The sequence below is a fragment of the Parasteatoda tepidariorum genome, chromosome 9 (genome assembly GCF_982258835.1).
Source record: "Parasteatoda tepidariorum strain Cologne lab strain chromosome 9, Ptep-v5.0, whole genome shotgun sequence".
Classification (NCBI taxonomy): Eukaryota; Metazoa; Arthropoda; class Arachnida; order Araneae; family Theridiidae; genus Parasteatoda; species Parasteatoda tepidariorum.
Genome location: NC_141763.1, coordinates 51,697,166 through 51,755,878, shown reverse-complemented (window position 1 = coordinate 51,755,878; position 58,713 = coordinate 51,697,166). Strand labels below are relative to the sequence as shown.

The window sequence follows — 58,713 nt, the reverse complement described above, 5'->3', positions numbered from 1 at the left end:
CAGATCTGCAAAAAAAAAAATTCTTTTAGCACACTCAAACCGAGTCAAAACTCATCCTGGTTCATAATGAAATGAAGAAAGTTTAAGAATTCAAAATCTTACTCAGCCTCAAGATGGCAAACATACCATTACAGTTTTAAGGAGCCTTGACGAGAAAAATGAAAATATAAATGCACAAGAGAAATTAAAAAGTAAAGCTTGAAGTGTGCATTTTGTATTTTAATATTCATTTTAATCATTTTTTTCTGTGTTAAAGTTAAAATTTATGTAAAGGAAAACATTCCATTCATTCCATTTTGAAGTCCATTTCAATATTTAACATTGCAGTGATTTAAAAATACACAAGTCCCACTGTAGACTGATGGTAAGGCACAGTTTAGAAGCTAGCATCTCTGGCTGCTTTTGGTGAGCAGGTGGGTGACTTCTTTGATCAGCCTGCGAAGTGACCTAGGGTATGGCATCGGTACCCTGTTTTGCCGTAAAGTAACTTCGCACGCAGGTTGTCGGAGTTAAAACTGGGGAAGCCATTTCTTCTGCTGATAAAAATTTTGCTTTTTTTAGTGTTAAAAACATGTATACTGAAATATATTTACAAAGAACATTTTAATAAGAAAATTATAATAAATGTATTTTATGTTTACATTTCGATGTAATAGTGAGAAAAACGTGATTGTTATAGAATTAGTGATTCATAATATATCGATTTCATTCAATAAGATAATGTATTAAAATCTGTAGTTGTAATTCATTTACGTCGCGCTAGAGCTCCACAATGGGCTATTGGTGGTGGTTTTGGAAGCAACTCTGTGGATGATCCGAAGACATGCCATCACAATTTTGGTTCTCTGCAAAAAGGATGGAACTCCCGCTTTGATGATCCGGTGATCTGCGAGCGAAGTAGAACAGGCTGTGCACTAGTTTGTTCTCAGTGTAAATATGCCAACAAGATTATAAGCTAATAATAATCTTAATAATACTTTAAAACTATGCCAATATTAAAAAAACTGAATTAATTAACTGAACTTAAAATACTCTAAGCAATGTATTGCAACAAACTATAAGCAAATATTTAATTGCTCACCTTGGTATTGCCTTCGATGTTGAGGCAAGGAAAGTGAAATCGCTGATAACTGCTCTGTTATCATACGAAATTAACACATTATCTGCTTTTAGATCCAAGTGACCGGTCTCGTTTGAGTGCAAATAATTCAGACCACAAAGAGTGCCATGAAGCCATGATTTGAAGCAGCCTAGGGCACCTGATTGATTAAAAAAATGCCTGTCTAGGACTGAATGTAGCAAAGTGTTCCGCTGAATGGGCATCACAAAAATAGCTACATTCGGGCTATGGAAGTTGAGGAGGAGGGGGATAATGTTTGGATGAGACAATTTTGGCCAAATTTCAATCTCGCTTTTCCTAGCGACTTCTTGGGGAACAATTTTCACGGCAACTTCTCGGCTAAATAAGTCAATCATTTTGTACACCTCGCCGAAGGAACCAAACCCAAGTTTGCTCACGCATACAAAATGATTTTCTTTCAAAATCTTCATGGCATCCCTTTTGTGGTGGTGATGTTGACCTGAAAAATCAGGAGATTTATATAAATACCGGCCACACTGCATGTTATCAGTGATATTTCCGAGCTTTCTCGAACTTTTTATCAATACGCAGGAAACAATTCCTAAAATCAATTTGCTGCAAAGCAAGAACTCTAAGAAGCACATTCAATCTTGAAGGCACAAGTTAGAATGGCCAAAAATGGTTTTACAAAAGCTTAGATTGTTTTTAACAATGAAAATGACTCATTGTTCATACACTAGCAATATATATTTAATTGTTAGTAGCTATCAATTTTATTTCAAGAATGAGATGCCTTGATTATTTTTTCTTTAAGAAATCAGAACTAATTGTTGGAAAGTGAAATGAATAAATTTGAAATTAATGTTATTTAAACTATCATATAACATAGCATTCAAAAGTGAAATAAGAATCTTTCAATACTTATTATATAACCCTTCTACGCCATTCACTATTCATTTTTTTAGAAAATTTTTAAAAAGAAGTACCAAATAATACATTAGGAATCACGCATAAAATTAACCAAAATCTTGAATTCAAGCCCTACTTTGTTTATTATATTCGTCTTCTAATTTGTTTCCTTAAAGTTCATTTTTTTTTAAAAAATAGAACAAGTTAAAAGAAAAATAATAAAAGAAAAAACTTATTTTGCTACATAAAAGAAATAGAAGAAAGGTTGAGATAATTCAAGCATAAAAAAACACGTATAGTTATAATTTATTCTTATTAAAACTTTCATTTCAAAGATCTTCTAGATAAATGAAATTTCAAGTTATAGACTAATTTCGCATTATAAAGATAAGAAAAGCACAAATATAAATTGCAGAAGTTATAAACCCTGTCTTTTAAGTGGTTAATGCCCTGGAAAAGCTTCCTAAAGCTCATTTTAGCATCATTCCCTTATTTTAATCATTTCAGAATGAATGGCTAATTTATTTCAAATTCAAAATAGCATTTAAGCTTAATAGATTTCTTTTTAATCAATCTTAAAGATGCATTTATACAAGAAAATTGAGAAGTTTCGAAAATTGAAATCCCAAACTTTAATTTGAAACGAATTTTAAATGCAAGAAATTATGAAAAAGAGCAACATATAACTCTTCTAATCATTATTAATTATTTGAATGAGCAGTTTAAAATTAACTAAATAGGAATAACTAATTAAGATAGACTAAATAAGATTTTTTTGTTTTAAAATTCTCTAAATATTTTTCTATAAACGTTTGTTCGCATGCACGCCTATTTTCAGACCACCAATATTTTTTTTTTAACAAAAGTATACAAAGTACAAAAATAAATAGAAATTTATACACTACAAATATACAAAAAATTATAAAAATTACAAAATTTATCAACTTTCATGGATATGATCCGGCATAGGGGTGCCATAGTAAATGAGATTATTTAAAAAATTGTCGATGAATATTTCTGGGTATATACGGTGAGTGTGGGTTTATATGACGCCATATTTTAATTCGATACCAATTTTAAATAAACTCCACAGAGCAACAAAAAAAATCGTATAGTCTAAACTTTTATTGGCACTAAAAATGGACAAAGCAATTTTTTTTAAATTTTTTTTCTTTTTCTGCAGTTTAAATATTGATGCATCGATAAATCATTAAAACTTAATATTTTTACTGATAAGCTAGTAATAAAATCAATAATTTCTTCCTAATTTTTCTCAGTCCTCTTCCAGCTGTTAAATGTCCCTTATTTCCCTGATACTGTTGCTATACGTGTAACAACTCAAAATTCAAAATTACATTATTATGTTTTAAATTAATTGATCCTAAATATCTATAAATTCTTCTGGTTCGTAGATTTCTTACTAGATCAGAAGAAATTATTTGACGAATATCTCGAGCTCTAAGCAATCCTATATATCTATAAATTCTTTTGGTTCATAGATTTTTAAAGATTATTTACGAAGGTCAGAGGAAATTATTTGACGAATATCTCGACCTCTAAGCAATCCTATATATCTATAAATTCTTCTGGCTCGTAGATTTCTTACTAAGATCAGAAGAAATTATTTGACGAATATCTCGAGCTCTAAGCAATCCTATATATCTATAAATTCTTTTGGTTCATAGATTTTTAAAGATTATTTACGAAGGTCAAAGGAAATTATTTGACGAATATCTCGACCTCTAAGCAATCCTAAATATCTATAAATTCTTCTGGTTCGTAGATTTCTTACTAAGATCAGAAGAAATTATTTGACGAATATCTCGAGCTCTAAGCAATCCTATATATCTATAAATTCTTTTGGTTCATAGATTTTTAAAGATTATTTACGAAGGTCAGAGGAAATTATTTGACGAATATCTCGACCTCTAAGCAATCCTATATATCTATAAATTCTTCTGGCTCGTAGATTTCTTACTAAGGTCAGAAGAAATTATTTGACGAATATCTCGAGCTCTAAGCAATCCTATATATCTATAAATTCTTTTGGTTCATAGATTTTTAAAGATTATTTACGAAGGTCAGAGGAAATTATTTGACGAATATCTCGACCTCTAAGCAATCCTATATATCTATAAATTCTTCTGGCTCGTAGATTTCTTACTAAGGTCAGAAGAAATTATTTGACGAATATCTTGAGCTCTAAGCAATCCTATATATCTATAAATTCTTTTGGTTCATAGATTTTTAAAGATTATTTACGAAGGTCAGAGGAAATTATTTGACGAATATCTCGACCTCTAAGCAATCCTATATATCTATAAATTCTTTTGGGTCGTAGATTTCTTACTAAGGTCAGAAGAAATTATTTGACGAATATCTCGAGCTCTAAGCAATCCTATATATCTATAAATTCTTTTGGTTCCGAAGAGATCGGACTTCTACAAGTCCGCCTGAACTCATCTCTAGTGCCCAGACATAGCTCAAACGAAACGTTTAAGCCTGAAATACACCTTTGAGAAAATGGATATGTATCAAAAATTGCGAAAAAGAAAATTTTAGCAGGTGGCAGAAGCCCCTAGTCGGAAATAAAAAGCTCATGACACTGTTTATATTTGAATAAATTGGTTGTCTAAAAAACTGACCTAAACTCGCTAAATTACAAAGACAACATGAAGGTTCGTGGGTATTTTTTGATGAAATTAATTTCAGTTTATAAAACTAAATTAACTACCCTGCTTGACAGACTTTCAAGAAATAGGACATGTTATTTACACTAATTATTAATTAGCATATGTCGGAAGACGCAATTTATATTGCAAGACGTAGTCTAATTAATTAACTTTTTTATCACACTTTTAACCTAATTAATGAATATTGAAAAAAATAATGAAAAAAAAATGTCTATATTTTTAAGCATGCACATAAATCTGTCGTAAATTCTAATGAGTTTGATAACATCTAATCTGAAATCTTAAAATTTATAATTTAATTGATTAAAATTTAAGCATAAAGTGTGAAAAATGATTGTCAAATAGAAAATGGTACAAAATACATGGTTTTTAGATCTTTCACTGCTGCATATAATTTAGATAAGTAATATCGATATTGATATGTAATATAGATCAATAGATTAGCAATTTTCAATATAATTTCCTGCGTAATTTAAATTTTTTTACATACCCATTTTGTAATAACATTAAAAAAATTACAATTTGTAATAACAATGAAATTTTTTAAAATAGTAGAGTACACATCAACTAGGGAAGAGAGGGGTCAATTGTAACAGGATACGATTGTAACAGAGCAAAACTTTCGAGTGTCGGATTCTAGATTTGTTTCCTAGGTGGAACACAAGGTGTACTTAATAAATCTACATGTACACCCCTGCTGGCAACCATTTTTATGTACTTTTGAAAGAGTTACATCACAAAAGATATTTTCACGCTACGTAAGTACTTTTTTTGGTATTAGAATATTATGTTGTAACAAAGTGATTTTGTTTAAACAAATAAAAATTATTAACCGAATATGTAAGTGGACACCTTAATTAATGTTTCAATAAAAAAAAATTAGTTTTGTTAATTAACTAGCATTGTTTTTAACAAATGAAGCTGAAATGGCATCTTGGGGACGATTACAACAATAAGTAGAGGGACGATTGTAACAGCTGAAAATAAATAATCTTATGTTTCCAAGCCATTACTTAACTCTTTAAGAATCACCAATAGTTTCCTATATCATTTATATTATGTTGCATGTGCATTATTTTATTTGTCACCTTTCACAGCATAAATTAATATTTTTAACCCCTTAAAGTTAAAAGTTTAACCCTTTAGGTCTCTGCTCATTATTATTTTTACTCCAAAAATATCACTACTATTTTAATCAATAAAAAAATATATCACAACTATGATAATATGTATAATTAACTATGTTTTAGTTGAATTTATGAACTGTTACAGTTGACCCCGTAAGTGGGGACATTTGTAACAAGTGCACGAGTGTCAAAAATTGTTAATAACTAATATAACATTTAAAATAAGGTATTTATTTTTTTTCTAGTAGAGGATAGTCTACTTTACTCGTCTGTCAATTAGTACTAATAATATATTGGACTTTTTGTTAGTTAAAAATAGTTAAGTAAAAAATGTTACAATTGACCCCACTGTCCCCTACTATAAAAACTTCGGATATAGGATATAGTCTTATAACTTCAGAAAGTAATAATATTGAATTTTTATTGAAAAATACATTATAATATAAATAAATGTTCATTTTAAGTTTTAACAAATATTTTATTTTTTGAATATTTATATGAAATAAATAGCTGCTCATTAAAAAAATTCTTCTGACTTTCGATGAATTATTTTACTTTTTGGAATATATTTTACTGTAATTTTGATTTCAGAGAGAGAGAGAGGGAGAAAGAAAATGTTTGTTTAATAAAAAATAAAATAAAATGCATAATAAAATTGAACAAAAAAACTACAAAGATGAATTTGACAAGCACTTTAAGTTTTTCCTAACAATTTTGAAATGAAAAACATAGAAAAAGTGAATAACAAACTATAAATCTGACGACTGATAATTTTTTAAAGATAATTTTCATGTTACTTCCGACCTAAATAAAAATAAAAATTTAAATTATTTTTAGACCTTACAACGAAAAATACAGGTAAAGAACAGCATAGGGATTTTTCTAAGTTAGTCAGTGTTCTTCACGTCATAGGTTGATGACTTTTTCAAGTTAAATTAAACAAATGATGCAATCTCTACCTATTGTTAATTTAATGCAAGAGAATTTGCAGTTAAGAAAGGATTTTCTCTTTTAATCTCATAATTGGACTGTTGGTCTAACACTTCACTCCTCGCGATGAGATCAGGGATTGTCTTAAGACTTTACTATGCTCTCTGACTCACATACATTAAATAACTGGACTTTTCAGTTTTGGACTAAAGGCGTTCTTAGGCGTTCAACTTCAATATATTTGTTAAGCGTATTAGTTGTTAACCCGTTGCATCATAGCGATCTTCAACTTCAAATGAATCATCAACTTCGAATGAATTCCCCATTACTTAATTAAAAATTTGCTAAGTGTCAACCTTATGTTAGGGATAAACCAACTCTCCAAACTTTCGTGTTGCAAGTTCTTTATTCTTTTTTTAAAATTTCTAATGATATGTCTCGCTTTATATAGGTATTTTTAAATAAATTAACTCGCACTTTTTAATTTGAAACTTGTTTCAAATTAATGCTGCAATGATAAAATTATTAAAAATGAGCAGTGTCAATCCTTTCGTTGGCGATAAACCAACACTCCAAGCTTAACGTGCTGCAAGTTCTTTTTTTTTTAATTTTCTACTGCTATTTCTTATTTTGTATGGATATTTTCAGTGAAATTGACGATTATTTTTTAATATGAAGCTATTTTCAACTTAATTCCTCATCGCGTAATGTTATAAGAAAATTCCCAAAATGTTCATCTTTATGTTAGTAATAAACTCTTTTTGAGAACGAACTTAATGTATTTGGGACAAGCCGATATCTTTCTAAAATTTTTTAACAGATATTTCTTGATATGTATAGGTTTTTCAAAACAAATTGGGATACATTTTTAATCATAAAAGCAGTTTTAATGAATTTCCCACCTATAAAAGTTATAAAATATAATTTTTATTCGGTTATTTAAAGCTGTTTCTTCCTTCAAGAAATTGTCTTTTATTTCTAATTTTAAAACCAGTTTCAAATTATTTTGGAATTTAAAAAATTATTAAACAATTACAAAATATCTACCTTTATGTTTAGCTACATGCGCTTTCAGAACTTAGCGTGTTTTCCACTAAACAAATTTTCTTTCTCTCTTTCGTTTTTTTCACCAATTTTTAAAAAAAAAACCCTTTTGTGAATATATCTTGTGGCAAGCTATAGTGTTTTCAAGCAAATCGGCGATCTTTGTACTAAACATAGCGTATTTAAGACAAAACAACTTCGATAGATTTTTCAAATAAAGTGAAACTCACTTTTTTAATATAAAACCAGTTTCAAATAAGTACACAATAGCAATAAAAAAATTTGAAATATTCGTAGCATGTTTACTCTGTTAGCGATACGTATATAATCTGAAATTCGCGTGTTTTGCAAATATGTTTTGTACTTCATGTGTTTTGCACGTATAAATAAGTATAAAAAAAATATAAATAAATTTGAGAAATATGTACTAGAATTAGCTATGCAACAGGTCTGCAACAGGTCTGCTCCAAGGGCACGTGTATGAATTTAGAAACAGCAGGTTGTTAGAGATTTATTTCGTTAATAGCAATTATATATTTAGTTCGAACTACTTTTATAAAAGAATTTATTATAATCTTTTAGAAACCAGCAAACTCTAAAAACACCGATTAATTGATTGAAAAAGACCATTGGTAAGAAGGGGAATAAAGAAACATACTACGAGTATTTAAAATTACATTTTACGAACGTTTAAAACTACATTTATAGTTATTTTAAAGGAACCATTCATAAATGCTAGATATTGAAGCAGGTGTGTTTCCATGGAAACGTGTAACTAACATACTAACTCATGATGAAAAAAAACCACCAATCAACTTCTGCAGCTGCAAAGTTTACCTTTTTCTCCATCGGTTTAACTCCACATCCTAATAAAACAATAAAAATTGAAGTTCGGTGGCGCAGAAAGTGATCGAAATGTTGCCGTTGGCGCATATCATTTTTTTATTATTTCGTGTCTGAATATTTTTGTTTAGGGTATCCGGAAAAATCATTGAGACATGGAATAAATATGGACATTGAGGCATGATATGACTACATAATATGAGGCGTAACTCTTTTGCGAATGCATATGGCGGGCGATCGGTTGTGAAGTAACCTATCAACTCAAAATTTTCAGACGACGTAACAGCTGTTTGTATTTGTATATCAATTTCAATCTTGATGACTCATCCGTTATGGTTTTTATTTCATTCAGCGTTACGTAATTACTTCTGACAGTTTGCCGACAAATGTTTGTTCGAAATTGATATGGATCGAAAAATATTAATTTATTTTCTATTACGCTGATTATAGATTAAAAGTAAAATGAAAAATAAAGATAAAATTTATAAATATTATATAGTTTGATATATTTTGAAGGAAAATAGCGTTAACAAAATTTCCTTTTTTTTTTTTTTTTATAGGAAGTTGGAAATTTATTTGTTTGCCTCTTTCATTGTAGATTTTTTTTTTCAGTTTTCAAGTTAAAAATATATGTAAAGGTGATTTTTTTAACAATCAAAAAGTTCAAATTAGGCAGGCTTGCTAACATAAATTATCTTCTTTAAATTTAAGTTACACTGTTAGAATTTTTATTCTAATGCTACGGTAAAATAACCGACAGACAATTAACCGTAAAGTTTACTGTAAAGAACATTTTTACCGCTACGGTTTTGAAACCATTTACAACAAGCACGGTTTTAAAAACTTTGAATACAAAAATATGCAGCTTTTAACCATTTACGACTAGCATGGTTCCAAAACCGTAAAAAGGAAATTTTACTGGACATTAGAGCTAGACTTTTCGCAAGGTAATGGGCATTGGAGCTAGATTGTGGTTGAGCTGTGTTTTATCAAATGGACAGAGGAAAGTTTCTTTAATTAGTTTGTCAGTTTTTTTCCCCTATCGTAAGAGATTTAATATACAGGATTTTTTTTTGTGTTTAGAAATTTTATGGTGATGCCATCTATAGGTGAATGAGAGTATCATATTCTAATAGTCCAGGGTCACAAACTTGGGAGTGCAGGATTCTAGAAATACTTCATCTATTGAGAGAATATAGGAAAAATTGTGGGGTCAGGGCTGGGACTCAAATTCCTGTTCTGACAGATTAGCACTCTCTGCTATAGTATGTACTTAGCTCTGGTTGTTTAATCTTATTAGGTGAACTGTTTTCTCACAGTTAGTAGTTTGAATATCGTATTATTTATAATTATTTGACTGATTTGTTTAAATGTGGTAAAATACGAATCAAATAATTTGTTATTTGACCATTTTTTTCCGAAACATTTCTAACTATGTGAGATATTTATACTAGCACTAGTATCACTGTCAGTAAGCACTAGTATTGAGTATTTTTATACTAGTGGTTTGCGTTCTAAAATTTGACATACAAATCAAAACGGATGATAAAGAGCATCAAGGGACTGAAAACTTACCATAGAATGTTCATGCATATTAGCATACAGTATTTCTCCAGAATCCATGTAGGATTCGACATATGCCTGGGAAACAACTGCAAAGAACACTGCAAACTTGCTAATTATCAAATGAATTACTTTATCAATTATTTAAAGAGTTGAATTTTTAGTTGAAGAAATTTAGATCTAAGGAACACGTCAGATAAGTTTATTATCAAGAATGCAATTGTTGCAAGTTGTTGGAATCTTGGAGATAGATTCAATTTCAAAAATTATTTCCACTGCAGTCACATCAGCTCATCTTGATTTCCTGGAATCTTGTTTTGTTAATATTTAGTGTATGCAGTATAAATTTATTAGTTTTCAAATACAAAGCAAAACAATAAATTTTAATGTGTACTCGATATTTAAAGCAATTTTCTTCTTTCAGCTGTACGAATTCTTTAAGAAATCCTAGCACCCAAACATTTGGGAAAATTCCCAACATTTGGGAAGAACAGCGATTTCCAAATGGTGTTTCGGGAAAGGTTTCATTTCAGTTTCCAGGATTCCATAGAAGGGTCACAGGGGTTCCGAGATTTACGATTTTTTCTTTTAACCAATTATGATTTTCAAAACAAATTTGTATCGATTTATAATTCATTATTTATTCATTATTCATTTATTTATCAATTTATAATCCATAATTTTTCCGTTATTTATTTATTTATTTTTGAAATTATATTTAATTAAAATACTTGTGACAGAAGAAAATTTAAAACAATTTATTTTTCTAATAAGAATCTAATCAGCGGTCGAAAGTAGTGAGCTACAAGTAGCGAAACTACTGTAGTCGCTATTTATTTCCGTAGTTTGTAGTGTAGTGCGCTATTTTTTAAAAGAAGAAGTGTAGTGAGTATTGCGATACTAAAAAACTGTAGTTTGTAGCCATTCCTGGCAACCACTTTTAACGTTAGTTAAATAAAGAAACGAATTTCAAGTGCAAAAGCATTTTCTAATCTGAAAATCTTTCGCGGGCCCCTCAACATACGCGATAAGAATGCTTCTGTGTGAAAGCGCTAATAAAATCTATGTCTGATGTTCGGAAAAGTCGATGCGAAATCGGTCGAGTTGTTTCTGAGAAATCGAATTTTAAATATCTGGCTTTTTTAAAATTAGATTTCACAGGAACTATAAAGTATGTTTTTGTGTCTGACTCCTTTTGTGTCCTTAACTTAAAATATTGTTGGCATTAATTAATTAGCATATTTGCGGTCACCCCCCTCAATAATGATTCCTAGAACGTGAAGATCCGATTATTAGATCAAAAGTTATTCAGGGTGGTCCATTTTTTTGTTTTTTCGCACTGTACTTTATTTCTTGGATGATATAAAAAAGAACTGATCACTTTAATCACAAATATTTGATAATCTCCTCGCATTTTATAAATCCCTGCCGAGAAAAGCACAGAGTTTGAAAGTTGAAAGAGTAAATTCGTAAAAAGTGCATTAGAATAAAAAAACTATTTCATATAAACATGAATTAAAACTTCTTAAGATCTCCTCATATTTAATCTAGCCATTTTTTTAATTCAAAATCATTTTGAATATTGGTGGAAATTAAGTTCTCCAGTTAAGTTTGCCTTCTAAAAGTAGCGAAGTAGTGACTACATTTCGAAAGTAGTTTGTAGTCGATACATTTAAAAAAAAGAAGCTGTAGTTAACTACAAAGAAAATGTAGTTTTCTGACCATTAAATATAATAAATGAATAATGAAAAGGATATGACATTTGTGAAAAATTGCATTTGTACATCGCATCAAATAAAACTAACCTAACACAGCAATGAAAAAGTATGTTTCTCTGAATAAACATTCTTTACCTTTATTTTAGTCCTTTTTTTCTTTTAATGGAAGTTTTATTTTAAGTCATCCATTTTCAATTTTTGCTTGCACTAAAATCAATTAAGAATTAGCCACTCTAGACCTGGGAACTCAACTGCCAGACATAAAAACCAATTTTAAGACTAATCTTAATAAAACTATATAATGAAAATATTTCATTCTATAATATTCATTCTATATTATATTAATTAACAAAATAATTAATATTCATTTGTTATTTAATATGTTCGCAATCGCTTATGAAATTCATACATGAAGTCTCGGGGTTCCGCCAAAATAAGGTCTATCATTTAGAGTTCCACACCCGAAAAAAATTGGGAGCCTCTGTTATACAGTAAATATTCTTCAAATAAGTGGTGAACGTTTGCTTTTTGTTATCATCACTAGATGGCGACAGCAGCTGCTGTAGGCCATGGTTTAACTCCTCTTGGCATACAAGACTAACAAATCCTTGATTACCAAGATTTAACTCATTGCAATCAATAACATTGTTCTATTAATTCTACGAAACTGTAAAATTTTCGTTCTTGTATGGTGTGCAGCCTCCCTTAAATAAATCAAGGTAAAAACTATCTTAAGAACTCGTGAATCGTAAAAGCCAGTTATATACATTTTATAACAGAAAATAGTTGTGAAAAGCAACAATACGAGGAGGCTGGCTCGTTTTAAATTTTATATAAGTGTTTAAATGTTGAATGGTCGAGTCTTCTTTTTCCTTCTTTAGTTTGTCCACTGCACCCAGCTTGCACCACCTGCAACGTTAGTGAAAAATCACCTAATGATAAAATAAATCATTTGTTAAAATGTCATAAAAAAATTAAACTCACAGAAGTTTTACATTTGTTAAAAAAAAATTGAAAAAAGTCGAATGCTTAAAATTTATACTGAAGGTAAGTTTTAGCACCACAATTAATTTTCATAAACTGATTTACTGACAATTTCACTAACCCTATATAGAAATGTCCATTTCACACGATATTATTTAGCCTCTTTTAAACAAATATCGGCCTTATATGGAATTCTTATTGCCCAATATTAAAAGCCATTCTAGCACCGATATTAAAAAGTTTAAACATCCCAAGATTGATCCGTTGGTAACTGTTACAAAACAAAACGTAAATTTTTAATAAAAAATCTTGATTTAATTTAAAATAGTCTTTGACAGTTGTTTAATATTTCATGTAAGTGATGGTTAGCGCAAAACTTTTCCAACTTACAACTGAATTAGTTTCAAAAAATGAAATTTTATTTATAGTATATTCTCAATTAATTTCAAATTTAAAATGCAGCTCTTTTCTTTCTTTTTTCTTTCTTTTTTTTGGTTTTGAAAGGAAAGTAATCGACTTATTTTTTATCATTCTACAGACTTTTAAAAATGATTAAATTTAAAAAAAAAAAAAAAAAAAAAAAAAAAGATGACAAAATTACGCCAAAATTAATGGTGCTGCCATCTACTTTTACATATAGACAATACAAATGTTTGCTTTGAGAGAAATTATTGAATTCCAATACTCTACGTACGACCACAGATACTTTTATTTATTTATTTAATATCATGTGATTAATGTCTACTTAACAAAGCTTCCAATGCAAAAGAAGTTTTAGAGCTAAGACCTTTTTATTTATTTCGGTGAACAAAATGAATAAATAAATAAAGGCGAACGCTCTATCCCTTGAGTCATCACGGCTCATAAATATTAACACTATTGTAAAAAAAATTTATATGCTAATACAAAAAAAATGAACATCTGCTTGAATTTCAAGACTAATCAACTGTGCTTGAAAAAATTTTTTTGGTGACTTTTAATCTTTCATTTTTTTCTCTTTCACCCTCTCTTCTTTTTCTCCTCTTATTATTTTAATGATATCACCTTATAAAAAAGGATTTTGAGGGAGATAAATGAAGTATTCTACGACAAAAGATGAGTAGTCATTGCTTGAAACAAGAAAAAAGGGAATAAAATTGCGATACTTTCGCCCTTTAATGCAACAAATGCGAATTTCAGAGAGGGGAAAAAAAAAAAAAACGTGTGACAAAAAAAAGAATTTTTTTAAAAATTTTCTATAGCTATTCTTTGTTACATCTAGATATTTTCGAAAAACAAAATGCCCACAGTTTAATATAAAACCCGTTAACTATGCATTTCACGGTGGGGAAAAAATGGAAAATTTTTTATATGCAAGCGTTATATAAATACTGGCCTTAACGTGTATTTTATTTTATTTTATAACCGTCGTTGAACAGCCGACCCAATTTCATGAGTTTACGACTACTAATGTTCAACTCCGTTGCCTTGTAATTTTGAACCAATCCAGAAGACAAGGAAACTCCTGGATCAGTACCCCCAGAGGTATTGATTTGTTATGGGAACATGGAGGACTTTGAGACTCAACAGATTTAACGTGCATCTGTCACCATTTACTACACGGGGAGTCATCGGTCTGCGAGGATCGAACCCACGACCTCGAAAAAATAAGACTTAAAAAAAAAAAAAAAAAAAAAAATTTCGTTAATTTCTTTTTTTTTTTTTTTTTTTTTTTTTTTTTTTTTTTTTTTTTTACAAATAATTTATTACCTAGACAAATTTGAATACGCTGAGAAAATAGGACTCCCAAACGTAAATATAAAATCAGTTCCCAATTTATCCTTCGTCACAAGAATTCGCAAAATATCTATACTAGCATTATATGTGTACCGTCATGTGGGGCTACTTTGTGCAGGATTTCGCAATTTTTGAACTTTGACATGTAAAAAAAAAAAAACTATGTTAATTCAAACTTTAGTAAAACTTATCGATATTATATTCATAACTGGACTCAGACGAGTGAATTTGATCAATATTGGCATTATTTGTATGTAATATTTACAAATAATAAGTTAAAACATACCTTGCACAAAGTAGCCCCCATGTGGGGCTACTTTGTGCAAGGTATGTTTTAACTTATTATATGTATTAACTTATTATAACCATGTGGGGGAACTGATTTTATTTTGCACTTACGACAATTGTTTTATCAACGTCTTAGGATTTCACAGCTAAAGTCTCCACGCACACTTTTCGACGTCCAGTGTTCTCGGAAAGTTGTTGACATTGGATAAGCAAAACACACTCTGAGATTGTTTTAAAATTCGAAAAAAAGTTTGTAGTAATAGAGGAGACTTCTATCTTCAAATTCCACACATTTTTAACTTGAAAAAAAAACATAATACTGAATAGCAACTCTTGAAAAGTGCCAAATTCGAATTTGCACAAAGTAGCCCTCACTGCACAAAGCAGCCCCACATGACGGTACCGTATTTTGTGTACTTTTGACTAAATAAACTTGCATAAGAAAATTTATGAAAATTTATAGAAAATTTTGTTTCCATATTTTAATATAAGACCTGTTACCAAGTGAGTTTCCCGATTCAAAAAATTATAAAAAATGTGCAAATGTGCATTTGTGTTAGCGCTATATCTGTAAGTGATTCCTTATTTTGGACTAAGTAAAAAAGAATTAATATTTCATGAAGATTACTTAACATTTTTGTAAAGAAAAATATAGCGGATTTTTTTAATATGATACCAGTTTCAAAAATATCTCTGCAAATACATATATATTAATTTGCAAATTCTTCATCATTATGTTAGCTTTACTCATAACGAACATAACTGCGTCGTGGGAATAGTTAAGAAAGATCACAACTTTTGAATTACTAAACTACGCAGTGGAGGAAACTAAGAAAGTTGTCACTACTTCCGGACTACTAAAATATCAAATTTCTCGATTATGGTAAACCGTGCGAAGGCCTTTTCTCTTCTTGTATGTGTCGAATGAGAGGAGTAATAAAATTTAACTACATACAGTTCTACATATTTAAAATTAATATAATTGTTTGAAATAAATTTTATTCTGGAATATTTTAATGAATTCTTTAATGTTCTTTTCAAAGATACTGGAGAAAGGGAGGTGTTTTACTTATACGTATTTCCTTAAAACGTATTTTTAGAAACATTACCAAAAATGAAGTAGAAAAAAATATATACGTAAGGATTAGCAAACTAAACGGAAGCTAAAATAAAATCATAAGCATTAATAGATTACTGTTGTAAAGGCTGTAACTGAAAATAGCAAAATCTGTTGAAAACGCTGGATGAAAACAAAAGATTTAAACTGCTATTGTTGGAAACACATTCAAGTTTCATCAAATTACCCAACCATGGCTAAGCACCTAGCCCCATTTTAGAGCTCTTGGTTTTTAACGGCCATGGTAGGAATGCTACGTAATTTTGGCAATGGTTAGGTCACGCGGACAAGACCTGAGCTTTTACCCCTCTCTCTAGACTTCTACACATCCACTTTCAGATTTAAAGTGCATCTTGCCGCGTATACGCGGATTTAGTTGGTCAGAATTGAGCCCACTACTCCCAGCTCTCCAACCAGCGATGTGAGCGATACCTTAACCGACTGCCCCACCGGAGAGCTGCAAGTTTCATCTGGCAATCAAACTGGTTTTCATGTTTTTATCCAACAGTCTGTTCTATTGAGTTGGTAGATTGCAACAGAATTTTCGTTTTTTCTCCTCTTAAACTATAATTTATAACCTATAGTGTTGTATATACGTCTGCTTCTGCACCCCAGAGCCCAAGGTCAAGAAAACTGAGCTGGGCACAGTAGTCCTTGGCCCTCTATGGGCTATCGCGCCGCTGAGTTTAGTTTTAGTGTTGTATATTTTTTAAAACTTTCGTTTACATAGATTCTAAAAATATACATCATAGTTGGTAATTGAGCTTACTACTGTATATTTTTAATTATACTACTTTTTTTTGTAAGTAAAATTTAGGAAATATCTTTGGATAATTTTTACGTACATACATCCAGTACATAATTGAATTACAGCGTGACATCTCCACAAATAAGCAACAACTTCAATATACACTGCCATATTTATTGATTCAAGTTTCAAAGAAGCATAAGGCACAACATGTGTATGAATAAAAACAACAAAAACATCTCAAAAGAGGAAAAAGAGTCATGCCGTTTCAACTGCAGCAGGCGGATGCGCATACATAGCAGACATCAGCGTCTTAAAGCTTCCAGATTGGTGGATTATTTCCTTAGGACTTCCAAAAGCATTATTCCTATCTTGTTCAAAGGGCCTTGGGCCAGTAGGCTGAGGGCCCGGTGCTCGACGAGGCAAGGTAGGAGTCCTCACTTCTGGCAAAGGACTAGCAGATCTTTTTTCTTCTTCGTGAATCATCTGGAACGTTGGTGATAACGTTATGTCCACAATGTTGGCTAATTTGGTTCCAGGTCTAGCGGGAGCGAGAGTTCCGGGTGTTCCAGGAGATAAAGGCCCGGACTGGTTAGCTGGGATTGCATTGTTTACAGCAAGTCGTGGCGGTTTTCTAAATTCAGAAATACAACAAAATATCAATGCTAATTTTATTAAAATAAAACGTCTTTAAAAATAAACAGCAAGTATGATAGTTTTGCTTTCATTATAATCATTTAATTTAATTTCCTGTGAATGAAATTTCGGCATTTTTTCTGTTTTTTTTTTTAATGAAGTTATGTTATTTGCCATAAACAAAAAATGCTTTATTCATACAAAAAAAAGTTTTTGTAGAAAAAAATTCACCAAGTTTCTTGTGATTATCACGAATATTTCGCTACTTAATGCTTTTAAAGTCTCGAATGTTTAATCAGGTAAATAAAACTTTTGTCGCCAGAAATGACGCCAACCAACAAAAATTGTGACCAAATTGGCCCTTACCTGTAAGTTGTTATTCCGCACTCTTGAAATACGCTAAGTCGTTAATTTGGAAGAAAAAAAAATACTTACGGAATATTTATTTTCAAATATATACAAGAAACACATATTTTCATCTAAAGGACATTTTTCATGTTATGCAGGATTATTGCGATACGGACTTAGATTGGTATTCATTAAAACTTATATCTAAAAAAAAAAATTGAAAAAAAATTGGAACTTAACATTTTATTTTTATAATAGTAGTACTTTCTTTACGTCTGACTAAAGTTACGCAATGGGCTATTAGACATGATTTGAGAAACATCTTTGAAAATGATCCGAATAAATACAATTATGATCCTCTTTAGAGGGTATGGCTCTTCCGCTTTAGTGGTCAGAAAACTTGCGTGCAAAATCGATCACTTTGCGGAAGAACAATTTAACGAGGACCAATATCACGTGCCCTTGGACCATTCGCTGACAAATGAAAGTTGCCATCCACATGCTCAATGGCCGCTGACGGTGATGCTTAATTCCATTGTCTACTTGGAACCACGTCTTTACGATTAGTCCACTGCGGGAAATTCGTTTTCGATGAAACGCTTGTTTAACGGTACAGTTAAAATTTCACCTCGGTTATGGATATTTCCTCTCGCTGTGTACTCTATTCAACAATAATTCACCGAGAACTTCAGAATTCCGATGTTCATATAAGTATTTAAAGAAATATCAGAAGAGCTGTTCTATAAATATAGATTTTTGGACATTTTGAGATTATTCTTATTTGTTAAAAAAGATATAATAACACAAAAGACCGGTAAAAATTATTGACATATAAATTAAAGAAAATTGTATTTGAACATCCTGGTCTGTGAAAATATTAATTTGTCTGTAATTTTCACAAATAGTTAGTGAAATGCATAGTTAAAAAATGTTCTACTCAAAATAGCTCTTTGTGAATGATCGGTATTTTTCATACTTTGTCACGATATTCGTAGATATAGAAGAAAAAAAAAGAAGATTCGAAAAAAAGCATATCAATTAGGGAAAAATATATTTTAGCATCCTGGTTTGTAAAAGTATTAATCAGTCTGTAATTTTTACAAATACACTCCATAACAAAAAAATGGACGCACCAAGAAGCAATCATCCGATTGCTTTGAAATCTCGTATGCATGAATGTTTTGAATAGATATGGCTGGAATGATGCCGACTGGGGACGTATAGTCTTTAGAGACGAATCTCGCTTCCAACTGTGTCCTGACGATCATCGAATACGTGTTTGGAGACGCACAAGGAAAAGGGGGGATCCTGCCTTCACTTTTGCATGACACACCGGCCCTCAGCAAGGCATTATGGTCTGGGGTGCCATTTCCTTTGACAGCCGGACCCCTTTGGTCGTCATTAGAGGTACACTTACTGCACAGCGGTACGTCGACGACATCCTATGACCTGTTTCGCAACCGTTCCTTTTGCAGAGCCCTGGGCTGGTTTTTCAGCAGGACAATGCCAGACCACATACGGCACGTGTTGCTATGAACTGTCAGTAAGCTTGTCAAACTCTTCCTTGGCCTGCCAGATCACCAGATCTCTCTCCCATCGAGCATGTCTGGGATATGATGGGAAGGCGATTGCATCTGGCACGGAATGTTGATGACCTCATTCGACAATTGGATCGAATTTGGCAGGAAATACCGCAAGAGACCATCCGGGAGCTTTATCGGTTTATGCCACGCCATGTGGCAGCTTGTATCCAGGCTAAAGGCGGGTCAACACCTTATTGAACTTGTTACTGTAACTCTGCAATAAATTATTCAATTGCTCTGAAATTTTAATCATATACTATTTTGTACAATGTCTTCCTATCCACCAATTTTCGTTTCAATCGGACAGCTACTTCTTGGTGCGTTGATTTTTTTGTTATAGAGTGTAGTTACTGATATACATTGTGAAAAAAGTTACAATCTAAGCAACTTAGTTTAATGATCCGGTGTTTAATGATTTTTTCATATTTAGTCACAATATTCGTAAATTCAGGGAGTCACCTTAAGACGTGCTAATTAATCAATGAAGAAAAAATTTTGATGTGCGAAATTCGATATGTAATTTCTCCGACTAGTTTTTCAACCTTAAAATACGATTGGATTGAGGAATCAACCTCCGTCGGGTAAACCGATCCACGATTTAGAAGAACGATCATAGATTTTACCCTCTAATAATGTTTTTACTTTTTATTCTTTTACATTGCAAACGTGATTTTTTGCAGCATTTCTCAGAGAATTTTCGCACATACACCGAAGAGCCATTACATTATGACCACCCTCTATCTATAACAATGGGCTCGCACAGGTTTTCATGGTTTCTCGCCCAGGAACAATGTTTTCATGGGGCACAATAGGATCCATAATCCTCATAGAACAATCCCTGACGTCTGTAAGCTACTTGAACATAGTTGCAGACCAGGTTCACCCATTCATGGCAAAAAATTTTCCTGCTGGTGTTTACCAACAGGATAATGCACCATTGTCATAAAGGTCGAATCGTCATGGATTAATTCGAGGAACATTCCAGTGATTTTCAAGTCATGTCTTGACCCCAAATTCACCTGACCTTAATCCAATAGAGCAGTGTTCCCCAACCTTTTTATCACCACAGACCTGTCAGCGTTTGATAATTTTACTACGCCTCACTGGGGGGAGGGGGGAGAACGTTGATTGCTCATATTTTAGATTATTTTGATTTATTAATTTTAATTTGATTGTTTTTAACATGCCTTCAAAATAAAATACAGTTACACTAAAAAATAAATATAGAGTGATTTAACATTTTAACATACTAGAACGCTAAATCAATGAGAATCCTGAGCTTGTTTCTTTGCAATGAAACGGTTCCATTTGGGGGTAATTGGAGACAATGATACATTACAAACATTAAAAAATTTATGTCACTACCTTCGGGGGCCCCCTTTTTTTAAATAAATAAAATTTTAGTGGAACACAGATATTTTTAATTTGGGGTATAAACCTAGGAATATAAATTTAGTTTCGAGGAAATGGGCGTCCCGATACTATTTGATTCAAGGACCGGTACCGGTCCGCGAACCGGGGGTTGGGGAACACTGCAATAGAGCATTTGTGGTCCTACTTCGAAAACCAAATTCGTGCTGTTACGCCTCGCAATTTGAGGGAATTGCAGGACCAGTTGGTGAGCGCTAGGTACCAGATACCTCAGACTACCTATCAGCACCTTGTGGAATCAATGCCACGGCGGGTGCTAGCAGTTTTGAGGGCTAAAGGTGGTCATACGTGTTATTATCAGGGTGGTCATAATGTAATGGCTCTTCGGTGTGTATAATAATTGGTATTGTTTGAAACTACAAATGTGAAAAACTCACGCAGGTGCTACGCCAGTCTGATCTTTGATTGTTTCATCGATATTTTTCTGCGAATAGAGGAACATTGGAGAATTATATTGGTGGTGGACAAGCTGAGCAGATTCGTTAAGATTGCGTTCGAAATTAAGAGCTCCTGGGTGAGGAGTTGGTGCTTGTGGTCGTCTACTGTAATGGCCTATGGAAGAATACGTTGGTGTAGGAAGAAGCCCGAATTTTGGCTGAAAAAAAAAGAGATAAGATACTAACTAATCTATCCAGTAAATTCAAAATCTCACAAAATTCATCATAATCCATAATTCATTAAACAATGAAATATTATATTTTTCTTTTTAAAAAAACTCTAATGATTTTTGGAAACCAATCAACTAGATGCAAGAGAAAATGCTTAATAGCCACCTGAAATCCACTAGCTTCAAATAATGGCAAAAATACTCGATTTTTGCTTTAAAAAAAATTGTATTCACTAATGCAATAAAATTTTCAAAGCGAAATTCAATTAATTCAATTTAATTAAATTTTCTCAGTTATTTTTTATTACAAAAGAAATTATAATTTTAAATATGCAGCATTTTTTTTCATGCGTAACGTAATTTTCTAGCGTATTTCTTCGCATTTTGGTCATGAAACAAAGTCCTCTGGACTCAAATAATAAGACATTTGTGTGTACTACAAAAAAATCTACTTTATTTTTTTCAATACACTCCATCAATTATTAAAACTAATCCACTAGATGTAAGAGAAAAAATGTTTAATAGTTCTTGAGATAGACCTAGTTTTAAATAATTGCAATCATTTTTATTTTTGTTCAGAAGAAATTAAATTTAAAAATGTGATGAAATTTTTCATTTTAAAAAGAAATTCAACTAATTAAATTTAATTAACTTCCCTCAGTTATTTTTTATACATACAGCATTTACAGCATTTTTTGCATAGTGTGGGATATTTTTTTATTGTGTATTGTCTTGCATTTTGGTCAAGAAACAAGATCCACTAGGCTCGAATAATAAGATATTTATATGTCATAAAATTATCCGAAATTCAACTTGAATTAAATTTCCTGCCTTTCTACTAATTTTTAATTGTAATCAAAAACTTCGATCAGAAGAGGGTAAATCCAATTGTTTCTTTAACCCTTAAAATGCATGCAAAAACAAAAAAAAATCTAAAAATATTATTTTTTCAGTGACAAAACCATATCAAATGTCGTCCAACATATTGGACGTTGCTTCTCAGTTGAATATTTATCACATAACCTATGAATTTTTAAGACATATTAATTACGTTCATAATTTTAAATTTTAATTGGTTTGTAAAACTAAATTTAAGGACGAAATCATTTGAAATCAACATTCTCTTTTTTAGCATTAATTTAAAGGATTTATTTGCTTTAAATTGTTTTACTTACGGTAGTAGGTTGAATAGTAGACCTTCCTTTCCAATTTGGGTCATGCACGTGCCTTAAATATGAACCCATTGGTATATCATGCCTTGTTTTAGGCCCAGGTGCTATTAAGGGTAATGTTCTATAGCCCTGGAAAAAGAATAAAACTACGTGATTTATCAAATCATAAATAATAGCAACTTCAACGAGAAAAAATCCAAATATTTATTTTAAAACTTAAACTAATTAGATACTTGCAACTTGAGAAAAAGAATACGTGATAAGGCCTAATCATGTGATTTAAATCACATAGTTGTGCCCAATCATGCGGTTGTGCTTGATGGGTTAATCCCACATCAATTAGGTTGGTTTATTATCACGCTGAATCAATTTTCGTACCAGATTTAATTGAATACCTATAAGCCACGTCACGTGTATATATGTCGATCTTGATTGGCTTCTGAATCGAGGCATAAACGAATACCCATTATTTATAAGCGATAACGTGCCTTGCAAGTATTAAAATGAAAAAATTTGCTGGTGACTAGAACTTTAACCTGAGATTAACTTTGATGCGTAATTCAATTGGTTTCATATCATACTTTCATATATATACTAAACTCTAGGAACACTAAAGACAGTAACAAGTTTGAGTTGTTTGAATTCCAGCTTTATAAATTTCAAACAAAAGTTCAATAATCATCATAAAACATTATATTAAAATTATATCAATAATTAATAACATTTCATTGATAAAATAGCAATTGCAAATGTGAAGAGCTTATTTATCAATTTCTGATATTAACTTAATTTTAATTCTACCATTCCAAATTTGGAATAAAATTTTGATAATGAAGTTAAAACTAATAGTGCATTTTAAATATCATATAAATATGCAAACATTTTTCCCTTTAATATTAAAAGTGTGTATTTCAGAACAGTTATATTTAAAATTATAATATTACCCTAAATTATTAGAACAATCTCTTTTTGTAATCTTTAAAACAGTAAGAGAAATAGTGATTTTAATTAATTTATGATGAAAAATTGTTTAATTATAAGACCTGAATTTTGATGCATGTTAATTTTTATACATATAAAATTATATATTCATATTAAATAAGCAAATTAATTAGTAAATCAAAAATCCTTTTTTCATTCTTAATTTCAATATAATTTTTTAAAACAAAATGCATTTTATTTAATAGAAAAAAGTTGAATGCTTTATGATTATTATTTGTGTACATAATTATACCAACAATTATTTGTGTACAAATAAGAATAATAATCTGAAAAATCGGAACATGAAAAATCAGAGTAAAAACAAATTATATAACAATATTACTTTATGTAAATATAAGAAAACAGAATTAGTTAATTGGAAATTCTTTTTTTCATCCTTTATTTCAATATAATTTTTTAAAACGATATATACATTTTATTTGTTGTGGAAGGAATAGTTATAATGGATTTTTTATTATTATTATTATTATGACTACTAATTTCATTGTTATTATTATGATTATTAATTTCATTGTTTTTATTATGACTATTGGTTTTATTATTATTATTTAATAGAAAAAAGTTACATGCTTTTTGATTATTATTTGTGTACATAATTAGACCAATAAGTATTTGTGTACACATAAAAATAATGATCTGAAAAATCAGAGCATGAAGAATCAGAATAAAAAAAAATTTAAAAAACAATATTACTTTATGTAAATATTAAAAAACAGAATTAGTTAGTAGTAAATTCTTTTTTTCATCCTTTATTTCATTATAATTTTTTGAAACGATATATACAATGGAATTTTTTTTATTATTGTTTTTATGACCATTATTTTCTTTTGCTATTATTATGACTATTAGTTTTATTATTATTATTACTATTATTATGACTATTAGTTTTATTATTATTATTACTATTATTACGACTATTAGTTTTATTATTATTATTACTATTATTATAATCATTATTATTATTATTATTGTTATAACTTTTTCTCTCCAGAAATTCACATATATTCATTTCGTCTGTCCTTCAAACAAGTGTGGAATTTTGATTCTATGAACTGAGTGCCAAGTCTTCAACAGTCATTTTCAAGACATAATAAAAATATCCATAAATTCTTTAACACTCCAGAGAAGATTTTGACTCGAAGGCAGCCAAAAATAACGCCATTCCTCCTCTCTGCTTTCAAGAATCTAAAATAAATAATTCAAACAAAAATACTGACGCCAAACGGACCATTTAATTTCCACCTTCTAACAGGAAAGAGAACTATGAGAAAATTATTGCATATGCGTGATGGTGGATAATTATTTTAAGTATAAAAGGTAATGAGCATAACGGATCATTCTTTAAGAATGTATTTATAACTTTCTTTTTTGAAATAGATACTTATAAGTAATACTACAACAATGAATATTTCCAGTTTGTAATCTATGGGGTAACTGGATGCTTGCAACGCGCGAAGAAGTGAAGTTATTATGTCTTACCATGTGAATAAAATCAGACTTAATTGGATACCTGTCAGCGACGTCACACGTGCGTGTTGAATTTGATTGGTTTCTGAATCGACAAATCCTACAATTTACCCACGATGACGTCAACTGGAGATATTCAATTGCACTGCCGGAAATTTTAATGTCTCTTAACACCAAAAATGATGGCAACAATTTTAAGTTAAAAATTGTATGGAGAAGCAACAGGGATGTTAATATAAATTACTTTTGATGTAAAGTAGTTATCTCCATTTTCGGTGTCCACAGTAACGCTAAAATTTATAATATCATTAAGATATGATGCACAAAAGAGTTAGCAAAGTTTTTTCCCGATACATTAACGCGTGTGTGTCGAATTTGATTGGCTTCTGAATCGACAAATGCTACAATTTACCCACGATGACGTCAACTGGAGATATTCAATTGCACTGCCGGAAATTTTAATGTCTCTTAACACCAAAAATGATGGCAACAATTTTAAGTTAAAAATTGTATGGAGAAGCAACAGGGATGTTAATATAAATTACTTTTGATGTAAAGTAGTTATCTCCATTTTCGGTGTCCACAGTAACGCTAAAATTTATAATATCATTAAGATATGATGCACAAAAGAGTTAGCAAAGTTTTTTCCCGATACATTAACGCGTGTGTGTCGAATTTGATTGGCTTCTGAATCGACAAATGCTACAATTTACCCACGATGACGTCAATTGGAGATATTCAATTGCACTGCCAGAAATTTTAATGTCTCTTAACACCAAAAATGATGGCAACAATTTTAAGTCAAAAATTGTATGGGGAAACAACAGGAATGTTAATTTTAATTACTTTTGATGTAAAGTAGTTGTCTCCATTTTCGGTATCCAGTAACTGTAAAATTTGAAATATCATTAAGATATGATGCACAAAAGAGTTAGCAAAGTCTTTTTTTCCCTATACATTGACACGTGTGTGTCGAATCAGGGCTAAAGAGAATAGAAGGGCTGGTTCACTCCTTTGAAGTATCTCTCGCCGCGCCGATCCTCCGACGTCACTCTAGTGACGTCACTTTGGCGCAAAGCTCGCACTTTTACTTCAAGAACGGAGCGTTTGGCCTTACTAGCTCTAACTAATATTGGATCATTTCTTTTTGCGAGATATTTTAAGACATTTGTTATTTTCTATAATGACTTTCCTCAGTTTTTGAAGTGAATTTGCAAGAATTTAAAACTATTATCGAAATGCCAGTTTGCGCGATTGCAACTAGCAAAAATTCTGATACAAAAACAAAAGGAAAATGTATAATTTTTCGCGTGTTCCCTAAAGTAAATGAACAACTATGTAAAGAATGGATTCCGAAATGACACAGTTAATATAAAACAGCAATACGTTTATTCTGCCGTAAAGAACTTTTATAAAAATTCATTATCTAAATAGAAACCGCCTCGTTACTTCATAAAGGCAGGTGAAAAGAATTAAAAAATGGATAAAGTCAAAGAAAATTAAAATGTAAATAAAAAGTATAAATAAAATATATAGTATATAGTTGAAATTCTCCTAATTTCATAACATATTTTTTAATGTAGTTATTCTAAATATTTATGATTTTTTTTAAAAATTATATTCTCTTCAATTTAAATATCTGTAAATTATATCATCATAAATTTAAATGTCTATAAACAATTGTAAAATTTCTAATTTCATCATGAATCTAAATTATTATTTTGTTTCAGTAATTAGCGTTTAAGGTTGATGTTTCCTAATGATTAAGTATGAACAAATTGCTATTAACGACATATTTTGAAATCAGGGATTCTAAATTTAACTTAACTTATCGTTATAAATGAGTATGTAGATAAAAAAAGTGTCGATATATGCCTTCATTTTTCTTAATAGTTAAAGTTAAAACTGAACTATCGTGTCAGTATTTATCGTGTCATTTTCACCAACTAGCAAAACATTTTTATAAGTTTAAAATGGTATTTTTTTTAATATAATAACCAAGAAAGTTTTTTTTTTGAACTATGTTTATGAACAGAAATAATGTGTTAATTACGTATTGAAGGTTAATAACCAGAAAAAGTCTAAGTTATTTTTACAAAGAGAAAGATGCGAAGTTATCATATCTTTGCTCGCGATCTCCGAGATCTGTGGACACAGTGACGTCATGAGGAGGGAAATCGTAGCTTCAGCTCTAAGAGCGGAGTGAACTAGCCCTTCCAATCTCTTTAGCCCTGGTGTCGAATTTGATTGGCTTCTGAATCAACAAATGCTGCAATTTACCCACGATGACGTTAATTACGGGTATTTAATTGCGCTGTAAAAAAATTTAGTGCTTCGTAACACCAAAAATAATGACAACAATTTTACGCCTAAAAATGTGTGGGAAACAGCAGGAATGTTAATTTTAATTAACTTAGATGTAAAGTAGTTGTCCCCATTTTCGATGTCCAGTAATACTAAAATTTAATATATGATTAAGATATAATGCACAAAAGTGTGAGCAAAGTTATTTTTTGCGATACAATGACAAATTGCAGCTACGATAACGAAACACTCAAGAGAAAGAAATCTTTGCTTAAGATGCATACACACAAATTGTTAAAATAAAATTTATTTTCAAAATCCACATACGCATTCTACAGAGAGCATGTTAATATGATTTCAAATTAGGCTTAAAAAACAGAAGCTACTGGAAATTAAATATTATTAAATAATTTAATACGTTATATTTTACTGTTAGTTTTACCAAAATCATTACCGAAGTGCTTATGTAAAAATTATCAAGATTTTTTGTGTTCCAATACAGCCAGAAAAAATTTAAATTTTACCTATTTTTGTAGTTTTAAACATACTTCTTTTCACAGTGTAAAAATACAAAGTGTTTTGTAAAATCTGCCTTTAATATAGAATAAGTCTTTAGAATAAAGTCGAAAAGTAATAACGTAATCACATTAGAAATCGCAAATTCATATTTAAGAGACGAAAAAGCAATAATGATATCAGAATCTATCGAATCAAATTTGTAGAGAACATAAATAAAAACATCAAAATTTTCGATCTCTGATGTATGTATTTTTTTTTTACTTGAGTTCAGATAAAGATTTTTAAAATACATATAAACGGTGGCTATTGTGGAACAACTTGCATATTCAATTTATTTGGTTAAATTATATTATTTTGGAACCTATCCACAGGGATCTAAATAAATTTATAGACGTTTACTATTATTGCTAATATAATAACATTGCTGGCATACAACTTCATGCTTTACCATCAATACAAACAGTGGCGGCTAATTTTTTTAGCAGTGGCTATAAGTATACAGGGCAATCTTTATGAAATATTTTTTTCAACAGATTCTCACAATAAATTCTTATGGGTACCCGCTATCATACGAAGAAAGATAAACTAAGAAAGGTCGAACGCGAAAAATGTGCACGAAAAATGATAAAAAATTTGAATCTTTATTTATATATATTTTTATTTCTTACGAGTTTTGCCATATTTTTGAGAAGAAAAAATTTTGAAAATAAAAGTTTATGTTTCAGTTGTAAAGTGAGATACACATTTGTTCGTCAGAAAGCTAATTATGGAATATTTTTAATAATTAACTGAATGATTGAAATATTTTAGGACTATCTTATTTCTTTCAGTATAAACTATTAATTTTTTGTGAAATACTTTGAAAAATACTTGTTTAAAAACTATATTTGTTTAAAAAATGTCCAAATTTGAAATTGAACAGTCGACAGGATTCATAGACACCCCTTTTCAAGACTTGCCAGACGTGTAGTAAAAGAAACAAAAGTGATTTTAAATTTAAAACGTAAATTTCCCAATGAAAAATGAAAAAAATAAAGGTGCGAATTAAAACTAGGAAAACCACAGTAGCTAAGAGAGAAAAAAAAATACCCACCGTGGCCGCGAGGGGCAAATACAGGGTAAAATGCATTTCCACGTGCTATCGAGAGATTGTGAGGAACTTATATCATTAACAAGGGAATCAGCATTTATATGAATAAAACAAGATTCCAGGGTATCAAGATGAACTGTTGTGACTGGGGTGGAAATAATTTTTGCATAGTTGAAATTAAATTTACAATGCGCAGAATCCAACAATATGTAGCACTTTATGATTTCTCGTATTGTTTTTGAGCGCTTGAAGCATCTCGACTGTTATTTCCAATATTGGAATATACATATTTATATATATTTTTTAAGCGAATGGAGCTTTTAATAAAATAATATATCTTACCATTTCAATTTCTTGAAATTTTTAATTTAGTTTGAAATTGTAAATGAAATGGTAAATAGTTTTCGAATACTTTAATATCTATTGAAATCAACTTATATCAGAATTCGAAATTTCATATTACGTAGTTTAAAATGATAAAAATTAATCTAATATAGAAAAAATCGAATATTTTAGATTATTGTATATATATATATATATATATATATATATATATATATATATATATATATATATATATATATATATATATATATATATATATATATATATATATATATATATATATATATATATATATATATATATATATATATATATATATATATATATATATATATATATGTATATATTTTGCACTGCCCACATTTTAGAATGACCCACCTGGGCATCATACGGGCATCTGAAGGGGCAGGTTTGTTGGCCACTCTTTCAGGGACACCATATTAGGTGGGCCAACGCTGCTCTCACTGTAAGGACAGATAGCACAGAGATGGAAGGAACGTCCATGCCTTGCCCGGGATTCGAACCCAAAACCTTTCTGATGCAAGGGCAGTTTCCTAACCTCTACACAGGCCGGTCGGCAGATTATTTCATATTAAAGGATAAATAATAATAATAATATAGAATAAATAATAATAATATAGAACCAACGCAATAATGTGCAAAACGATTTTGTTTTCCGTAACGTAAAGTTTCAAATAATCAAATAAATACTAAAATGTAACACTGACCCGAAGCTATGATTTCAAACTAATGAGTACCCGACCTTAAGCCGAGTTTCAGCTAATGGCAAGAAAAGATTCTTTTATCCAAAAACATTTAGCTCAAAGGAGCTTTAAGAAATATTCCGCTAAAGGGAAATCATAAACGCTATAAAAATTTATAAGAAATTCCAATGATTAATTATTTAAATTTAAAATTTTCTAATTATTATTAATTGTTACATGAAATAATTATCACAGTTTGTAACTGTTATAAAACAATCAGAAAGTTCACTTTAATGAAATTTCTCAATCTGATTTTTTTGTTGTAATTAAAAATTCTGACTAACAAGGATAAAAGCAATTACAATTTTACATAGAAAATTGCTTTGTGAAGTTATGCAACCAGAAAAAAAATCGTTCGATATTATTTAAGTAATAAAACTGTACCAAATATTGAACAACGTATTTACCCTTTAACGCAGAATTTTTATTAAACATATTACTTTTTTTTCTTTATTTTATATTTTATATAAGTTTAGGTCAAAATAAATGAAAAATATGATATTTATTTTTTTTCATAATTTGCAATTAAAAAATACAGCCGGAAATACCGGTGTCTCTTTTTGCGTTAAAAGCAAATTCTTTCGACTACCACTCACTCAAAAACAATAATTTTTCAAATATGCAGTTATTTGTAGTTTTTTAGATCTAAGAGAAACAGTTATTCAAATTTGAACTTTCTTTAATTTACAAAATTGATACATATTTGAATATGAATGAAATTTTTTTTTCCAACTACTCTTTTAGTATTTTAGTGCAAATATAATTCCGATAATATAAAATAGATATTTTTAATAACTATTATACTGCTTTTATAATTGAAAAATATCAAAAAATAATTTTGTTTGTAATTAGAACGTCAGAAAAAAGTTTGTAAAAGGGTCACCGGTCTCCCATGTGTGTCAAAGGTTAAAAGCTGAAACTAAAGAGAATATTCTAAAACCACTATTTGATAATTGAACCTATAAGTGTCTATTTATGCACTTCTTTTCATGACAGCTGTTTTCTCCTGTCTTGAAAGAAGCTATTCATGAGAAATTATATTTGTCAACATTATATCTTGTTGGGCGAAAATGTAAAATACGTTGGCATTTAACAACTTCTCACTGTAGTTCTCAGACTTCATCTTATCAGCTTAAATGAAGTTGGCATGTTGTCAGCTATCCATCACTTCAACTGATTTGGGATAACTTGTTTCAAACCGTGAAATTAAGGAGATGACTTGAATGATTTCGCAATTTCTGTTTGACTTGTAAATGAAATTCGTTGGTCTTTCGGTTTGTTTAAATGAAAACTGACAAAGACTTGAAAACTGACAAAAGACTTGAAAACTGACAAAGAAAAATTTGCAAGTAGGGGAGAGTGGGGTCAATTGTAACAGGGTACGATTGTAACGGAGCAAAAATTTCAAGTGTCGGGTTCTAGATTTGGTTCCTAGGTGGCGAACAAGGTATATTTAATAAATCTACATGTACATCCCTGCTGGCAACCATTTTTATGTACTTTTGAAAGAGTTACATCACAAAAGATATTTTCACGCTACGTAAGTACTTTTTTGGTATTAGAATATTATATTGTAACAATGTCATTTTGTTTAAACAAATAAAAATTATTTACCGAATATGTAAGTGGAATGTAAGTAATATGTATGTACCTTAATTAACATTTAAAAAAAACATTAGTTTTGTTAATTAACTAGCATTGTTTTTAACAAATGAAGCTGAAATGGCGTCTTAGGGACGATTGTAACAATAAGTAAAGGGACGATTGTAACAGCTGAAAATAAATAATCTTATGTTTACAAACCATTACTTAACTCTTTAAGAACCACCAATAGTTTCCTATATCATTTATATTATGTTGCATGTGCATTATTTTATTTGTCACCTTTCACACATAAATTAAAATTTTTAACCACTTAAAGTTAAAAGTTTAACCCTTTAGATCTCTGCTCATTGTTATTTTTACTCCTAAAATATCACTACTATTTTGATCAATTAAAAATATATCACAACTATGATAATATGTATAATTAACTATGTTTTAGTTGAATTTATGAATTGTTACAATTGACCCCGTAAGTGGGGACAATTGTAACAAGTGCACGACTGTCAAAAGTTGTTAATAACTAATATAATAACATTTAAAATAAGTTTTTTTTTCTAGTAGAGGATAGTCTACTTTACTCGTCTGTCAATTAATACTAATAATATATTGGATTTTTTGTTAGTTAAAAATAGTTAAGTAAAAAATGTTGCAATTGACCCCACTCTCCCCTGCTAATTTTAAATTCATAAGAAAAATCTATTTGAAATAGAAGAATTCTTGAAAGCTCGGTAGTTTGGATTCAATTCTCGGGAACATTTCTACACTCCCCTCAGCCATCGACGTTTGAGCCCAGCATCTGAATTTATTTGTTTTACTGAGAAAGAAAACAAAGATTAGATCATCAGAGTTTATTTTTACCTTTGACGACTTCGTGGATCCTTTTTAAAAGCAAGAAAATATTTAAATAATTTTCTTCGTTTGAAAACCATTTTTTGTTGTTTTTTCGTGCGGATATTTCATCAAATTGAGGAAACAACTGCCTTCTCTTTTTCAGGGGATGACAGGAAGACTGACTTCGAAAAAATCTGCAAGCGCTAATTGAAAATTCTCAGAATAAATCTGTTTGAAATAGAACAATTCCTGAAATCGCGGTAGTTCGTATTCGATTCTCGGGAACATTTCTACATTACATAAGTATTCGCAATCTTTCTTCATTGCAAAGGGCTAAAAAAGGAATTTTTTTTGTGAACAAAGAGAGAAACTTTCTCTCCGATTTCTGCAGTGGAACCTTTATTAACTTTCGCCATTTTCATTTTTTGTTCGACGTTTGAGCATAGTATCTTTATTTATTTGTTGACTAAATAAGAATCCTGAGATTAGACTATCAGATTTTATTTTTACTGTTGATAATTATTTGGATGCTTTTCAAAACCAAGAAAATATTTAAGAAATAATTTTCGTTTTATTGAAACCGATTATTGATTTATTTCATCAAATTAAGGAAATAGTTTCTCTTTCTTAGAGGATTCTCATAATGCACATCAATAACGCATGAGTAAATAAGCAGTTATGCATTTTTAAGAAATTTCGTTCAGTTAAAAAATCATGAAAATTTGTAAGAAAACAGTTATTTAAAAAAAACGAGAGATAGAACTTAAAGGTGACTTAATGTTCAAAAATGGCTTTTGAGAATATAAGAACGAAGTCTTATTCTAATCTAATCGAATGAAATCTAATCTTTGTTCTGCAATCTTAAGTTATTAAATAAAGCACACTGTAACAAATTCCGACTCAAATTACGGTATAAAGTACTGGCACTTTTGGGTGTATCATCAGTAAAATCCATTTTTACTGTGAAATATTATACAGTAATTTTTACAGTAATATTTATTTAGTTAGAGTGATTCCGTGATTTTATGGTAAATATTATAATAAACCTAACAGTGAATCAGTTTTTTTTTTTTATTATGATAAAAATGGATTTCACGGAAATAAACGGTGCCAGTACTTGTAACCGTAATTTGATTTGGAATTTTGTACAGTATAGAGCAACAACGTATAAAGTCAAATGCATAGAGAGAATATTTTGTATAGTATAGACAACAGCCTGTAAAGTCAAATGTATGGAGAGAAATTTTGTATTGTATAGAGCAACAACATGTAAAGTCAAATGTATGGAGAAAAATTTTTTGTACAGTGTAGAGCAACAACGAGTAAAGTAAATATGGAGAGAAAATTTTGTATAGTATAGAGCAACAACGTGTAAAGTCAAAAGTTTGTGTGGAGAGAAAATTTTGAACTAGAATATTTATTTGTATTAAAATAAAAGATAAAATCATAGAACTGAGTTTTCCCCTAATCGAACTCAGAAAATTCTTTAGCTGAACTTGAAATTTATTTGATTATTATATCGTGATCATACTTGGTAATAATGAAAAATTATTATGGATTGGATTAATGGAACTAATGGGTAGTTACATAATTATCAAAATTAGCAAATACTTGAACCTGTAGGTACAGTGTTCAAAATAGAAAGTGAAACCTTGAATAACTTTTGATCTAATGATCAGGATCTTATGTACTAAGACTCAATCTTAATGGTTCGAAGGTCAAACTTTTAATATGCTAAATAATTAGTGCTAACTAATAATTAAGTTTGAAAATCAAACACAAAGGCGTATTTCTTATGAATAAAAAACTATTCTTTTTTAACTGAAATGAATTTTTCCCCATAATTACTAAAATTCGTCTATTTAAGGGCAATTCCAATTATTTTTTATATTTACTTATTATTAATCATTCTTTTTACTAATTGTTGAAAATGTTTTAAATTATAAAGTAAAATTTTTTTTTGCATAATTTTTAAGACTATTAAATGGTAAAACACAACTTTTCAACTATATCGATCGAATAGCTCTTGAGAAATTAAGTTTTAAATAAATGTGCTTTTCAAAATTTGATTACTCAGAAACATTCAATAGATTATCCTCGCATTTTATACTTTTCCATTTAAAACTGCATTTTTTAAAATTAATTAAAAACTTGTATATGTTACATCAGATTCATGGTGATCACTCTCTTAGCTCACTCTAAATGCTAATTACATTAGATAATTATTTAGATAGATTGATTAAATGAGCAATGAACTAGTAGCTATTTGTTGATCGGAATGAGTAATTATTTAATTTGATAATTACAAAACTAAATGAATAATTCAGCTCTTAGTAAACAGTAATCGTCTTTAAGAAATCTGTTAGAGCAGTTGGAAATGTCTTCAGCATTTTTAGTTAGTCCGCCACTTTTAAAGGTTATCAAAACGGGCCCAGATACTTTTAGGCCGATTATAAATTAGATCATTCTTTACTCAATTATAGGTTCATGCAAATATCTTCTTTAAAGGTTTAGTGCAATAAGCCTAAGAAAACTCAATCGAATTGCTACGTTATTCTTTTCAATTTCTGAATTAGCCTAAATGTATGTGAGTTGAATATAGAAAAAAAAACTTAAAAACATCAGGCAGCTTAGACTTTTCTAATAATTCAGCTCTTTTCAAACATTAGTCGTCCTTTTGCATTGAGTCAGGGTAGTTGGAAAAGTCTTCGGCATTTTCTAGTTAGTCCACCACTTTTAAGGCTTATCAAACCGAGTCCAAATAAATTTAGGCTAATTAGAAATTAGATAGCTCTTTCCTCAATTATAAAAATATATTGTAAAAAAGCCTTATTGTAAATATCTTCACTTTGTACCTTCTTTTTGCGTTGTAAATATCTTTAGGGTTTAATGCAATAAGCTTAAGCAAATTCAATCTGATTGCAATTTCCTAGTTAGCATAACTGCATGTGAGCCGATTGTAAAAAGCCTAAAAATATCAAGCAGATTAGACTTTTCCGATTAGACTGGCATATTGCAAAATAAGTGTGATACTTACAAAGAATATTTTTTTCTCATATTATCCCTTAGAAACATATGTAATTTTGTTACAGTTAGTTTTGTTATACTAAATTGTGCAGCTTACTTGATTAACTATGGCATCTTTTTCTTTATATTTTTCTATTTTATAATCTAAAAACTCAGCATCCGCTTGACTCTTAGGAGTTGGGAAAAATCCTCCTATAGGAGTAGGATCTAGGATTGGAGTAGTTGGCAGTGGAGAAAAGCAGTAGGTTTTAGCTGGTGTTGGTGTCGTCCTTGCTGGCTGTGGAGTGTACCTCGGTGGGGACATCGGCTGAAACATCGGTGCTGCTTTCGGAAGCGTTCGGGACGATTCGGTTTCTCGCAAAAGCTTCGCATACGGATGCATTCCGTCGACTGTGGGCAAAGGACTTATCGGTGTCGTCGGTGTTTGTGGTGCTCCAGGTAACCTGTAACAAATATATTTATTTCAAAAAAATACAACTCTTATTAATTTCTATCATAAGTAAATAAGGTTAATGTGAGAATGAAAATGTGATATAGTTGGAAACAAAAAAGTTTAATAATTATTTTAGATACGCTGTAAGACTTTTCATTCTAAAATTAAGGTAAAATAGTCGAAAGCAGCCCGTCTATCCAATTAACTGTAAAGTTTAGCGAAAAGAACAGTTTTTTCCTTTACGGTTTTAAAACTGATTAGAACTAGTATAGTTTTAAAAAAAACATGGATTCGATTACTATATATTTCTTTTAACCATTTACAGCTAGTATGTTTTTAAAACCATAGAAAAGAAATTTAATTGGACGTAAGAGCAAGGCTTTTCGTTTGGTAATGGGCATTGGAGTAGGTTGAGTTGTGATTTAGCAAATGAACTGTGGAACGGGGTTTGATTTATTTATATGGCTGTTTCACCTAGTGTAAGAGATGGGAAATACTAGGCTTTATGCAACTGCCATACATGCGTGAAAGAGAGTATCGTGTTCTAATAGTTCAGAGTCATAAATTGGGGAATGCAGGACAGTGTAAACTCTTCATGTGTTGAAGAAAGTGGAGGAACTATTGTGGTGTCAACGAACCCTTGTGACTCGAACTCTGTTATAGCGATCATAAGATTGACGGATTTACTCTCTCGGTTAAAATATGTACCCAACTGCAACAAACTAAGTGACTTCATTAAGTGGGTCTAGTTGGTGCTATAAAATTCTGATTGTTTAACCTTATTGGGCGAAAGTAGATAAGAAACGGTTTGTCTCATAGTTAATAGTTTGAATACCATCTTATTTATGGTTATTCGATTATTTTGCCTGAATATGGTAAAATAACAATAAAAAAAATTGTTATTTAACCATTTCTTCCGAGATTTCTAGCATTATATACTGATAGGATCTTTACCTATTTTGTTACAATCTTCATGATATAAGGTTCCTTGAAACACACTAATCAATTAACAACTAACTATTACTAATCATACTGTGAGAAGTCTTTCATCTGCGAGAATTAACATCCTGGTAATTTCCAGCTTGTATTTTTTATTCATCGAAATAATCTTCGTGAGCGTAATTTATATATTTCTAATGATGAATTCATCATTAATTTCTGTTAATTTTTATTTCACTAATTACATATTTCAAGTAATAATTAACTTAGTAAAAGAAGAAACTGCACAAATGTTGATTAGTAAATGCGAAATAACAAGACCTCATAGAGCACGCTCAATTGTGGTACAATTATGTATTTTTCTTTTTAAATTTTGAGATCTGAATTTATGGACGAATGGTCAAATATGTTACAATGATGGCAATTTTGATCCATAATAGTTATGAACCAGTTTAAAATTAACATGACGGTAGGACGAACGCTTCTTAATATTATGCTTAATATTACGCTTCTTAAGCTTACTTACACAATTCTATGGTTATACTTGTAACAATTGTGCATTTTTCTTTTTAAATTTTTAGATCTGAATTTATGAACAGTTGGTAAAATATGTTACAATGTTGGCAATTTTGATCCATAATAGTTATGAACTAGTTTAAAATTAATATGATGGCTGGACGAACCTAGGATTGGATTGGAATATTATGCTTCTTAAACTTGCTTACACAATTCTATGATTATACTAGAACGTAAACGTATTTCAGTTTACAACATTATTCAGGTTGCAGTAATAAAAAATAAGTATTATGGTTCAAAGTTAAGTCGAGGCTTTTTAATGAATTGAGTGCTAAGCTGCGTATGGAGGTATAAAAGAGAGCATGAAAGTTCCTTTCTAAAAATTAACTGTTTTGCTCAGATTTCTTTTATATTTTCTTTAATCGCGTACTTGCAACTCGAAAAAAAGGGAAGCCTATTAATTGTATACGACATCATGCGTGTGTATTGAACCTGATTGGGGCCTGAATCGACAAATGCCACGATTTACCTACGATGACATCACTTTGCAGGTATCCAATTCTACAAGTTTACGGAATAAGAGCGCTATTCTTATGAAATACAATTGATCAAGATCACAAAAAGACATGTCCGACCTTCTAATGAGGAGCTGCAATCGAACGCCAGCAGCTTTAATGATGTCGTGGGCTTCCATGTGAGTCAAGTCCGCAGTGTCTCTGCCTTGGACTTGAAGAATGGTGTCCCCTCGTTGAAGTTCCCCATCCGATGGACTACCCATAAACACCTAGAGAACAATAAAAATAAAGAGATTTAAATGCAATATTCCAAATTGAACTTAAAATTACCTGCTATCAGACTGTACTATCTACTTATCTGTCAGCTTGTTATTATTTCATGTCAATATAATGTGACAGCGTACAAGAAAATAAAATATGTAACGCTGAGCCATATAACGCTTTTGATTGCAGCATTTTTTTAAAAAAAATATAAAAAAGCACATGTACATATTTTTAGAATTTGTTCTAACAATATTACACCGAGAGAAAAGCGGAATTAAAATTACTAAAATATGGTAAAATTTACCGTGTTTCGGGATTTATGAGAAGACCAAAATGCTCGATATTTTTACCGAAATGCTTCGGTAATGATTTTGGTAAAATTAACAATAAAATATAGTTTTATAATATGTGATAAAATTTTACAAATGTGGTAAAACTTGGTAATTTTATCATAATACCTTAGAGCATGACATAAAAACCTGTTTTTCGGCTACATTTTCTTTTCAGTCGTGAAACTTTTACTGAAGGAGTGGTAATTAAAACTATAATTTTGATAACCAGTATTTGCAATAATCCAATATCATACGGGTAAGGGATCATCATTATCATATTAAGGGAATTATCATATTAAGGGATTATCATATTAAGGGATTATCATGTAAGGAATTATCATATTAAGGGAATAATCATTAAATGAATAGTTTAAATACAGTATATTTTGGTTTTTATTACCAGAATGTTTCTTTACTAGAAATATCAATATCATATGATAATACAATATGTTAATTTTACCGGAATTATTTTCCCCGTGTACATTTTATTAAATTCGTGGCATCTCATTCCTCTCATTCAATGATAATTTTTTAAAAAAAAAATGTTAAATTTATGAACTCTAAAGTTGAAATCTGAAAGAAAAAAACAGGATGAAGAAGCAACATACTATCGATGAAATTTATTTATGATAAAAACGTTGATAAAATTAAGTTTCCTTATTTTTTCTTTCATAATATTTTTATGAAAAATAAAATATAGTTACTAATGTTTTATTTTAAGCTAAATATTAAGCAATTTAATGTTTAATAATCATAGAGTTAAATATAGAGTTTAAGCATTAAGCATTAATTTTAACGATGAAAACTCCAACTATATAGATATATCTCTGTACATCATCTTCTCAACCACAAATAATTTTAGTTTTAACTGATTTAAACAGTATAACTTCGGAGATTATGCCTTTTAACAACCAATTTACATTTGCCAGGTTATCAGAAAACGAAAATTTAGTCTGACGCATAGCGCATATTTTATCACTGCAGCGGTGCATTTACACATGCATGAGTTAGGGTTTCCTAACCGTCAGGTTAACTGTGGGAGATTTTCGTGGTTTTCCTCTCCATGTAACGCAAATGCGGGTTGATTTCATCAAAAAGTCCTCCACGAAGGCAAATTTCTCCCAATACTTGATCCAGATGTTCCTTTGTTCTCTGGATTGAGTTCAAAATTACAAGCCTACAGAGTTAAACATTGGTGCTCGTGAACATTGGGTTAGCTGTTCTACGTCGGTAATTAAATAAAAATAAAAAAAATAGTGTATGTTGAGCCGTGATGGCTCAGGAGATAAAGAGTTCGCTTCCCAATGAAGTGTTCCAGGTTCGAATCCCAGAGATGGCTGGTCGATACGAATTCCTCGCCTGGCTTGTACCGACCGCACACCGCTGTTCTGACGTAAAAGTTTCTTAGCGGAAGGCGGATCATGGGTTAGAGTCCCCTTGCCGTCAGGCTAACCGCGGGAGGTTTTCCTCTCCATGTAAAGCAAATCCGGGTCATTTTCAACGAGGGCAAATTTCTCCCAATGCTTGATCCGAAATTTCCTTTGTCTTCTCAATTGGGTTCAAAATTACAAGGTTATTGAGTTGAACAATGGTAGACCTAAACTCAGAATTCCGTCTGCTGTTCCACGCCAGTCATAAGATAAAATAAAAAAAATGATATACGTTAGATAAAAGTTTAATAAAAGCAATTGTTGCCATCAAAGTTTTAAAGAAAGTTCAATCATATATATTAGATAAACTGCCGACCAGTCTGTGTTGGGGGCAGGGAACTGTCCTTGCATCAGAAAGGTTCTGGGTTCGAATCCCGGGCAAGGCATGGATGTTTCTTTCTCTCTATCTGTGTTCTATGTCCTTTCTCCTTTGTGTGTGAATGTGTGAATGTGACCCGCCCTATAAACGGGCTGTGGTAGTGTGACATGGGCGACGCTGTTCCACCGCCGTGGCTTCGCCACAGGTGCCCACTGGGTAACGAAAAGAGAATTAGCAGTTCTGGCACTTTCTGTGGCCAATGGACAGTAGCTCCAAGTGCCCGCCATTAAAAAAAAAAGAAGATAAACTAATAAACCATAATAATAAACACTAGTAAGTATCACTCACTGTACTTTCTTTGTCACTCTAAATTTTTATGCTGCTACTTTTTTTCCACTCTATAATTTAAGTAAAAAAATTATTCAATGAAAAAAAGTTATTGAAAAAATGTCATCCTTGTTTCCATCAAAACTCTTTTTTTTTTTTTTTAAAAAAAAGAAAAAAAAAGAAGATATATTTCCCTTAGTTGACTGATTTAATTTTAAATGGTAAGTTTTAGCAGTTAAATATATGCAAAACCTGAAATTCAAATTTAAGTATGCTTTTATACCAATAATTTTAATATTCAATAGTTACCCTACGTACAGTTTTTAATATACCAAAACACCCTTATATCACACTGTTAAAGCTAGTAATTCAAGTAACATATAAAAATTTTTCAATATTCAAAGCAATAGTTTCATAACGTGATTTTTATCAAAACTAATACGACACATGAATTCCGATTCAAATACAAAAGTTAAAAAATGAAAGAAATTTACACGTATTTTATACAAAATTTTTACATGAATTAAGTATTAAAAATAGAATAAAAATAAATTTTATTTAATCTGAAAGTAATAATGCAATTTAATCAGACTTCAGTGAGGCTTTCAAATTGCAGGGTTTTAAGCAGACAATAATATAATGCTTGTCCTGAATAGTTTTCTAAATAGTTTTTTTTAATAATTTATACTTACGTAACAAATGAAAAATAAAAATAAAACTATATTTTTCTGGTAAATTGTAATTGTGTAGAAAATATTTTCTTTCATAGAAAAAATATGTTGTATGTATGTTGTTTGATAAAAAAGACCAAAATAGAAAAGATACCCGTCTCTGATAGGGATGAAAAAACTCTAAAGACCTTAAGCTCTTTTTTTTAATACTTATAATAATCGTTTTCAGATTTCGTTTCTAAAATTCTCTTCTTCGTAAAAAGCAAATCTTTTAAGGCCGAATACAAAGTAAAGTGCTAGTTTTGAAAAAGTATTTTAAAGAAAAACATATTTTTTTTGCCGTTTCTAGACGCGAATATAAAATGTTCTTCTTCTTTTTTAAATTTAAAAGATATTTATCAAAGTAATATTTTAGTTCACAGTTATTTACTTAAAAATAAACAGTTATGATTAAAATACGAGTAAAATTTCAACAGGAAATGTTTCAATATTAATATTGAAAACAGATAAATTTGATCAACTCTTATTTCTATGCTTTTTTTGCAAAGAGTTTGCTATTAAACATTCTCTGTGATATAAATAATATAACTATAGTTCGTTTATTTCAAAATTTAATGTTTTTTTAAATAATATTGCAATAAATTATAGAAATTTTATTTTACGCTTATGGTAATGGATGAAAACGATTTTTACACAAATTTAAATTTAGCGGAAAATAAAATATTTTTATTTAAATTAATTTTTAGCACGGTGATTAAAAAATCTAGTAAAATTATCGTACTGTATGGTAACCGTATTTCTGGTAAAAAAAGTTCCTATAATTCTGATTAACAAGACCAAAATGTACGGTATTTAAATTATTCATTTGGTAATTTTTCCGTGCTCATGGTAACGGTTTACCAAAAATTCTGGTTTTCAAAATGATAGTTCTTATTACAGAATATTTAGTAAAAAATGTATGACTAAAAAGTAAATTTGACAGAATAAATGGTTTTCATTAATATTTTGGGAACTTTTTGTACAAATTTTTTGAAAGGTGTTCCTTGATGGGTTTTTGCCTGGAAGATATTGAAAGTTGCAGTTTGAGATTCTTAAAGAGATTAAGTGTATTGAAAAACATTAGAATGCCAAAGCATTATTTTTAAATTGTACAGATTGAATCCTGAATAGAATAACCTAGTCTTCAATATGAGATTTAAAAAAATAATACATTAAGCGGATTTTAAAAAAGTAATTATACTTTCTAGCAAGTGTGACATTTTATGAGATTTTCATATTAATGAAAATCATTAAAATTATTAAATAATTTCCAATTGTTTTTGTTGAAAAACTGCTGCAGCTTTGAATAAAGGTTTTTCAAAAATATAAATTTAAATTACATGAATAACACTTTATTTTTGTTTTATTTTTTATTGATATTTTGCGAATAAAAACGAAGAAGAGACCGTATGTTCTTGAGTTATAAAACTAAATTAATTAATCAAAGATTATTAAATTTATTTTTAAAAAGACTAAACACTTTTTTCTAAAATATTGCATTTTTAAAAATATACTCAAAACATATTTAATTGAAATTTAATATTACTTGCTTAATAAATATTTAACATAAGTAAATCATATTAACATTAGTTGTTAAGTACTTGTTTAGTAAAAAAGTAACTTTACGTACATATAAATAGCAAAAACAAAAATAAAGATATTTTATTTCTGAAAAAGAAGGGAGAAAAATTATTGCTGAAGTCAACCTTCTCAATTCTCATAGTTGGCAAAAAAATTTTTTATAAAAATATGCTGAGTATTATTTTATTGCACGATTTTAGAACACCATTTTTCAAAAAGAACAACTGTTTTAACGTAAATAACGTTCCAGTTTATTTTTATCTTCTCGTCTAGTCACTTTAAAAACGAAGATTTAAAATAAACTACGAAACGGGAATTTTTTCTTTCAATTCGGGAGAAGTAGAACGGAAGCATAACTGAGAACTTAAATGTAAACCGTATTATGTATTTATAGTTTTCTTAATATTTTAAAAAGTCGTAAAGTTTAAAATTTCTTGTTTTTTTATTTATAAACCTAGCATTAAAATCTAGCATTGACATCTATAAACATGTTGATTTCGAATTATTTCAGAGCATTATTGGTGTCAATTAACAAAATAATTATTCAAATCATATAAATAATTATTAGCATTTTTGAATTCTAATTGTCAATACATATTTTTATCATCTATTGCATTATTTTGGATGATCAGCTTGGGTAGTAAATTTTTATACAAAAATAAAACTCCCAAATCTTGTTTGAAATGTATCATAATTTCTGGCAATCTAAATAATAGCAGAGTAAAAAAAATTCACCCAAAAGTGAACATCGCAAAAACTGAATTTCAGTCAAGAAACATGTCTTTTTATATATTTTTTAGAACTTTTAGTTACAAAAGAATTTCGGCAAAATATATTAGTTTCTAAATAAATAAATCGTAAAAGCACAATAGTTCTGAATTTCAGTTAATATAGATTTCATCGTCATTGTTGCTTTAGTTTGTTTCAAGAGCACAAATTTTTTTTCAAAAATATGGTTATATTTTACCACTGTGCCATCGTTACAAGCAACAAATGCAAAATTACAATTATTGAACAATGGTTTAATAAAACAGATACGTGGTTAAAATTTATCAAGAGATCAAAAGGCTATGATTGATGAGGAGAGTTAGAAAAAATTGTAAAAATTGGCAATGAGCATTTACATCAAGAAATTTTTTTTAATTATTGTTAATGTATATTTTAGTCTTAACTTCTATAGCATGTTATTTGTCACAAAAAAAAAAACAAAAAAAATACTTTTTTAAATTTTTAAATGGAATGCTATGTTAACCCTAATTTTTTTACACTTACTTTACGTTTTAAACTTTACATTTTTGAACTTAAAATCTAATATTTTTTTTTAAATTTACGCAGTTTTAAAAAATAAAATTTACGTTTTTTTGACACATATAATAAATTTAGGATCTTTTTGGGTGACATAATTTTTTTTTTTGACTGAAAACTTTTTGTTATATATATGACCACAGTGGCAACTTTTTAAAGAACAAAAACTTCGAATTTGGATTAAAAAGTTTACCTTTTCTTACTATTATCTCCGTAAAAAAACATATATATAAATACTCTATTATCTACAAAAGAAATGTATAAATAGCTCATTATCTACGTTGCTTAAATACCCTATTATCTACACAAAATATATAAATACCTTATAATCTAAATGTATAAATACCCTATTATCTGCGTGAAAAAACCTATAAATGCACTATTACCTTAAAAAAAATGTATAAATACCCCATCATCTACGTAAAAAAATGTTTACGGAAGTAAATTTAATTTTGAGCCTCCTATTTTAGAATCTCTTTAAAGAAAGAGAAAATAGACCAGCTGTCTGACAATGTTAGTCATTGCCAATTACACAGTTCTCCATTTATTTACTTTTGCTTAATGAATTAGGTAATACGATTTTTCTCTTTCGCATCTTAAAATATCCTTAGCTTTTCCAAGTGTTTTGTTGCTAACTAGTTCTTCCATTTCCAACTTAAAATGTATGCAGTTACAATGGAATTTTGAATGCTGAATTCTTCAAGAGAAATTTTTTTTACTGAAAGGGAACATCTATTTAGTAATTGGAAAATCTATATTTTTTTAACAAAATTATTAAAGCAACTTTTTGATGTAAGATAAATCTGTGACAAAGTGCAAAACCAACCAATTTCAATGTTTGACCAAAATTTGTGCCATTGTTTAAAAACAATTTTATTTTAAATTAGCACACTGAGAAAAAAGTATAGTCAAGGCTACTGGAATATGATAAAATTTACAATGCTTTTATGGAAACACTTTTATGCAAACAATTTAGGCTTTATGGAAACACTAAAATAATCGGTAATTTTTATCGAAGCATTCTGGTAATGATTTTCGTAAAATTAACAATAAAAAATGTTTTTTTATTATATGCGATAATATTTGGTAAATGAGGTAAAATTTGGTAATTTTCTCATGATACTTTAGAGCATGGTTAATTAGCTTCTTTTATTCGGTTAAAATTACTTTTCAGTTTCAGTTTTTTACTAAATGTGGGACAATTAGAATTATAATGTTAAAAATCAAAATTTTCTTTAAACCATTTTCTCTTCGTATGAAAATATTTATCAAATTAATGGTTTAAAAACAATATGTCTTGACTTTCATTACTGGAAACATGTTTTTTTACCATTAGTGTCATTACGATAAAGTAAGGTTATTTTACCAGATTATTCTTCTCCGCTCAGGAAAAACAAAGTATAAACCTTAACATTATCTCTATGGAAGGAAAAGAATTTTTTTTTCGAACCATTACCTTACCTTAAATGCGAAACTGCTAACGCAATTAGGCATATGGCGCAGTTGAACCATAATATCACTCACGTTTGCTGAACCATGTCCACATTACTTTTTACGAAATTGATCCATGTTATCGTACTTAATAAATTTAAGTACTTTATACTATGGTTTATTTAGCAACTTATTTTATAAAGGCTTAAGAAAGTTTGCACTATTTTATCTTTCAAAATACCTACACTGTAGAAAATTTCGCATCAAATTACAGTAGAAAGTAACAGCACTTTGGGTGCATTATCTATAAAATCTATTTCTGCCTTTAAATATTGTTCTGTATATTTAAATGTTAATAAAGTTATTTAATTCAAATTTATTTAATTAGAGGTATTCAGTTATTTTACGATTATTACTGTACAAATTACAGTATATCCGATTTTTTTCCCGTAACATGCTTCAGTAAAAATAGATTTTACGGAAAAAAAGTACCATCACCAAGTATTTTTTACCCTAACTTTGTCTGGAATTTTTTTACAAAATACATTATTGCTCATCCGAGTGTAATACAATATTTTCTTAGAATTTTAATAACTTAAATTTCTATATTTTCACAGTAAGATGACTTTTCTTACAGTAAGTATGTTTGCAAGTATTTTTATTGAAAAGTGAAAAAAACGTGCATTTCACAAAATAAATGTTAAAAAAATCTTCTACACGAATAGACGCGCGAATTCTCTTTCATCTTTCGCAAATTTTATTCAGTAATTACTCAGCCAACAGTTTTAATTATGTATATATATATATATATATATATATATATATATATATATATATATATATATATATTCGATAATATAGATATATATATATTTGATAAGTTTGGATTCCTTAATGTTAATTTCATTTTTGTTTAATTCAAAGTAACTCGAGAACGTTTTAAGCGATTCGGAAAAATTTTTGCGCATATTATGAAAATAATTTGTCTAATGATAAATTCATAAAAAACATTTTTCAATGATTATTTATTAGAAATCTTACTGAATTTCAATGTATACAAATTTTTACCATATTTTAAATGACCATACCATTTTTGCCATAATTCATTTTAAACCATAATTTTAAATGACAAAATCAAAATTTATAAAAGTATAATTGAATAATCCTCGAAAAATTAAAAATATGTTGTTGTTTTTCAAAATTTTATAACTTATGAATTATTAAATGTATTTAATTCAAAATTTGGATTTTATCATTTAAATTCTACTGCATAAAATCGCGTTAAAATTGGTATACATAACAATTTAAAAATACTGCCAAAATTTTGCTTATTTAATAAAATAGTAATGAACAATGAATATTAAAAATCATTTCTTATAATGAAATTATTTTTGAAGAAGTAAATTTTATAACTGTGTTCAAAGATTTTTTTTTTTGTTAAGAGATATTGCGAAGTACGAAAAGAAGAAAATTAATAGTAAGAAACCGAAACGTCCGACTTCTCTGCTAACTTAACAAATGACCTCACGCTTTTCTGATTGTGGCAATTTTTCATATTTTAAAAATAAAGAATCCAAATCAATCGACAAAAATGTAATAAATATTAAAAAATTAATAATTAAAATTTATAATAAAAATTAATAATAAAAATTAGTAACCAAAAATTAATAAAAATTCAATAAATTAATAAATATGTAATAATAAACAATTCAAAGAACGTACTCTTCTGTGTTTGATTCCATACTCTAATTAATTAACATAACTGAGATCAATTATATAAATTATTACATAGTCATTTAGTGCCCGAAAAATCGATTCATAGAGAAAAAGTTATTCAGGGTGATATTTTTTGTCACTGAATCAGAATGTCATTGTGTTTGCTAGATATAGAATATATCAGACAACTTGAAGTGCATGGAGGATATATCACTTTTTTTTTCAATTTTGGTATTTAAAAATAGAAAGACATATATTTTGACACTGAGTAATTACAAAATTTAGTTGTTAAATGAAATTGATAAGCTGCTTTCTTTTAAAACATTAATAAATTATTCACACAATATTAAATTTTTTCAACCAATATTGATGAATTTTTATGATAACTATTAACAGTAAATTTTTGTACTAAAATAAAGAAACTTTATTATTCCGCATGTTTCAATGTCAATGCATAAAGAAGTTAAACTAGATGACGGGGGTGAAAACAGATTAACCAATTCCAAACAATCCTACTAAGACAAAAGAAGGTCGTCAACTACATCACGACCCATGAAGGTCAAATCAACGCTAACCGATTTCATTTAAAAAATATTAGAGGTACTTTCTTTTTACACTAAATAAAACTCACTCGTTGAATGACCAGTGGAAAACCAATGTCCTTTCCTCCATGCAGTCTGAATCCCCAAGGGGTGGACGGTGCATCCCTGTTGAGGTTGACATCAATAATCCCGGAACACATTTTCGTCAATCAACAAATTTGCAAACTATTATTAAATTAATTCTAAACAACACACTCGTTCGAATTCTTAATTTGCATTGGATAAAGTACCCGGCTCGAACGACCGAGCCGTCGGTACTGTCGAATAAGCCACCGACACCACAAAAACCGACTTTCGTCCTACGCGGTTAATTTAAGGTTTGCGTCAGCGATTTTCAGGAGGTGTTCGCTCGCTGTGAGGACGTTCCAAAAAATGAAAAACGAGGCGGACCCCCCTTTTTGGAATGTTTCTCATTCTCTAACAACCTGAAGAAAGGAATCTTTTTCCATGTGGTCCGCAGAAATGAAAGATTCGAAGGAACAATTGATGTTTCACCTGAAGTTTGGAATGAAAAGGGCATTTAGGGAAAGGTGTAATTAAGATAAGTTGGAAGAATTTACAAGGCAAATCCTGTTGAGATATCGGTAAAAGTTGGCATTTGGACAAATTTTGTATTTATAGACATAGAAAGAGGGAGTTCTGTTGTTTAACTTGGAGCTAACAGACAGTTGATTCATCGTGTTATATATAATGAGAGATTGTATGGTGTTATAAGTCTTAATATATATGAACTTGGAGTAAAAAATGATACAAAAACACTGTTTGTTTGTTGTGTCAATAAAACTTCAGCCTGTCTGCTATAAATTTTCCAATTTAAAGAAAAATTGTCGAAGTAATTAAATCATACATTGTAAGTAATATCGAAGCGTATTGAGCTACACTATTTTTTAGACATATTACAGCAGTGGTTACCAACTGGTGGCCTGCGAAGCCTTTTTTGTGGCCCGCGAACTTAAATATTTTAGTTGTAATTTTTTTGTGGACAATTTTCATAAAAAATCTATATGGGTTTAAAATACTTTTTTTTCGTTAAAAAAAAACCTAATTTCTTCGTTTCTGTGAAATTTAACTTACTAACTGTGCAAAAAAATTTATTTCTCAGGTTTTGAATCCAAGAAAGTCTTTATACAAATACAAAAATGATCGTGTATGTTGCTCTTTTTTTCCTTTTTTTTTGTATTTGTATATATAATTTAGTATATTCGCATTAGAAATTTTCTCGAAGAAATTCTCCGATCTAACTTTCTGAAACCCCTCATTTTGGACGAAATTATTTACATCTGTAAATTTAAAATTTAAAATGTAAATTTCTATTCTCTGGTGGTTGCGGCAGACAAACCTCAATTCTCTCATTGAACATTTTGTGTGCTACTATGTAAGTTTTAACACCAACCTTTTTAAAGTTTTATATCTTAACAATTAGATATCTGTTGCACATTAATTGCTTAATACATAGGTGCACATTAAAGTTGTTGTAGGCAGAATTTTTTAATATGTAATTAAATATTTTTAAAAATCTACTTCTTATTTTAATTTGTAATTCAATACTTTTGTTTTGTACAACTGGATGAAAATATGACAGTAATATTTAATGTTCCTTCAAACATAAAAAAGAGACCTATATAAAAGTTTGATAAAGTTGCGGCCCTCCATTTGGCTGGTGTTTTAATCGTGCCCCCCGGCCACATGTAAGTTGGAAACTCCTGTATTACAATATTAACATGGAGTGAAATTGTCTCAAATTTTTGTACTTCTTAATTTTGCACTTCCCTTTTTAAAAGAACATGGAGTAAACAGCTTGGACCATTCATTTCTATCTTATTTTAAAAATAGAGCAAGTTTGATTTATTTGTGCTGCCAAATAGTAGGCTACACAAATTAGTTCGAATAAGTACACTTAGATGACTTTAAAACTATGAATTACAAAATACAAATTTTGGCGACTATTCAAATAAGGACTTCATATGATGTTCATTATAGCTAAGACCAGTTTAAAACTTAGATATTTTTTAAAGATATTATATTATTGAATTTTGCATTTGGAATTGCCATCGATTCTTTTTTTTTTTAATCTTAGCAGAATTCATTTCTAAATTTAGGTTATAAAATTAAGTTATAATTATTATTTATATGGTAACACTAAAACAAAAATATGCTTAAACTTGAAAAGTTCTCAAAATTGGTAAACTTTATTAGGTCATAACCAAAATAAAGTTTCATCAAACTAGCTAATTTCAAAGTGAATTTTGAAGAAATGAAAGGATTAGGGTAAACATAGTGGTAAGCCACACTGTACTTCAGGTGTTCATTTTTACATCAGAAATTTCCTTAGTATTGTTTCCGAAGACATACTTTGCGTGTTTCCAAAATTTTAGCTGGACAGCTGCACAATATACAGAATTATCCAACTTTCCATCCAGAAATCATGGTATTTTTTATCAAAAATGCTTTTTATATTCAGCGGAATAATTTGGAAGTATGGTTTAACTTAAGCTTCTGCCTATTGGCAGATTCGGTTAAATATATCAGTTACAAGTGAAAGAGAGCTGAGGTTGGGAATTCGAACTTTACATCCGACTTAATATCCGGTATACAAACACAACAATGGGAACGTTGAATTTGTCGTGGCTTTAAGTCTTGTCGGTTGTGGAGGAAAGTTGGGAAAAGTAGGGTTATCAGCTCGGGTGTTGTCTACGTCTTTTAAATGGGATCAAAATTACAAGGGACTTATATTAAGGCCTTTGAAAGATCGAGTCCTGAAAAACGGGCACAGATATCAGGCAATGTGTTATTACTTAATATTTTTTCACGTAAGCCACTGAATTTCAAATACTTCATCTCAAAATTCAAAGATTCTTTCATTTTAAATATTTTTGAAAACTGCGCAAAATGATTCATGGTGCATTTATTATAGTATAGCTTTAGAAAGATTTTACTGAGAATATACTTTGTTGTTTTGGTAGTTTTATTAATTATCATTAATCATTGAATGTTAACATACTTTGTGTTGAATGCATAATTTTGCTAAAGAATACAAAAGGAAACGTTTATATTATATCATAAAATTATTATTAATTAGATATTGTACATATATTTTAGTTATATATTGAAATAATTTTATTTAAATATTTTAATTCTATTGCATAACATAAAATTCCTTATGTGCGGTATATTGTTGTTGTTGTTGTAGTTCATTTACCTCACATTAGAGCTGCACAATGGGCTATTGGCGACGGTCTGGAAAACATCCCTGAGGATGATCCAAAGAAATGCCATCACAATTTTCATCCTTTGCAGAGGGGATGGCACCCCCGCTTCGGTAGCCCGACAACCTGCACGCGAAGTCGAGCACTTTACGGTAGAACAGTTTAACGAGGACCAATACCGCACACCCTCGGTCCCTAAAAATTGGGAAATAGTATTACATGATGTGTCCTATTAGCGGTCACTGTATAAAATTTCCTAATTCTCCCTGGACAGTGTTATACAACTATGGTGGATAAAGCATCCTACTATGAGCCCGGAATTCTCTGATTCGAATCCGGGCGTGAGTCAACGGACATCTCTCTCATATATTTCTCCTTTCAGATCACTTTTGCAAAAGGTTGGGTAATAGTATTACATGATGTGCCCTTGTAGCGGTCACTGCATAAAATTTCCTAATTCTCCCTGGACAGTGTTATACAACTATGGTGGATAAAGCATCCTACTATGACCCGGAGTTCCCTGATTCGAATCCGGGCGTGAGTCAACGGACATCTCTCTCATATATTTCTCCCTCCAGATCACTTTTGCAGAAGGTTGGGTAATAGTATTACATGATGTGTCCTTGTAGCGGTCACTGCATAAAATTTCCTAATTCTCCCTGGACTGTGTTATACAACTATGGTGGATAAAGCATCCTACTATGAGCCCGGAGTTCCCTGATTCGAATCCGGGCGTGAGTCAGCGGACATCTCTCTCATATATTTCTCCCTCCAGATCACTTTTGCAAAAGGTTGGGTAATAATATTACATGATGTGTCCTTGTAGCGGTCACTGCATAAAATTTCCTAATTCTCCCTGGACTGTGTTATACAACTATGGTGGATAAAGCATCCTACTATGAGCCCGGAGTTCCCTGATTCGAATCCGGGCGTGAGTCAACGGACATCTCTCTCATATATTTCTCCTTTCAGATCACTTTTGCAAAAGGTTGGGTAATAGTATTACATGATGTGTCCTTGTAGCGGTCACTGCATAAAATTTCCTAATTCTCCCTGGACTGTGTTATACAACTATGGTGGATAAAGCATCCTACTATGAGCCCGGAGTTCCCTGATTCGAATCCGGGCGTGAGTCAACGGACATCTCTCTCATATATTTCTCCTTTCAGATCACTTTTGCAAAAGGTTGGGTAATAGTATTACATGATGTGTCCTTGTAGCGGTCACTGCATAAAATTTCCTAATTCTCCCTGGACTGTGTTATACAACTATGGTGGATAAAGCATCCTACTATGAGCCCGGAGTTCCCTGATTCGAATCCGGGCGTGAGTCAGCGGACATCTCTCTCATATATTTCTCCCTCCAGATCACTTTTGCAAAAGGTTGGGTAATAATATTACATGATGTGTCCTTGTAGCGGTCACTGCATAAAATTTCCTAATTCTCCCTGGACTGTGTTATACAACTATGGTGGATAAAGCATCCTACTATGAGCCCGGAGTTCCCTGATTCGAATCCGGGCGTGAGTCAACGGACATCTCTCTCATATATTTCTCCTTTCAGATCACTTTTGCAAAAGGTTGGGTAATAGTATTACATGATGTGTCCTTGTAGCGGTCACTGCATAAAATTTCCTAATTCTCCCTGGACTGTGTTATACAACTATGGTGGATAAAGCATCCTACTATGAGCCCGGAGTTCCCTGATTCGAATCCGGGCGTGAGTCAGCGGACATCTCTCTCATATATTTCTCCCTCCAGATCACTTTTGCAAAAGGTTGGGTAATAATATTACATGATGTGTCCTTGTAGCGGTCACTGCATAAAATTTCCTAATTCTCCCTGGACTGTGTTATACAACTATGGTGGATAAAGCATCCTACTATGAGCCCGGAGTTCCCTGATTCGAATCCGGGCGTGAGTCAACGGACATCTCTCTCATATATTTCTCCCTCCAGATCACTTTTGCAGAAGGTTGGGTAATAGTATTACATGATGTGTCCTTGTAGCGGTCACTGCATAAAATTTCCTAATTCTCCCTGGACTGTGTTATACAACTATGGTGGATAAAGCATCCTACTATGAGCCCGGAGTTCCCTGATTCGAATCCGGGCGTGAGTCAGCGGACATCTCTCTCATATATTTCTCCCTCCAGATCACTTTTGCAAAAGGTTGGGTAATAATATTACATGATGTGTCCTTGTAGCGGTCACTGCATAAAATTTCCTAATTCTCCCTGGACTGTGTTATACAACTATGGTGGATAAAGCATCCTACTATGAGCCCGGAGTTCCCTGATTCGAATCCGGGCGTGAGTCAACGGACATCTCTCTCATATATTTCTCCTTTCAGATCACTTTTGCAAAAGGTTGGGTAATAGTATTACATGATGTGTCCTTGTAGCGGTCACTGCATAAAATTTCCTAATTCTCCCTGGACTGTGTTATACAACTATGGTGGATAAAGCATCCTACTATGAGCCCGGAGTTCCCTGATTCGAATCCGGGCGTGAGTCAACGGACATCTCTCTCATATATTTCTCCTTTCAGATCACTTTTGCAAAAGGTTGGGTAATAGTATTACATGATGTGTCCTTGTAGCGGTCACTGCATAAAATTTCCTAATTCTCCCTGGACTGTGTTATACAACTATGGTGGATAAAGCATCCTACTATGAGCCCGGAGTTCCCTGATTCGAATCCGGGCGTGAGTCAACGGACATCTCTCTCATATATTTCTCCTTTCAGATCACTTTTGCAAAAGGTTGGGTAATAATATTACATGATGTGTCCTTGTAGCGGTCACTGCATAAAATTTCCTAATTCTCCCTGGACTGTGTTATACAACTATGGTGGATAAAGCATCCTACTATGAGCCCGGAGTTCCCTGATTCGAATCCGGGCGTGAGTCAACGGACATCTCTCTTATATATTTCTCCCTCCAGACCACTTTTGCGAAATGTTGGGTAATAGTATTACATGATGTGCCCTTGTAGCGGCTACTATATAAAGTTTCTTAACTCTCCCTGGATTGTATAGTACAATTAAGGTGGATAAAGCATCCTACTGAGACCGGAAGTGCATGATTAGAATCCTGCCATCTGCCAACGAACATCTCTCACACATTTTCCCCTCCACTTCACTTTTGAGACCATATATTTAGCTGAAAAGCGAGTATATGCTGTTTCAATTTTGAATGCGCGGGGTTTTCAAATTCGACGATATTTTATTTCAGATCTATTTTAACACAATTTTTCTCAACTTTTAGAAACTCTTTTCACAATGTAAAAACTAAAAGTGCTTTTGATTTTATGTTAATATGGTTTTAAATTTTATGGTGGGGCATGATAACCAGCATGCCTTTAAAACGCTTATGCCAATAAAAATTGAATAAATGGAAATAAAGTTTTAATAGTACATTACACTAATGCTTAATTGGTGATGCTGAACCAGAACCTGAACAGTAATAGAATAAATGTTGAAGAAAGTTAATGCTTAAGACTGCTATAATCATCAAGTTTTTGTAACATTTGCATGAATACTCATGATAATGTTTTTCTTGTTTTGGATTCTTGCCCGTTGTGAGGAAGAATTTCTTGATGCTTATCAACTCTGATGAGAGAAGCTCTTAACATACCTTTTAGTTCACCAGGCTATCTTACAATCGCTATTTTATAGCATTGTTTTAACACGATATTTTATTACATTGTTAATACACGGTATTTTATTGCATTGTTTTTATTAAGTTTTATATTATTTTAAAATTTCATCAATTCCATTGTTATCATTAAGCGTTTCATCGTCCTCATATAGCTTGATTAGATCACATGAGGGTTTGTTTTTGTACATAAGAACCATTTTTGAAATAAATTAAAGAAATGCTGCATCTTTTTTATACTTTGCATCATCCTTATATTTCTTGATTAGATCACATGAAATTTTGTTTTCTAATGAAAGAAACATTTTCGAAAAGAATATTTAAAAAACTTTGCATCGTCCTTATACGTTGTAACGTCCTTATATTTCTTGATTAGATCACATGAAAGTTTGTCTTTGAACAAAATAAACATTTTTAAAATAAATTTTTAAAAAAAATTGCTCTGTATTTCAAATTTTTAAAAAAATTTAACATTTAAAAAATTTAAAATTTTTAAATTTTGAAGCCTATTTTCTACTTGCACCATCTTTAAAATGGCATCTTTTCCCCCGGCTGTTAAATTCTGCACATAATTGCAATAAAAAATAAAAGTTTACTTTTTATTCAATTTAAATACATGGCGATTTTATTTATGAATCTTACAATTTGATTTATGTACCTTAAAATTCGATTTATGTGTCTTATGATCTGATTTGCAAGCGATTTCATGCTACTTAAAGTTTAAATTAAGAACAAGTAATTTACAGCATTCCCCTATATACACAATTATAAATTCCAGCGTTTGGAGAAAAGCCTTTTTATATATTTTTTTCTAGCATAAACTCGTAAAATATGAGAATAAAGTATTTAAAAATAGGCTTTAAAAAATCCAAAGAAAAAATTATAATGCATAAGCGTAGGCGATGTTTATTTTCCTCCAAAACTCTTTAAATATGGGCATCATACAATGCGATTTAGTTTAGTAAGATAGAGTAAAACTCTGTTTTAGTATAAAATTAGTTTTCAGTCTCTCCTAATATAAGAACCCATCACAAATATTAAGAAAATATTTATAAGAATTTTCTTACAGAATGCCAAACTACCTCAAAGAAGATCATATGTAAACCTTCCTCTCAGCTTTAGTGCTAGATTATAAATAGAATAGAAAGCTCTCTCCCATATCTTAGATCCATCTTATTCTTGCGTTTTTCGAGAACGAAAAAATTTTATGGTCAGTTAAAGTTTGTCGAGAATATGAACACACCACATTTATCTTTAGCGTTTAGGGTTAGATCCTTATGAATTGTAAATCTATTTTAAAGGGTTTTGCATGTGTAGTGAATAACTTCTCCGATTAAAAATTTATTCTACTAAAATATTTTTTATAACGATTCAGAAAATTAACTTGTGTTTAAGATCTGTTTAAGACAGCTAAGCAGTCCAATATTTTTTTTCAAAACTATTCTTTTTCGCTGTTTCTTTAAAAATGTCCTTCAAGGTAAAATATTTTTTTCATAAATATATTAAGAATATATTCGTGTTTTTAATTGCGAATTGAAACGAGTAATTTGCTAATTTGAAATTTATTTATATAAATGAGATGATATCTACATGAATAAGCTTAAAATTTCTAAAATGAAAGGATTTGATTGCATTGTAATATGAAATTTTAATTTATCATTCATAAAAAATTTCCTATCAATAAAATTAAAATTTTCAAAAGTACTGATATTCGTTTGTCAAAATAATTTTGCTAAAAATACTATTAATTAGGTGCGATACAGTATAAAATAAATCCTTATTAAATAGAAATTAATAAAAAAAGTGTTCATATCATGTAACCTAATTTAGAGATGCTAATTTGAATATTTATCTAAAAAATCAAATACGTAAATAAATAAATATATTTCTAAACTTAATCTTTTCTACAAATAACCCAGATATTTAAAAATGGTATAGATTTTTTAAAAAAAGATAGTTTTATAAGAAAGTATAAATTTTCGTTTGTTGCAAATAACTTTCAAAAATTTATGAACATCTTAAAAAATTATTTATTTTGTTCAAGAAAAACTTCTTTTACTGGTGTGGATTATTCGTAATTAGAAGTTAATATTATTATATTCACCTTAAAGACGTTCTCATAGTTTCAAAACATTGAGAAAGGCGAATAGTTATTTTTCAAATGAAGCGACAGAAAAAAAAACGTCTAACTATCTAATATTTTCACAAATTAAAGAACAAGGTTAAATTCATAAACGTTCCTTTTATAACAACGCCAAGAACGTTTGCTAGAGAATAGCTTTGTTGTAAACACTGTTTTAAGTTTTACCTATTTAATAACTTATTTAACTCAATTTTAATCTATTAATCTATTATATTTCATAATTTTATCTAAAACAAAAATCTTTAAAAAAAAACATAGATGTTATAAATATAATTTTAAAAACATGCAGTTACCATTATTTTGTAATGAGTAAAACACTGAGCCATTTAATTCGTTGTTATTTTTAACTATTTTAAAAACTGCTCTTCCGTTATAATTGTACCTTGTAATATTTAAAAAATGCCCCCCTTTACTTTTTTATTTTGTTTCTGAAAAATATTCTAGACAATATTTAATTTCTTTACCCACAAATTTAACCTTAGATTTATAAAATTCTAAACACACTATGTGCTGGTACTTTTTACCGTAATTTTATTCGAAATTTTTATTTTGTAATAAGCATTCATTGAATTATTCTTGGTACTTATAATTTTTAGTATTTTTCCAATTGTATAAAAAAAATATAAAAATATAATTGTAAAAAAATATAATTTACAAGTATCGTAGGGAAAAAAGTTTACGTAAAAAGATTAATATAAACAATAATAAATCTCATTATATATCCTCATAATTAATATTTTCTAACTAAATAATTAAACTCTATTCTGGTTTTAAATGTTTACGATATTGACAACAAATTATAATGCAGTATATTTTATGCGCTGTAAAAAAATATTGGATCAAATTACGGTCTAGAGTACTGTCACTGTACATCATCCATAAAATCTATTTTTACCATAAAATTCCTTTTTACTGTAAAATATTATACCACAATTTTTACACTATTTTTTAATTAGAGTATACGGTAATTATTACAGTAAAAATTACAGTATATCAGATTTTTTTGTTTCGTAACATGTCTGGTAAAAATAAAATTTACGGTAAAATGTACCGGTACCCTGAGTACCGGAGCTTTTTACCGTGTATACTGAAACCCCATTTAACCAAAATAATAAATTTAAAAATGTCAGATATTGTTTTTTGTCACAGTCTCATAAACTGACCGGAATATCAAACTTAAAGGATACTAAATACAAAAGTAGTAAATTATTAGTAAAAGTAGAAGTATACATAGTAGTATACGTAGGTAGTAAAAGTATAAGTTTACCAGGAAAAAAACTTACTTCATCGCTGGTGTCATCAAAGAATTCATCTTGCAAGAGAGGACGCTGATAGAGTTCTTCTAGCATCCTTTCATCTGTCCGTCGGATGTTTGGTCTTTCAAGATGAATCTTCATCCTCATCATTTCAAGCATCCAGATGCCATCTGGACAGCCTGCGCTCAAATTGAAGAGTTTCAGACATCAGACTTCCGTTCATTTTAAAATGTTTCCATTTCTACAATACGTATCTTTTGAAGGAATTCGCATTGATTTAGGTCTTCTGAAGAAAATATAATTTAGCGACGGCTTACTATTTAAAATGAAAATAAGATCTTCAATGTTTTGACTAAACGCTTATGAAAAATTATAATTTATGCAATATCTGTAAGCACTTTCTTAATAGAGAAAAACATGGCTATGGTCCATTAAATTAGGATTTTTCTTTTGATTTTAAAGTTACGAATGATGATAATAT

General features: G+C 30.0%; 1 protein-coding gene across 1 annotated transcript; it reads right to left on the bottom strand.

Moving 5' to 3' along the window:
- Positions 1-16,974: 16,974 nt before the first annotated feature.
- LOC107444519 (uncharacterized) lies at positions 16,975-58,427 on the bottom strand. Its single transcript, XM_087151804.1, has 6 exons — positions 58,260-58,427; positions 38,076-38,224; positions 35,650-35,995; positions 22,602-22,727; positions 21,197-21,414; positions 16,975-17,455 (listed from the first exon to the last, which is right to left on the bottom strand). The coding sequence occupies exons 1-6, from the start codon at positions 58,389-58,391 to the stop codon at positions 17,080-17,082; spliced, it is 1,347 nt and encodes a 448-aa protein (XP_087007930.1). The 5' UTR covers positions 58,392-58,427; the 3' UTR covers positions 16,975-17,079.
- Between the last annotated feature and the right edge of the window lie 286 nt (positions 58,428-58,713).

Bases quoted from the DNA above. Each gene is read 5' to 3' on its own strand.
- LOC107444519 (XM_087151804.1), bottom strand. From the start codon at position 58,391: ATGCTTGAAATGATGAGGATGAAGATTCATCTTGAAAGACCAAACATC. The intron at 38,225-58,259 runs GTAAGTTTTTTT...ATTGTTCTCTAG, and splicing joins TTGATGACACCAGCGATGAA to GTGTTTATGGGTAGTCCATC. The intron at 21,415-22,601 runs GTAAGTAAAACA...TTTTTTTTTCAG, and splicing joins CTACTATTCAACCTACTACC to CCAAAATTCGGGCTTCTTCC.